At 48.6% G+C, this 72,089-nt stretch overlaps 1 protein-coding gene across 1 annotated transcript; it reads left to right on the top strand.

Moving 5' to 3' along the window:
* Nucleotides 1–35,819: 35,819 nt before the first annotated feature.
* LOC119446277 (isocitrate dehydrogenase [NADP] cytoplasmic) lies at nucleotides 35,820–66,477 on the top strand. The gene is made up of 3 exons (XM_037710667.1): nucleotides 35,820–35,954; nucleotides 36,008–36,268; nucleotides 66,391–66,477. The coding sequence occupies exons 1-3, from the start codon at nucleotides 35,820–35,822 to the stop codon at nucleotides 66,475–66,477; spliced, it is 483 nt and encodes a 160-aa protein (XP_037566595.1).
* Nucleotides 66,478–72,089: the final 5,612 nt, after the last annotated feature.

Below are 72,089 nucleotides of genomic sequence, written 5' to 3'. Positions count from 1 at the left end.
TAGTGTTCTTTCAAAACCATATTCTCGGTAGCTTTGTGCTAAGAGACTTGTGACTTGAAGAAACCTAACGTCAAACTTCAATTTTTGGAACCCCAATGCTGGATCGCCAGTGTGATGTCGCGTATTTGAGTGTAGGTATGTCCCATATGTGGCCCATTTTGAAGCTGCGAACGTTCAAAAAAAATTCTAAATTCTCGTATTGGTTCTTATAAAGTGCAGTGTAGGCCATCTTTACCGATAGAACTAGGCCCCAGAATACACCAATAAAATTCATGTCATGGCGAACTGGTGCGTGAACATCAAGGTGGCATCACCACCCGTCTTTCGATCTCGCATGTTTTCCGACTTATGAAGTCTCCTTTCATGGTATGAGTGGCTTTCTCGGTATTGTAGAAGGGTGATTTAGTAACACAGCTGAACTTATTTTATTTTAGTGTGCCTTTAAAGACAATTGTTCCGCAAAGCCTTTGAAGCAAAACGTTTGTTTTCAAACAAAAATTGGCAACCAAAAGGGATAGCCAAATGCCAGTGGCACCCACTGACACTGTTATCACCTTTCTGTCCTTGTTACCACGGAGCTTACAGCTGTGCCACTGCAGAGCAATATCCCCAACCCACTTTCCATCTTGTTTGTCTGATGCCATTCTGAATAAAGCACACAATTAATGCTAAAGGCTGTGGTCAACACACTACACTGCCATTGTTTGCGTGCACGTCGCAGGCAAAAAGGAACACAAGGGACGCAGGCCAGTGAAGTACGTGTAAACATCATTACGATAACGAGGAACACCCCGCATTGTGAACGACGACACTTTGGGCTGTACAAAGGCGATATCATAATGCTTGCATAAAATTCAGATGACAAAGGCACTGGAATATGCACAGATACAAGATGTAGAAAAAGGACACATTTTAAAGATATACAGTGTTCTCTACTCTGGAGGAGGCAACAAAATACGATCACCCAAGACCAGCAATCCTAAACTAAAATCTTTGATTGAAGAAAATTCGTTTGTATAGTAGGATTTAGTGAGAACACTGCTGTAAAATTTTTCTCTTGGTCACATGCACTGGTCAGTTGCAAACGGTCCATAGTTAGTGCTCATAGGGGCATAATAATAAATCTTAAGTCTTCTGAGCAAATTCATATGACTCCCTGTGATATGCAGAATATTGGTTTAGGTGAGACATTGTCTACCGACAAAGCAAGTTGATTTACCATGTGTAAAAAGTGGCGACGTCTGTTTTGTTGCCCAGGAACATGAATTCATACTTGTGAAACCTATCGGTTCTTATTTAGATGACCGTTCACACAAGATTACATTTTATTTTGTATTTATCTTGGTACATCTGGCATGCTTGTTGTGATCCTCGTTAACCCCTGTGGTGGCGTAGTGGCGTTCCTCTACTAAGCCAGAGGCCGCGGAATCAAATCCCGGCAGCAGGATGGCCACATTTCGAAGGGGACGAAATTAAAAAATGACCATGTACCATGCGTGTGGTGCATATTAAAGGACCCCAGATGATCAAAACAATCTTAGGTCCCCCACTGTGGCGTGTATCATACCATGGCTATGGCATGTTAAACCCCAGAATTTGTCTGGCCCTGATTGATGTGTGGCAGTATTGTGTAGAAACAGTGTCAGAACAGTAGCGTTGATACAATGGCTTATAGCTGCGCACACACAGGCATCGCGTTGCACTGATCATGCAAGTCAACATATTAGAGAGTCTGGTGTTAACTCTGCATAGACCGCAAAGGCTTTACTAGAGGAAAAGGCTGTTTTTATTCTGATTAAGATCATTTTGTAGGGAACATCAGCATATGTATTTGCACTTTATCCAATAATGCAGATTCACACATAAAATTACACTGCTTTGCTTCCCTTCGGTGAATTTCATAACTGTGCAAAGTCCTGAGCACAATGTCCTGCACGTCCTTCCGTGCCACCTTGTCTTTTTAACTTTAGTAAATTGGGTGTCTGTTCTAGAGAACTGCAGGGGCCGATTTTATCAGCCCGGACCGGGCCCGATTTTACATCGGGCTGCCCGCCCGAGCCCGACCAAAAGATTTATGGCGAGACCCGGGCCCGGCCCGGGCCCGGAAATAATCTACGTTACACGGCCGGCCCGGCCCGCGACCCCTTTACCTTAGGCCCGAGCCCGACTACAAACCGACCCGAACCCGGCCCGAGACCGAAAAAGACCACCGAATTGCATTCAAAAAATCAAGAAGTGAGTGAAAGAAATTTATTCTTAAGGCATAAATACATGTCATATGCAATCACGAACACCACTTTAGCGGCCTGAACGCAAATACCAGCGCGCAAAGTAGTACGAATGACCCTGCCGAGTGGTATCGCCAGCAGTTTCCAACGGCTCGACTTTGATGCGGCCCAATCGACTTCTATCGCCCCCCGCCGCCGTGGTTCAGTCAGCTAAGGCCTTGCGCTGCTGAGCACGAGATCGCGGGATCGTATCCCGGCCACGCCGGCCGCATTTTGATGGAAGCGAAATGCAAAAACGCCCGTGTGCTTGCGTTGTAGTGCACGTTAAAGAGCACCGGATGGTCAAAATTATTCCGGAGCCCTCCACTACGGTGTGCCTCATAATCAGAACTGGTTTTGGCATGTAAAACCCCAGAAAGATGAACATCACTCTTATCGTCACGCCGCCACAGTATTTTTCCACGTCGGACGCCTCACTGCAAAGCATGCGACGCCCCAGCCGCTTGCCCCACTAAACCTTATTCTAGTACACTATAGCCGAAGCGGCGCCACGACCGGTCGTGAGCGCAGTGCATGGATAGAGTAAATGGTGGTGCAGAGTAATGCGCCGCTGCTAGGCGGCCAGTTGGGAACATGCGTGCAATAATGGATGGAAGCTGTGCCATTATTCAGCCGCATGAAGAATTATCTTATCTTACCAGTCATCGTTTTACCAATTCGCCTTTGACGAATGAGCAAGTCGCGAACGCGTTTACACCGCGCTGAAAGCATTAATTACATGCTCAACCTAACCTATTCTTTCATTTCCAGTTCTTCCCTACATCTCCCCTACCACTCAATTTATTATCCTCCTCCATGCTTTTACTCATTGATAAACCATACGAACGCTTTTCCAGGTACACCTGTCCCCTCCGTGTTTATGTTTCAAATTATATTTCTTCCGCTGTCACTCTTCTGTGCCGTTTTTTCCCCCTCAACCTCACCTATTCTTCCATTTCCAGTTCTTCCCTGCATCTCCCCTACCACTCATTTTATTATCGTCCTCCATGCTTTTACGCATTGATCAACCATATGAACGCTTTTCCAGGTACACCTGTCTCCCCCCCCCCATGTTTAAATTTGTAATTATATTTTTTCTACACTGTCACCCTCCTGTGCCTTTTTTTTTCCTCCACACAAGATCCACACCGAGGCAGGCCAAAATCCCAGACGCCAGGATACCTTTTCGGCGCCTTGACCACACAGGGTCTCGCCAATTCTGCATACCACCGCGACGACGCCTACGGCGAACTAGTGAGGCTAACGTCCCTTGACGGACCAAGCTGCTCCCTGTCAACCACAAAATTACCCGATGCGTTGATGCTACGCTACTCAAGTCATGCTTTCAACTCGTATTGTCACTTGCACACTGACCGGCTCTTCAGGGACCCCAAACGCACGCCGACCACGACACCTCCGAACACTCACTGGCCTCTCGCTCCCCCAACCCCCTCTGACGTCTTTTCTTTTTCTTTTTTTTTCTTTTTTTGCCGCTTTCTCGCTCCCCCGCTCTTGTCCCCTCATCTTAGAAACCGCGCCTAGCCAGTCAAGCGCCAGCGCTCATTTTCTTTTCAGTCTCTCCCTTTACAGCCAGCCACAGCCGACATCGACGTGACGTCACTCCACTAACCCTTTAAAACTAACCCGCCGAGGATGACGAGGCCGCCTTTGACGAAGATAGGTCCTCCTATCGAAACGTTGGCCAGCCTTTCTGAGGCACCTTATCCCTGTTTATAATGCTTATTCCTCGTGTGCTACTCCATTAGTCAGCCATCTTTTTTGATTATTGATTTAGGTAAGGAATACAATGGAATCCTTTGGTTTGAGGTGACTTCGGTCTTTCTGGACTTTTACATTCTCTTGAAACAGCACAAAATACGAAGGAAGAAGAAAAGGGAAGTACAAAGGAGCAGCACTGCTACCTTCCAGCTGCGCCGGGGCAAGAGGTATTTCAGAGTCGAGACGTGTGAGGATAACTCGCGGCACGTTACATGCACACCGCCAGAAAGTCTGAACCAAACCCGGGCCCACGTCGAAATACCCGAGCCCGGCCTGGGCCCGGCTCAAAAATCCCATACCGTGCCCGAGCCCTGCCCGAGCCCGTGAAAAAATTGCCCTAACCGGCCCGACCCGGCCCACGCGCCGGGCCAGGCCCAGGATTTCGGGTAAGCCTGAGCCCGTGCAGTGCTCTACGCGGAAGTGCCGGTCAGTTTTTCGCGAACCGTAGCGCGAAGATTTCGCTCTGCACCAGACACTTAAGTATGAACCGCATGCACACGATCTTACGCGCAACAGCGACAAGCGACGCGACCGATATGGCTGTCGCGTTCGCTCGTCGCCTGCAAGTCGTACCGCACGCGAGCGACGACTTAGAGCGACGTCACTCCGGTGTTGCCGGTATGAGGGCAGCAAATACGTGCCGAAACTGGCGTGACGCGTGCTTTATTAATTTAAGTAGATGCGTTTTACTGTAAAGAGCAGCATAAATACTTCTCAAAGTCTTCCACTAGGTTCTTATCCTTGCACGTATTAAAATTTAGTTCTTTGCTCGTTCCGTGCGACAATCGGTAGTACATGACTGACGGTAAACATCCTGTACCGGCTTCGCGCTATTAGCTGATAGGATTTCCGGGCGACGAACGACGAATTCTAGATTTCCAGAACCGAGCGATGGAGCGACAAGAACCAGCGATCTCTTCGTGCGACGGCCCGTTTCGTCGCTCGAAGCTGTCGCTCGTTGCCGTGGTGCACAAAATCGCTCTCATGCGGTTTGGGCATTATGCAAGAATTATCATTTGCTGGTGTAAATTTTCAGCAGTGGCGTAATCGTGTTGCTGCCAAATATTTACACCAGCAGCGAAGTAGAATACACTTGGTTACTGCAATATTGGCTGTTTTTGTCTCTTTGAGCTCTGCGCCACCAGGTGGTAGCAACATACAGGTCGCTCACGTTTACGGTTCCGCCCGAACGCCCCAACGCCCGCGTTTACCCGATTACCGAACAAGCTAAAGCTCTCTAATAGGCAGGTATCCAAAATTTACACACCTCCTCGTCTCTGGGAAACGTGTGCGACGGCGTGTCACGACCGACGATGCTGTTATAACAGCAATGTGCATTTCCTTCCGCCGCGACGATCGCGTCAATACCGAGCCACGACCGCGGGAAGCCTCATGTAAGACGCACCACCTGCGTGGAGCGCCGAAAGGGATAGTGTTTCGATGGAACACGTGGGAAGATCGCCGAAAAGGGTTAAACAAACGCTGCAAGGGACCGACACCCCTGGAAACACTGCGACAGCTGTGGCCGACCTTGGCCGCGGTTGGGTGCTATGATGTCAAATTTCAGCTTCTGCCGGCGGCCGCATGGAGGCAAGGTGCCACAGAAAATCACAGAAAGGTGGTTCTCGTTCTTCTTTTTTTCAAAGCAGCTTGTTGTATTTGTCATTTTCAACCGTGCAACTTTTGTTCCGACGCAAAAAACCGCCCGCCAACTTTTTTGTGTCCGTATCCCTTTAATCTTTTTTCGCTGAGTGATTTTATTTTTGCTCAGTCACCTCCATGACTATGACTTCCACCATCATCCTTTAGTGTTTCCTTCACTTAGTGCCCACGTCCGAACCCATTCCTGCGGTTTTCGAGTGTTAATATTGCTACACGCGTGTGGTATTTGATTGTTTGACCGAGGCGCGCGGGCGCCATCACTCGAGAAAAGAAGAGGAAGAACGAGCTGGGCTCGCGCTGTGAACCTAACCGGTCAGCGCTGCAACCGCTGTTGTAAATACATCCTGTAAATAGCTGCCCGTCTTACTGACTCGTTCTTCGCGTAACATCGTGGTGGAGGTGGAACGTTCCCCGTCCTCGCCACGGAGCTCCGAAGCGGCCGCACCGTCGTCTTCTCAGCCATGGCTTCCGATGGAAACACCCCGTCGCCACCTACACCTGCGGCGCCTACCACAACGTACGTTACGGTTCCTAGTCTCCGTGATCCTGGGACATTCTCCGCCCAAAATGGCGTTGACGTCGACGACTGGCTCAGCATTTATGAGCGTGTTAGCCGAAGCCACCACTGGGACCCTACCATCATGCTTGCCAATGTGATATATTATCTGGACGGCACACCGCTTGTCTGGTTTCGCACCAATGAGGTTGAGATATCCAGCTGGGACACTTTCAAAGAGAGGCTTCGCGACCTCTTTGGCAACCCGTCTGGTCGCCAACAGGCTGCGCGAAAGAAGCTTGCTACCCGTGTCCAGTCGTCGACAGAATCGTATGTCGCCTATATACAGGAAGTGCTCGCGCTTTGCCGGAAAGCCGATGAGCACATGACTGAGGTTGACAAGGTGGGCCATATCCTAAAGGGCATCGCGGACGACGCCTTCAACTTGCTCGTCTATAACGACGTCTCTACTGTCGACGCCATCGTCAAAGAATGCCGCCGCTTCGAGGTAGCCAAAAGCCGCCGCGTCGTCCCACAGTTTTCCCGGCTCCCAAACACCCCTGCCACGTCCTCTTGCTCCGCTCTTCCTGCCACACGACCTTTTCAAGAGAACGTCACTCGTATCGTTCGCCGTGAGATTGAAGCGGCGAGTCCGGCCCCCCTTCATCCACGACCCCTCGAAGGTACCTTTGACCCAGCGGCCCCTACTATTTCCGTCATACAAGCAGTTGTGCGGCAAGAAATTGCCAACCTTGGCATCCCTACCGCCTGCTCTGTCTCCCGACCTGATTCGGCATCCATTCCCATGGCCCCATCCTTCCACGACCAGTATTTCGCTCCCCGACCACGCAATCCTGCTGAATGGCGTACCCCCGACGACAAACCGATCTGCTTCCGCTGCCACCGAGTTGGTCACGTATCCCGCCACTGCCGCAGCACCTGGATGCCGCCGTACTGGAGCTCATTCCCTGCTCCTCGCCCATACGCCGACGCTCGCCGTTACTCACCTCGCCGTCCGTACTCTACTTCTGATGCCCCTGACAGCCGCCCCTCCGGGCGATCGCCGTCGCCTCAACGCCGTCGCTCCCCGTCACCCCAACCTCGCCGCTTTTCCTCGCCAAACCGCCGGACGGAAAACTAGGCCATGCAGCTCTTGGAGGTAGTGCTGCATCCCGTCCGCCCTGTACAAATCCTCCGCTGACGCTCCTCACGGACGCGAACCTAATTGACCTAGACGTGGATGGTGTTCCATTCAAGGCATTGGTTGATACTGGAGCCCAAGTGTCCATAATGAGCGCTAATCTTTGTCGTCGCCTCAAAAAAGTTCTTACGCCTGCCATCACTCGGGCCGTACGCGTCGCCAATGGCGCCACTGTTGCCGTCAGTGGTATGTGCACTGCGCGCGTAGGAATTGCTGGCCGCCACGTTCCAGTCCTGTTCACCGTGCTGACCAGTTGCCCTCACGACCTCATCTTCGGGCTCGACTTTCTGACGACGCATTCTGCCCTCATCGACTGTTCCACCGGTACGCTGTGCCTCGAGCTTCCTCTTGTTTCCGACGTTCGCCCCGAACCACCGAACACCCTCTGCACTACAGCGTTTGTTCGGTTACCTCCAAAAGCCCTAACCTTCGTCGAATTGGCCTCAACGGCACCCGTGCCTGATGGCGACTATGTCGTTGCACCTATTCGTGACGTGCTCCTGGCGCGCGACGTCTCTGTGCCACACTCCGTCGTTACCCTTGCCACTAATCGGATGTGTCTCCCCGTCATCAATTTTGGCTTGACGAAGCAAGTGTTACCTGAAGGCATAGTGGTGGCCACGCTCCGGTCTGTGACAGACGACCACGTCACTGCTTTTGCAGCCGACGCGTCTCCCGATCCCCCTGATTACCCACAGGATGCCTTGAACCTCGACGGCCCATTACGTCCCATGGTCGCTCCGGACCTCGCCCCTGACCAAGCAGCCGCCCTATATCGCCTTTTGTTGTCCTACCGCGACATATTTGACACTGAAAATCGCCCACTTGGTCAGACATCCCTTGTTCAGCATCTGATAAACACTGGTGATGCTGTTCCCATTCACCGCCGACCGTATCGTGTGTCCACGGCAGAGCGGCAAGTTATTCAGCAGGAAGTAAACAAGATGCTCGCCAAAGGAATTGTTGAGCCATCGTCGAGTCCTTGGGCGTCGCCGGTCGTGCTCGTCAAAAAGAAAGATGGCACGTGTCGTTTCTGCGCTGATTACCGCCACCTAAACCGAATCACTAAGAAGGACGTTTACCCTTTACCACGAATTGACGACGCTCTTGATTGTCTTCACGGTGCCAAATACTTTTCGTCCATTGACCTTCGATCTGGTTATTGGCAGATTTCCGTCGATGAGCAAGATCAAGAAAAGACCGCTTTCATCACTCCAGATGGCCTCTACCAATTTAAGGTTATGCCGTTCGGTTTATGCAATGCCCCCGCCACGTTTGAACGGATGATGGACTCTCTGCTTCAAGGTTTCAAATGGTCAACTTGCCTTTGTTACCTCGACGACGTCCTTGTGTTTTCTCCTACATTTGAGACGCACCTTGAGCGCGTTGCAGCCATCCTTGACGTCTTCCGCAAGGCTGGGCTGCAATTAAACTCATCGAAGTGCCACTTCGGGCGCCGACAGATTACAGTGCTCGGCCATCTCGTCGATGCTTCCGGAGTACAACCCGACCCGGAGAAGGTTCGAGCAGTAACGGCTTTCCCTGTACCTCAGTCTGTCAAAGACGTCCGGAGTTTTGTGGGGCTCTGCTCTTATTTCAGACGGTTTGTGAAAGATTTCGCAGCAATCGCTAGACCACTCACAGAACTTATGAAGAAAGACGTGCCTTTTACGTGGGGTTCCGCTCAGGCTGCCGCATTTTCACGCCTTATCAAGATTCTGACTAATCCACCGATCTTGGCCCACTTTGACCCGTCCGCACCAACAGAGGTCCGAACCAATGCCAGTGGTTATGGGATCGGCGCCGTCTTAGCGCAACGCCAACACGGACACGACCGCGTTATAGCCTACGCTAGCCGACTCCTGACAACTGCAGAGCGCAACTATTCGATTACCGAACGCGAATGTCTTGCTCTCGTCTGGGCTGTTTCAAAGTTCCGCCCATATTTATATGGAAAGCCCTTCTCAGTAATCACAGACCACCATGCGCTGTGTTGGCTTTCGTCGCTCAAGGATCCTACTGGCCGGCTCGGTCGTTGGGCTCTCCGACTACAAGAATATCCCTACACAGTGACGTACAAGTCGGGACGCCAACACCAGGACGCAGATTGCCTCTCTCGCTACCCAGTCGAAGACCCGACCTCTACGTCTGAGCCTGACACCGACGCCTGCGTTCTCTCTGTTTTTCCTCTGGTCCATGTCGCCGACGAGCAGCGCCGTGACCCGTCCTTGCGTGTCATCATTGATTGCCTGGAATCTCCACTTGCCGACAGTTCCCTTCGCTTATTCACACTTCAAGATGGCGTACTCTACCGCCACAACGTTCACCCCGACGGCCCAGCATTACTCCTTGTGATCCCTAAACACCTTCGCTCGGCTGTTCTCCACGAACTTCACGACCTCCCCACTGCCGGTCACCTCGGTGTGTCACGTACCTACGACCGGATCCGCCGACGCTTCTTTTGGCCTGGGCTTGCTCGCTCCGTTCGAAGATACGTAGCTGCGTGTGATAAATGCCAGCGACGCAAGACACCATCGACGCTACCTGCTGGGTACCTACAACCAATCGACATTCCCGCGGAGCCATTCTTTCGGGTTGGTTTAGATTTACTTGGTCCCTTTCCTCTTTCTACCTCTGGGAATAGGTGGATCGCTGTGGCCACAGATTACGCCACGCGCTACGCCATCACCCGAGCGCTCCCTACAAGCTGCGCCACAGATGTTGCCGATTTTCTTTTACACGACGTGATTTTATTACATGGAGCTCCGCGACAACTTCTCACAGACCGTGGCCGGACATTCCTGTCAAAAGTTATCGCGGACATCCTGCAGTCCTATGCCACGAGGCACAAGCTATCCACGTCACACCATCCGCAAACTAATGGCCTCACGGAGCGTCTTAATCGCACTCTCACAGACATGCTCGCGAAGTATGTCTCTTCAGACCACACAGACTGGGACCTCACTCTGCCGTTTGTCACCTTTGCGTATAATTCCTCGCGCCACGACACAGCCGGCTATTCCCCATTTTTCCTCCTGTTCGGCCGAGAACCAGCACTGCCCCTCGACACAACTCTCCCTGTTCACGCGGCACCCACCAGTGAATATGCACTTGATGCCGTCGCCCGCGCTGCTCACGCAAGGGAAATTGCCCGTGACCGCCTTTTGAACTCCCAAGAGAGTAAAAGGCGTTTGTACGACCAGCGACACCGAGACGTGCACTTCCCGCCTGGTTCTTTGGTGCTTCTATGGTCTCCGTCGCGTCAGGTCGGCCTGTCAGAAAAACTGCTGTCGCGTTACACAGGCCTCTACCGAGTGCTTCGTGCCGTGACTCCCGTCACATACGAGATCGCCCCTGACGCCCCATCTGCTTCCCAGTTCAGCGATATCGTGCACGTTACACGACTGAAGCAGTATGACCCTCCCAGTGATGACATTTAGACGCTCCGGGACGTCGCTTCTGCCGCCGGGGAATTATGCTACACGCGTGTGGTATTTGATTGTTTGACCGGGCGCCATCACTTTTTGGGCGCCATCACTGATTGTTTGACCGGGCGCCACCGGGCACCATCACTCGAGAAAAGAAGAGGAAGAACGAGCTGGGCTCGCGCTGTGAACCTAACCGGTCAGCGCTGCAACCGCTGTTGTAAATACATCCTGTAAATAGTTGCCCGTCTTACTGACTCGTTCTTCGCGTAACAATATTTTTTCGCGGACTCATTTTCACTTTTGCTGGGTCACGATCATGGCTATGACTTCTACCATCATTCTTTAGTGTTTCCTTCACTTGGTAACCACGTTCTAACCCATTTGAGTGGTTCTTGAGTATTAATATTTTTCCACTGAGTCGTCATTTTTGCTGAGTCATGCTCATGAATATGACTAATACAAGTATCCCTAGTGTTTCCATCACTTAGTACACACGTCCGAACCAATTTCAGTGGTTTTTTCGTGTTAAACTTCCGCTCGATCATTGTCATGGCCTACATAACAGGCATGTGATGACATTTTTGTCATGACCTGTCACTTATGTTCATCGTACACTCCTGTCATACTATGCCAATTTTGGTACTTACCAAGTTAACGAAATGACCATGAGAACACGAAGACGTAGGCGGCTGTTTCATGACCTACATGACACGCATGTCATGACATATCATTTATGTTCGTCATATACTCTTGCCATAGTATGCCAATTTTGGTACATACAAATTTAACGAAACGACCATGAGAGCACAAAGACGTAGACGGCAAGATAGATAGATAGATGGATACATAGATACTGTCCAAGTAGCGAATGTTCGCCAAGAAATGCTTCGTATTTAATAGCTAAACTTAGAGCTTAACGTCTGTCCGCGCCGCTTGTCGGCGACCGCTTCCAAGGATCGATAAAGTCCGTATATAAGAAAAGTACCGCAATCAACTCTTTCCTCCGCCGCCTCCTCTCCTAAAGCGCTTGCTTTCTTCTTTACTTTTTGCTTGCGAAAGCCAAGTCGACGGTGGCGCACCTAGAAAGTCCACGTTGAAGCTTTCAGGCCGGGCGCGCGCCGCCGCCGCCGCCGGCGACTGCGGCTGCGCAGAGGAATTTCAACATGGCTCTGAGGCTGAAAAAACGAAAATATAAAGAAGTGAAAAGCGCGCGCTATCATCGTCCAATCGGAGATACAGGAGAAAGAGAAGCGGCGTTTATCAAAGGATGGCGGTACTTTTCTGATATAGGGACTTTAAGGATCGAAACACGCCGTCTGCTAGAGCACGCGGCGCGCCCGCACCGTAGCAGCCATTATCATCTATATCGGCGCCTGAGGGATTTGAATGATTATAGTGGAAGACAGAAACAGCAAAAAAATACTTATTTTTTTTTCAATGCGCTTTACGTACAGTTACAATTACACGTTCGCATTTCCCGCTTTTTAAGCATCCTACCGTGTGCTGCCGGGCAGCTGTGCAGACGTTAAACAACACCATTGGTGAGGCGCGTTTCACACCAGTGGCCGCCGGGTCGTCGGAGCACCTGTTCTTACACCGTGGGTAGAGCCATTCGTGTCAGTGTGCAGGCAAGAAAGCTCGTGCGTTTTGTAGTTTGTAAATCAAGTTAGTTGAGGTGCGAAGGCCGCAGAGGATGGCCCTTGGTCGGAAAGATGGGCTTGTTCAATTATCCCTCTAGGGCACACCAGGGCGGTGCGGTTCGCAGCGATGCAGCGGGAGAGGTTCGAGAGAAGGTAAAAGGCGAATAGGTAAATGTTCAGTACGAGAGTGCAATGCATGTAGAAGAAAAGGGCGTGGTTTGTGTCGTGCCTCAAAGTGTAAAAATATACCGCTATATTCCCGTGGCTATATCCTAACACCGTGGATCCTAACACCGTGGCTTCAAGTGAGAGCCACGGTGTTAGGATATAGCCACGGGAATGTTTGCCGAGCCATTTATAATTTTCTATGTGACACCAAAAGATTGCCTTAATAATATTTTCTAATTTTTCTATGATTAATTTATCCTTCAATAAAGTATAGATTTAGAAAATTCAAAAAGTAAAGTCACAGAATCACAATTATTATTATTATTATTATTATTATTATTATTATTATTATTATTATTATTATTATTATTATTATTATATCAAAATTTACGTCTATCCTTTACTGTATTTAATTAATTTTAAAAATCGTATTACTTTTCCTGTTCAGGCAAGGCTGACTACCATAGTATAGACTACTTGATTCTTTTATCATCGCTTTCTTTCTAATCTTTAATTATTCATTTATTTTCATTTTTATTACTTATATCTTTATAAATCAATTTATTTTGAATTTCGATCATAATACCACCCAGTTCGTGGCCTAGCTCCCACAGTGGGTTGTGCCTTTGATTGAGGAATCATCATCATCATCAATATGAGGCATTCAATCAGTCAAAAAACAGAAGTGCTCGCAGTGTGTTTAGATGCATAACATAGACAAAGAACTCCATTCACAAGGCCCTGAGAATCCCTGCCCTAGGGCAGAGCTGTGGCCCTTTCCCACGTGGTGACGCGTAGACCGAGCCAAACCGCCGCAAGATGCATGACGTAACGTCCCTGAAAAAGAAAGCTATATTTTTTAGGGTCTTCAAACTGATAAGTTTATGTCGATGGTGCGGTTTCGACGTGTTCAGTATTTTAGGGGTACACCGTGTCATGGAAGTGCTTTATAAAATATTGAAGTCAGCAAAGCTCTTTTAATATCGTTGTTTTTTCAGGGGCTTTGGGCATCCCGCGTGGCAGAAACCAGTCCCTCATGGTGGGTTTGTCCATGAAGTATAGTGGAATGTCATGGAAGATGGAGGAATCCCAGACGACCAAGCTTTCCAGCCAGCTCAAGATCGGGAGCCGAAACGAATACCCCGCCAAAACAGTCCTGTCTTGCGTGAGGCGAAAGGCAGGACTCTCGCGTACGTCGCCTTGCTACGCAATCAGCAGCAAGGCGACGTACGCGAGATGACTCATCTGGTTACGCCACACAAGCTGAACCAAAGTGAGGTAAACCTTGTCACACAAAAGCATGAATTCACCGTCTTTGACGCCAGCAACCCCTGGTTCAAGCCGCTGAGCAATAAGAGGTGCCGGAGTCCGCAACCAAATGCACCAGTCCTGACATAGGCAGCAATCAGGACATTCATTAAGCAGTTTCTGGACAACCCCTGTGGATACAACTGCTCGGTGTGCAGTCCGCTGTTCTTCAAGAACGACGTCTCGGCCGTGCCTCTGCCTCTGCCTGAGTGATGAAATATTGTACAGTACGTCGTACAGCTTCTTGCATATTGACTACGTACCTCTATAGTTTATTATAAAGAAGAAAAAATGTCTCATGTGCCTCCTGATTTTCTTAGCATTCTACGAGTGGGCTTGTTAGCAGCACTTTTGTTAAGAAGCACATTCAAGCACGTGACAGCGATGCTCGGTGTTGTAGATTATTTCGAAATTGCGACGAACCCGTGTGAGTTCAAAAACTTCCGCGTAGGAATAAAAACCGCTATTTGGGGCCGTTTCCGGCAAGTATTTATTTTTAAAGAGAGACATTTCGCAATTTCTTATGCTGGTGAATGAATTCACAAAGAATACACAACGGAACAGATATAGAAAGAGAGCAAAAAGCGGTAAGGTTAATTACATGAGGGTTTCCAGTTTGCTACCCTGCACTAGCTTAACAGCATAGCAACAAAGCTGTCGCACAGTTGCAACTTATTAAATGTCGCGATATGATAGAGCATTGATGCTAGCTTGTATCTGTATTATATGGACGAGATTTCTAGAAGTCCTGGGAAAGGGTTTAAAACTTATGTAGACTTCGTTCTCTCTGTCAAAGCGAAGACGATGCACCGGTTTTCTACTCAGGTTCGCAAACTTATGTTCCGAAGTGACAGTGCTCCAGGTTTTGACATCCAGAGAAGGGCGAACGCTAACAGATTTTATGCGTAAAAATACGAGAATAATTAGAAAAGCGCTGTCAATGTGAGCATCAGCGTAGCCCTATCAAAGCTATCATAAGCTACATATCTAGTGATGAAGTACACTTTATTTACTATGTCTTACGCAATACCAAGCTTTGCCGCCTTTGGCAAGAACGCCCCCCACCCACGGCTTCGGTGGCGTTCATTTCCGCGCTAACCGCTAGTGCCTTGCAATGCCGTGATGAGCAGACGCCGTGCATCATTTTACGAACCTGACCATGTCGCAGCAAACAGTGATTTTTTCCATACCTCTCACAATGCGGTTATTGCATCAATATCTCACCATTCGTGACTTGGCACTGGTGCCAAGACCAAGTGATGGGAAAGGGTGTTCGACATGTCTATTGCGGAGAGACCACAAAAAAAGGCACTGCCATGGGCATTTTACCATGCTTTACAGACATCAATTGCACACTCACTGCTATTTGAGCCGAAATTGTTGCCATTTGGCAAGCCTTTTGCAATTTGTAATTGATGTGCGCTCGATGTGGCACGTGGCTGTACACTCACTGGTTCTTTGCTCGGAGCCCGAGCCGTACAAACTGTGGTGCTTACCGCAGTGCAATTATGACACGCCATAGAGAGTTTTCCTGAGCACGAGCATGTACTGTCGAATGGTCCTAGCTTTGAAATCTCGTTGCACGCCTGGGCACTGAATATGAATCTCCTGCCTCCCATCTTCCGTACTGAAACCTCGTAATTAGCGGGATTTTTAGCGTTTGTTGCCGAAACCGCGCACCATACTGATGTGCCACTCACACGAGCAGTCGCTTCCTCTGATTTTTTAAGGCAGCACCTGAAATAACGGCTCCCAACCGTCCACCCGGATGCCAGAGTGGCAAACGGCGACGGCCCCAGGCCACTTCCAGAGTGTGGTCTTACCAGGACGGAACGCGCAACGTTGCTTCGACTGCGGACGGGCTGTGTCTGGACGGCGGCGCGGCTGCACGCCAAGGAACGCTCCAACTCACCGGCTTCCGAATCTTGCGGCGATCCCGAGACCCTCGAGCACGATCTCTGTACTTGCCCAGCGCTGGCACAGGAAAGCTCAAGGGTCATCACTGCCTACAGGCAACAGGGTATTCCTGCTGTGACAACCAGCTGCCCTCCTGTTCCTGTCGCTTCCCCATCTCGAGCTCTCCATAGCCTTTCGGAGTTTGTGGAATTGAACGGGATCACCGCCCTCCGCTAAGCGCTCGCCCCCGGCAGGACAGCGCCTTCATCACCAACCTCCTCCATGTTTGCATATGAGACTCTTGCTGCATCTCCTTCTCTTCCCTTCCTTTGAACATCTTTATCTCCTGGTTCCCCTTCCCCTGACGCTGCGCCATGCTCCCTATTGGGCAGCAGAAATAAGCGTCATTTTTCTGCCATAAAATCACTACTACTCATTGCCAAACAAACACTGTTCAGTTTATTTTTTCGCCTTCCCACATTCTCATTCAGCGCTAGTCTTTGAAACTGATTGTTCTGCCATCGATTTCCATATCTTTATTTCCCTCGGTGCGTCTCTTCTTTCTCCACTGAGACAGCTGTCACTGACAGCTACCACCGTTAAACACGTACTCCGCTCGCAGACTTGCATCCCTTCTTCCGGTGACCTCAGTACAATATGCTGTTTTTGTTTCTTCAAGCATAAGCACATTATGTACTGTTCTGAAATTACCGCGTGAGTTTACTTTTCTGCGCATAGATAGGCAATACAACGTGTATCCAGCGGAAACATTTCTATCAAGACGACACACGCGAACACGTTGTTTAATTCGAAGGAAGTTTGCTTGTTTGGTTTGCGTGCATGTTTTGTTAGCACTGCTTGAGAACTGAGCCAGCGAGCCTTTGAGATAAACTTTGTTAAGTACATGTTTCGTGGCCACAAAAGATCTTAGGAGCACTGCAGTATACTACTGAGTATTCTCCTGTCTGCATACTCCAATTCAGCCCGCCGCGGTTGCTCAGTGGCTGTGGTGTTGGGGTGCTGAGCACGAGGTCGCGGGATCGAATCCCGGCCACGGCGGCCGCATTTCGATGGGGGCGAAATGCGAAAACACCCGTGTACTTAGATTTAGGTGCACGTAAAGAACCCCAGGTGGTCCAAATTTCCGGAGTCCCCCACTACGGCGTGCCTCATAATCAGAACTGGTTTTGGCACGTAAAACCCCACAATTTAATTAATTTAATTTCATACTCCAATTCACTGCTTTGAGATATTGGGGCCGAATTCACGAAGCTTCTCGGCCAGAATTCACAAAGCCTTCTTACGCTAGAATTTTTTGTAAGACAGAATTTTAGTTAATCCCGATGCCAGACATATCATTAGCGAAGGCGACCAGCGAATGGCAAAGCGAACTTAAGAAACAAAAGCTCTGTGAATCTGGGCCGATATCTTGTACGCGTTAGAAAAGCCGACGTTCGGTTTCGTCTAGCGCGGTTTTCCAGGCCGCGTCGATATCGAGGCCTAGGCTAATCTATAGCCAATCGCGTGAGGCCAAATCAACCTGATGAGTTCTAAAGGCCCATCAGGTCGAATGGCAGGCCTTCGAAAACAAATTTCTTGCCTTTGAAAACAAAATGACGTCACTTCTGTTTTTAACGTATATGACGTCAAATAATTTTTTTATCCGCCGGAAGTGTTCCCTCCTGACACAGATGGCGCTAAGCCCCATGAACCGCAGATGAACCACCATGTTTTGAACGTGTGGGCTTCTATGGAAGCTTCGCTTCCAGGTATATTTACCTTGGAGGCCACGTTCAAGTCGACGTGGACAGATGACCCACCACGGCTTGAGACAGACAACATCCTCCTATACACCTGGTCAGGCCAGGCCCTTCGTGTTCTCGGATGTGAAACGGTGGATGTAACGCACAGGAACAAGACCCTGACATTACCGCTTGTTGTCATCAAGGGAGCAGGGTGTAACCTCCTTGGACGCAACTGGTTTCCTCATCCGGGTATACAGATCACGGGCATCACTGGCGTATCAGACGACGAACATGTTTCCAAGCTTCTGGACAATTACCAGTCTGTGTTCGACGAGAACCTCTCAGGACACGTTGGTCCTGAGGTACAGCTTGAACTCGTGGAAGGAGCGAAACTGAAGTTTCTAAGAGCCCGGCCGGTTCCTTTTGCGCTGCGGTCAGCTGTAGAAGCTGAATTGGATCGACTGTAATGTCAAGGCATAATCGAGCCTGCGCAGCATTCGGATTGGGTAACGCCTCTCGTACTTGTTTGAAAGAAAAACAGCTTGTTGAGAATATCCGGTGACTACCATTGCACAGTAAATCAAGTATCGAAGAAGGCAGATTACCCACTACCACTACAGATGAAGTCCTGAGCCACTTGAGGGGAGGCAAGGTCTTCAGCACTCTGGATTTGGCACAGGCTTACCAGCAACATCACATAACGCCAGAGACAGCCGAGATATTCACCCTGAACACGTTCAAAGGGCTTTACAAGGTCAAACGGTTGTATTTCAGAATCTCTGCAGCTCCAGCCATTTTTCAACGCTTCATGGAGACTATGCTATCTGGTATCACAGGCGTTTGCGCATACTTAGATGACCTGATCATCAGTGGGAAAGACGTCATTGAAAAAGCCGAGAGACTGGAACAAGTTCAGAAGAGGCTGCGCAAGAACAGCCTTCAGCTCGGCAAAAACAAGTGCTGTTTTGCAGTGCGACAAATTTCTTTTCTGGGACACCTAATCGACGAGACAGGCTTTCACACCAACGAAGAGAAACTCCGAGTTAAAACGAGAGCTCCAGCACCAAAGTGCAAGCAAGAACTTCAATCATTTCTCGAAATGCTGGCTATCTATGACAGATTCTTGAAGAACAGGGCCACAATTGCCAGGTGTCTCGACCAGCTCCTGCAGAAGGACGCCACGTGGAGATGGGAGACCAACCATCAAGAAGCATTCGATAAGCTTAAGAGATTGCTTCTCAGTCAGACCGTACTGGCACACTGCGACCAACAGAAGGAGCTTCTCGTCTCATGTGACGCTTCACCGTACGTCATAGGAGCTGTTCTGTCTCAACGTGATGACCAGAATAGAGAGGTGCCAATCGCTTTCGCATCTCGGACGCTAGGGTCGGCGGAACGCAATTATGCTCAGCTGGGCAGAGAAGGCGTCGCTGTAGTGTTTACAGCGCACAAGTTCCACAAGTATATTGCGGGAAGAAAGGTGACTTTCGTCACGGAGCATCAATCGCTGTTCGGCATACTAGGTCCAGGAAAGCCAACGGCTCAAGTCCTCTCACCAAGGATGACCAGATGGTGCATCAAGTTATCGGCGTATGACTACAACAACTTCTACCAGCATGGCAAGAACCATCATAATGCATATGCGTTGAGCCGATTACCATTACCAGAACATCTTGATGAACCCTGGCCACCAGGTGACGTTCTGTTGTTTGAAGCTCTGTCGTGACCTTCGTTTACTGCTACAGAGATAGCACGTCTGACAAAACAAGACAGCATCCTGCAGAGGTTGTACAGGGCAGTGCAGGATGGCACAGCGGAAAAACTCAATGGAGAGGGGTTCGCTCCTTACCGGCGAAGAGCGACCGCACTAGCATTTCATCGTGAGTGCATCACACTTGGATCACGGGTGATCATACCAAGCTCAGCACGATGTCACGTCCTGGCACTTCTACATGCTGGTCACCGAGGCATCGTAGCTATGAAAAAGGGCGCAAGGAGCTACGTATGGTGGCCCGGAATCGACAATATGATCGAAGAAACGGTGCGACAGTGCCGTGAATGCTGTTCAACGCAGAAGAGCCCACCCAAAGCTCGTATTCCCACCTGGGACCGTCCCCAGACACCATGGCACACGGTGCACGTTGACTTTGCGGGGCCACTACTCGGGCGCCCCTACTTGGTTTTTGTGGACGCACACACAAAGCGGGTGGAAGTTCGGCATGTGACTCAAGCAGCATCCGCGGTTGTCCTCGATGTGCTCCGAAGCCTCTTTGCTATGTTTGGCATTCCCCGAAAGGTCATCTCCGACAACGGAAAAGCCTTTATTTCCACCGATATAAAGCAGTTCTGCACGGAAAATGGCATTCAGGCTATACCATCACTAGCGAACCAACCACCCTGCAACAAACGGCCAGGCAGAGCGCTATGTGCCAGAGCAGAAGAGAGCACTCCTGAGGGATACAGACAAGTCCATACAGTGCTTACTTGCAAGATTCCTGTATCGACAACACACAACTATACACACTGCCACATGAATGACACCTGCGAAAGCCATGTTCGGGCGAGAACTTCTATGTCCTCTTGATCTGCTCGAGCGGGAGACGGAGATACAAATCCCTGAAAGCCAGGAGACATTACCGAAATCACGTCGCTTTTCTGTAAGGGAGAGAGTACTCATCCGTCAATTTTTGAAAAAGCCGGATTGGGTTGAAGGCGAAATACTGTGCCGCGTCGGACCCCGATTCTGGCTGGTAAAAAGCGACCAAGGAAAGGTTCGGCGTCACCTCAACCACTTGAAGAAGACGAGCCAGACCGGACAAGCAACCCAATCACCGATAGATTGGAGCATTGCAGACGATCACCCAGGCACCACGTCAGAAGAGACACCGTCGAGTTCGGCGGTTCAAAGCCCTGGCTCGCTGGACAGGCAACACAATACTTCCTTGCAACCTTCGACCTCGACGTCACAAGCAGGAACCCCCTGGAAACTGCGACCATCTGAACTTAGGCGTCCTCCAGACCACCAGGGAGACCTCGTCTAAGGGAGGAAGGACTGACATGTCGCGCTATAAGAAGACGACAACAAAGTGCGTGCGCGAATGCACGGGACGTGATGGCACGAGCGCGAGCTTGTCATCGAACGATGGCTAGTTGTTTACTACAAAGCCTAAGCTATGCCGCTTATCATGTTCATGTTTCCTTGTTTGCAATAAATCGTCGGCAGCCACAACCTGCTGCACAGACGTGACACCAAACACACACCTCTCCCCAATTAGGAAGAGCACACCACATGAATTCCACACTGCATGCCGGCGCTTGTCCATGATGTGGTGCATGGCCGTCACTACCACATGCGACCTGGGGATGCACGAATAGACTACAGAAAGCAAACTCGCGTCACATCGCGCCTACTCGCGCCTACAGTACGGAGCCGTGGGAGATCCTCCTCGCCCGGCCGGAGCTGGAGGCCCAAAGTGGTCTCTTGGACCAGCCACAGAAGAAAGCCAGGATCACTGGTGTCCTGGAATAAGGACCCACCCACCCGCTCCCTTTCACCCAAGTCCTTCCCTTATTCCCCTCCCTCGATCAATAATACAATGTTTCCATCCATCCGGCAGAACTTCATTTGCGTCGTTATCACGGCGAAAGAGTTATATGCCGCATTACGCGAAAATTCGGCCTCGTCGGAGTTGCCCCCGAGTGATGGTAAAAAAAAATGGCCAACGGCGCAAACAGTAAATATACGTCAAAAATGCCCGGATTGATGTGAAATGTCTGAGGGAAGTTGCTGTAAACACAGTAAATGAATGGTTTTGCAAGGAAAACTTGGTAAATTTCGGTCTTGGTGGGAAATGACCCCTAGCCTCCGGGGTGCGAGACGCGCGCGATTCTCCGACGCCACGACGGCTCCACACTTTCTATTTGTGCTCAAATCAAGCTGCGATTTTTTGAATATTGTGAACAAAGTGATGTGGCATCTCCAGCTACAAACGTGGAGGAAGTTTAGCAGCATACCAGCCTGCGACGGCTCTAGGAGGTCGGATGTATTTCTTCATTCAGCGGCGGACAGCTTTTGTTCACCAGAAATGTTTGGTGGGACGCTACGTAGTGTCGTCTGGCACATAAACACTAATGCATGTTACGCACCATATATCTTCTGAAAATCTATTCACGTGCGTTTTATTTACTGTAAACATGGATGTTATTATAATAAAGCTGTTTATTTGCAGCAGGTTGGTGTGATTGGCGTTGTGATTTCATTCGGCCTATATATGCAGCAGTGCCCAAATTCAAAGGTTTGCGCTGCTACATTTGAGCTCATTCTGAGTGACAAATAAGTAGAAAAATGTATATTATGTGAGGGAGATAAACTAGGATTTACCTGGCCAATGCAAGCAGGAAGCAGGAGGAATAAACTTCATTTGAAATGAAAATTAGGCGAGCGTGGTTGGGCCCTTAGTCCAGGGCTCCGCTGCCGCGAGCGGCGCTCTGGGCTTGATCCAGGAGACCCACTTGGCTCGCCTTTCCCTCGTCCGCAAGCCATGCCTCCCACTGCCTATTTAACATGAGTGGTTGTGATGTTATGTATGGGCTAGTAATATGTGAAGGCGTTTCCAGGCACTCCCATGTGATATGTTGTAGTGTGGGTTTGTTGGAACACCATGGACAGACGTCCAGAAACCTTGTTGGGCTTATTTTACTGAGTTGATGCAGGTTGGGGAAGCTGTTTGTTTGAATGCGCCGCCAGTCCCTACTCTGCTGTCTGTTAAGGGCCTTGTGTGGATGACCATAGACTCTGCGTTCCTCCCGTTGTTGTAGTAGAATATCACGAGTGCTTGGAAGAAGTTCCGCGCAAGGCCCGGCCTCAGCTCGGTTGTTGAATCCTCGAGCTATACGGTCTGCCGCCACGTTACCTTCCGAGCCCTCGTGAGCCGCACACCAGATAATGTCGTGGTGTTCTTTCAAGGTTTGTCCCAGAATTCTGCGTACCATTTTGGGTTCCGTCCTATTGAGAAACAGCCGACATGCCGTCTGCGAGTCAGACAGTATGACTGCCAACTCGTTTCTGTGTTCCGCGTCTGCAATGGCCATGGCTATTGCAGCTGCTTCGGCCGCGCACGTGGATCGAGTTACGACTGTGGCCGTTATGATGCGTTGTTGTTGGGTAACCGCTAGCGTGTGAGTCTCTCTACTGGCTCTGCTAGCGTCTGTGTAGTACGCGGCTGAACCTTTCCCAAAACGATTCCGCAGGGTTACAGCTCGTGCTCGTCTTCTACCGGCATGGTATGTTGGGTGCATATTCTTCGGTATTGGTGCCACCGTGATATGAAATCTCCTTTCCCTGTCCAGTACCACTGTATCCTCGTCGCAGTACAGTGGTCGCGGTGTGAAACCCAGCTTTTCGAGAACTGCACGTCCCTGGTTCGGTGAGCTGAGCCACTCTCTTTGAGCTATGAGGACCGCGCTCGCGTATTCCTCAAAGGTGTTGTAGAGGCCTAGTCTCTCGACTTTCTCGTTATTAGCACTTTCGGGGATGCCAAGCGCTGCCTTGAAGGCTTTCCTTATGATTGTATTAACTTGTTTCATCTCCTGGTTTGTTAGTGCTTGGTATGGGAGTGCGTACGTCACTCTGCTAATTACAAAGGCGTGGACCAGTCTGATCGTTTCTACTTCAGTTAGCCCATCTTTACTGTTAGCTATCCTTCTTATCATACGGGCTACGTTCCCTGTTGTTCCTCTCAATTTTTGGATGGTGTGTGTTGTGCCTGCGTTCTGTTGTACCCACATTCCCAGAATGCGCAGTGTTTTCACCTCCCTAACGGGACGTCCATGAAGGTGGATGGTTATTGGTACAATATCGTTCTTTCTCGCGTATTTAGCCCTGACTCTGATGAGCTCGGTCTTCTCAGGCGAACATTTCATCCCTGCTCCGTCGGTGAAAGCCAGTATCTTGTCTACTGCTCTTTGTAGTGTGTCTTGTTTCTCCGCATACGACCCTCTTCGCGTCCAAAGGGTAATGTCGTCCCCCTAAATAGCGATGCCTAAATGTGGGTCCTCCTGTAGTTCAATGGCGACCTTACACATGGCCACATTGAAGAGGATACGAGAAACGATAGCTCCTTGCGGGGTGCCTCTGTTTGGGAGGTCAAAAGTGTCTGACCTAGTCGACCCCAAACCTATTGTCGCCGTTCGGTGCGTCAGGAATGATCTAACGTACGCGTATATGCGGCGGCCACAGTTTATGGAGTCCAGGCCCTCTATGATCGAGTCTTGTGAAATTGTGTCAAAAGCTTTCTTGATATCGAGCGCCAGTATAAAATGGTCACTCGAGCCTCTGATTTGGTGCAGGACTTCGTACTTCAGGAGGAGGAACCCGTCCTGAGGTGATACGTGTGGCCTGAAGCCGAACATGTTGCTGGGTAGAAGGTTCTTTGTCTCTATTTAGTTGGATAGTGTGGTCAAGATCACTTTTTCAAACAACTTGCCCACACTTGACGTCAGCGAAATTGGTCTTAGGTTATGGATACTCCTGGGTTTACCCGGCTTGGGTATTAGGGTGATATTAGACTCTTTCCATTCTGTTGGGAGTGCTCCGGCCTCACTCCAGACTTTCTCGTTAAAGAAGTCCACGATTTGTGTTAGGGCTGCGTCACTCAGGTTTCTGATCATGGCATTGCTCACCTGATCTTTTCCTGGAGCGGTGTTTTTCCGAAATGATTGGGCCGCCGCGTATACGTCTTCCAGGGTTATAGGTGCGTCTAAGTCGGGTTGCTGTATTCCTTTGTATTTTGTGTGTAGCAGCTGTGTGGTAAGGTTGTGCCCGGCATAAATCTCCTTGATCATGTTTGTTAGCGTGATATCGTCACCTTTAAGCTCGCTCTCAAGGGTCTTGAGTGTCCTGTTCGTCACTGTTTTTGTGCCTCCGGGGTCAATCATGCTTCGCAAAATGTGCCATGTCCTCTTAGTGCTTAGTGTTCCTCTGAGTGAGTCAGTAAACTGTCTCCAGTTGGCGTCACACAAGCGTTGCGCATACTCATTAGCTTGTTGTGCTAGCTGGGCTATACGTATTTTCAGTTTTCGGTTGAGTTTTTGTCTCTTCCAACGTTTGTTAGGCTCCTTCTGGCATCCCACAAATGAAGTAAGTGTCTATCGACCGCCGGAGTGTCAGCGTTTGTTTTAATTTCCTTAGTTATCCTAGCGTGTGCCCTTTGATTTGTGCTTTCCATGTGCTGACGTCGCTCAGTTCTCCGTGAATGTCTAGCTTTTCGCGGAATTTCACCCAGTCTGAGATTTTAGCTTTCCCGATCACCCTCCTTAACCTGGCTGCACTGAGCGATATACTCAAAACATAATGGTCGCTGCCAAGATTCTCTCCTAGATTCGTCCATGTCATGTTCCTTGCGATGTTTGTGAATGTCAGATCTGGCGACGTGTCTTTTGATACACAATTACCGATGCGTGTGGGGAGATCTGGCTGTGTAAGCTGGTATAGACCGTATCTTTATACTAGGTCCACTAGCATTATGCCTTTGGGGTTCTCTTTGCTGTAGCCCCAATTAGCGTGCTGTGCGTTAAAGTCTCCCAGAAATATAAGTTGGTCCTTTCCTTTTAGAAGGCCCAAGGCGTGCACTAGTATATTCTCGAAGTCGTCGTGTTTCTCTCTGGGAGGGCTATATACATTGACTATCACCGTTTTCGGTCGGCCGCGTTTTCGAGGCCAGACCGTGATTACGTGATGCTGAATGGGTTCGTTCCCTGCATAGATAATGCTCAGCGCCACATCCTTCTTTGCGAAGGTCGCTATTTGTGGGTACTCCGGGTTCTTATAACACACATAGCCCTTCAGATTTGCCTGGTGTTTGCCTACCTGCTGTATGAACATAATATCGGGAGAGACTGGAGACGGTTCACTGAATTGTGTGAAATTCGCGAGTTTTTTCCGCAGTGAGCAGCAATTCCACTGCCAAATTTCTACTTGTTCGGTCTGTTTACTATTGCTGTGTCTAGCCATGACTGGTGTTCTCGGAATCTGTTCCGACTTCTTTGGGTTGTCTGGTGGGAGCACGTGGACTTTGACTAGGTCTCTTGAGAGGGTTCTGCGTCTGACTTATGTCACTGATGGTGCGTTCCATCTGCCCCAGTTTGGTAAATACAAGCTGCATCTGCTGTAATAGGTACGCTATCGACTCTGTTTGTGGTTGCTGCGTTGTCGTGGGTTGCACAACGGGCGCGTTCGCCGGGCCTGGAGTGTTATTCGATTGATTTAAAAGTAGTGCCTCGAGGCATGCCATTCTAGACTTAACCTCCTGTAATTCCGTTTTGAGTTGTCTGTTCTCACTTACTACCCTTTTGTACTCGGGGTGTTCCGTGATTGGTGGTGTAACCGGTGTATGTTTGGCAGTGGGAGATACGACTTGCGCCCAGCTTACCTGATTCGCTTGTGGCTTGCTCTGTGCCATGGATGCCCTGGGTGACTTGTTTCTTGGATGGGCTTTCGCCTTCGTGTTCTCCTGTGTGGTTGGTCTCGGCCTCGACTTGGACCTTCGACGCTGCTGCTCCGGTTGTCCGGGATCCGTGCGGTTGTTCGATGGCGAGCGGGTTCTTGAGCGGCTACTGCGGGTCACACCTCGTCCGTACTTCCATTCCAATTGTTCGTCCTCCGAGGAGAACCAGCGATGGGCTGGTTTGTGTGGTTTCTTGGGTGGTTTCGCTGCCTGGTATCGTACAGGCTTGAGGCGTTTTGGGCAGCTGCGGTCTCCAGTTACGTGGTCCCCAGGCCAAATTGCGCATGTCGGGGTACAGTTGTGGGTTACTTCTGGGTTGCGCACTCCGCAGGTACGGCACGTGGACAAATCTGGCTGCGGGCACACGTAGGTGCGGTGGCCAACTTTCCCACATGCTCGGCAGAATTGGACCGTGTTACGAAAAGGAATACACTCCTTCTCACCTCCTCTGTAGTAAATATATCTCGGTAGCACGTCCCCGAAGAAAGTAAGGACAGCACTCGCAGAGTCTCATGACATCCGGGCCATTACCAGCTCCACGCCCTGGGTGCGAAAACGGATGCTTTCTTTGATAGTCTCAGACGAAGTGTGTGGCTCTATACCATGGATGACACCTTTCCTGGTTCCTTCGCCTGGTGTGACATAGGCATTGACCGGGTGCAGTCTTCCGTTGATCTTCAAAGACGTGACGCCACTCATCACCATTGCGACGGTCGTATCCGGGGTGGACGCTAGTGCTATGTTGGAACCCGGCCGGATGCGGAGAATGAACTGGTCCCATCTGATTTTTCCTCGGCAGGCCTCCACTATTGCGTCGGAAACCGCTTGGCTGGTCATATTCCTCAGTGGCAGTCCCTGGTGAGGTCGGAAGACCACTTTCAGATTGTCCTTGGGTAGGGGTGGTGGCCTGCGTCTCGCGGGTCGACCCCGGCGTTCTGGCTGGTTGCCTGCTGTAAGCTTGCTGTCCGCGGAGAAGTCCCCTCCTTGCCGTACGTTCCGCTCTTTTGCCTGTTTCTTATTTGCTCTGAGCGATTGGAATATCTGCCAACCCTCCTCTGCGTGGTGAGTCTCCTTTTTGGCGGGAAAATGAGCGTTGGCGTGCGTGGACGCCATGGTGCCATTCCCGGGTGGTTGTTCATCGTCTCGGTTTTGGGTGGCAAAGTCCATAACCTCATCGCTCAAAACCAATGTGGTGTGTTGAATCACTGGCTGCGATTCTTCAGTCGAGGTCATAGTCGTCGTGGTAACTACGGCGACTGTTGTCGTTGTCGTCTTCGGGCGCGCGTCTCCCGGCGTCGCCGCCGCTCCCATACTCGAGCTAGCGGAGGCTTCACATGGGCGAAATCACAAAAGGCCGTGAAATGGTGAAAAATGGTTCAAATTCGGTGAAACTGGTAAAACAATTTGCGGGCGGTTTCAGGGGATGAACCACACGAAAAAGGAGATCATGCGGAGCTCGATGTGCACGCGTCTGCACTGGTCGGCATCCAAGCAAGCAGGCAGCGCAGCAAAAATAGCTGAAGCAGACGACGTCGGCGAAAGTCGTCTGCTGTGCGGCAGCTCCCCACAAGCGTCATTGCCCTCTCGATACACGTTTAACTTTCTAAGCAACTACAAATTATTGAAATGTCGCCTGTGGTTTTAAATTTAGATTACACGTGAATAATTTTCAAAACATCACCTAGTATTAGTAAGTAAACATTTTCTTGCTATCATTACAACTATCGTTATAATCCAGGCGGCGCTAGCGGCGCCTGCGAAAACCGGCCCCATTGGCTCTATGGGAGTATCACGGACATGGTAGCACAAAGGTGTAAGAAGAACAGGTGCTCCGACGGCAAAACGCGGCGCGTCTCACTCATGTTAGGCCACAGCTAGGGGGCGCATGCAACACGGGTGCTGAAGCACCGGGGGGCCAGACATTCCCTGGCCACAGTGCTGGGAGCGCGCTCTGCAGCCTGTGCTTAATTTTAGAGTGCCTGCTACTGTATACAGCATGAAGGAATCAAAAAGGAGGATTGAGCCTACCGAAACGCGATTGACGCCGACTGTGGTGGCCCAACATGTGGCGAAAACGTCAGAGCATGGGGAATACGTCGGCGCGCGTGGTAGTTTATAGTACTCCCGCTTGATTTTCTTTTTACACCGTAAGGTGTTATGTGCTCATTCTAATAGCCGTTTCCGTTCGAGTTGTTGTCCGCCGTTGCCGCCGTGTAACCGCTGTCGCCGGAAATGCGAAAAAAATACAACCGCTCTCCGCCGCGATCGAACCCAGGCCCGGTGCGTGGTAGTCGAATACTTTACCACTGAGCCACGCCAGCGCTTGCTATCACGCCCCAGAAAAATTCCCTTTTACGCGCTCTATAGGCAGGCGCTCAGGCACAGACGCGTCTGCTATCTGGTTAGACGGGTCTGCTATCTCAGGTCTGCACAAGTCTGCTATCTAGATAGACGGGTCTGCTATCTATCTGCAGCTATCTGCAGCTATCTGTCTGCAACCGCCGCGCGCGCAGGCGCAGACGACAAGATGCGATTCAGATGAGGCGCGCAGTCAACGCTATCGCGATGTTAGATGTGCGCCACATATTCTGAGTAACTCTTCGGTACACGTTATGGCGTCTCCTCGCAAGGTACGAACCGCTGCTGAAGAAGCGAATTGTAGAGCTACGTGCGCGGCTACAACCACGCATCATCGGGCTCAGCAGACTGCTGTACCGAGAGCATCACAAGCCGCAGCTCGTCGTCGGTGTCGGGCAGACGGTTCGGATCGTTCTCGTCAAAATCGAGGCGAAGATCCTGTTGTGCGTAGTGCCGAAATTGGAGCTACTCTTGCGCCGCTCAACCGGCTTACGCTGTGACTGTGCTGCGTGTGCCACGCAGGCCTGTCACTTTTTTTCCATACCCATTCAAAACTATTTCAAACTTTTGAATTTAAGAAAAACAAAAACAAGGAAAAAACAAAGCACGGAAAAATGTATTTCCTTCCTACATGTGAGCCGCTGCCAGCCGAGCTCACAAGGATTAAAAACTATAGGTTACCAAACGTCTCGGCAAATCCAGATTCTCCATGATCTCGACGCAAGAGGTCACGTATTGACCCACCACTGCTGGCTAGAGGAAGCGTTCGCTTGCCAAGGCTGGCTGCGTGACATGATGTTCCCTCCTATATTTTTCCTACCTCCATGGTTTTTAGCGACAAAGCTTAAGTGACTGACTTTATGTTACAAAATTTTTAAATGGCATTTGTAATTGCGGAGGTGCATTGCTGCATTTTCGTAACAAAAGCACCTAGCATTTGTCTCAGTGCCGCACTCACAGTTATTAAACATTCATGATGGAAAATGGACTAGAGATAAATACACCTTGTAAACAAAAAAATGTGTCAATTGATGTGCAGAAGACACGTACACCCGTCAGCAAAAGTACACGAACCACAGGGTCGCCGAAAAAACTGAATTTCTTCGTAGTTCACATGCATAAACTGAAACTGGCGAGTTCGCTGGAAAGTTCGCAATGCCAAGCTTGGACTGCAGTACTCAATTTCAAATTTCATTCGCAGGTAGTTGAGAAAATCGGCTTTTTGACCCAATCTATGGTCCCTATACTTTTACTCACGGGTGTACGTACCCATGTTACCTATATCATAGCCTAGTTTTACATGAGTGCAGCCATATTTCTGAGTGCAGCCACGTGCTCTCGACAACACATTTATTGTGCACTGCTATTTATGAACTTGTGATGTACGCCAGGTCAAAGTGCTTGTCGCACCTGTACTCGCAAGGAATTCGTCTCCACGTACGAAAGCATCTTACGAATGATGCAGTCGGCTCTTTTCACTGAGCATGTAAACTATTTCCACATGCAACACCCGCTGTTGCACTTTAGAGCTAATCACGTCTTGCCTATAATCCGTCTCCGCCAGGTAACATCTAAGCTCGAGGTGCAGACCTCCCTTCTCACTCTTGAAATTCAGACGGTTTGTATGAATTTTTAAGCGTTTATCAAGAGCGACGATCATAGATTGCTCAATATTGAAGTGAAAAAAAAAAACCAGCAGATCCTACGCCGTGTGGAAATCCATGTTATGCGCAGCGGTGTGCCTACCAAGTTAACGAAACGACCATGAGTGCATCATGACGTGGGCTCCTCTTTCATGACCTACATGACACGCTTGTCATGACATTCATGGCACGAGTCCTCAGGATTCCCTTTAGCTACACCTCAAAGACCTTACGAGGAAAGCCTTAGTCATGCTCATGAGTATGACTTCGACCATCAACCTTTCACTTTGTACCATATCTGAACCTATTGCATTGGTTTTTAAGTCTTGCTGATTTCTGCTGAGTCATGGTCTTGACTATGACTTCTACACAATCCTTTAATGTTTCCTTCACTTAGTACACGTTAGAACCCATTTCAGTGGTTTTTCATTGTTAAAGGGATACGGACACGAAATCTGAAAATATTACGGAAATGCTGAAAATGAATCCTTAGTCTGTGATGACACCGAAACGAAATAGTCACTTTGCTCATTTTTGAGCCGATGGCTTTATTTTTGGTGTTTTTGTGAGCGCGCGCATCACCGCCCGACCCGCAGGAGTTGGAAGTCGTGACGTCACGACACCCTCGTAGGATAGCCAGCTGGCCGTCTGCGGTCATTCGAAGCGCGCCGACGCCGCCATCGCAAGCATGGATTCGAGTTCAGGTGCGTCTACCAGCGATGAGTACACGTCTGAAGACGAGGACAATTCCAACTTGGCAAAAAATATTACCGCTTAAAGTTACGAGCCTATCCTCCACCTCATAAAAAACTGGCTTAGACCTCTGTCATCCACTTTACGAATTGCTTCAGACTAAGTCCTATCCCAACCTGGCCCTTTTTCATTCGATCACTTCAGAGGCTTTTAGCTCTACTTGCCCCGACTTTCCGGCTAATAGCAATCTAGAACACATGCTCTGGCGATGCCCCTTGTTAGAGGGGCCCAATCGCATCACGGAAGAAGAATGGAGCTCCGCCATCCAGAGCTCGAAACTGTCACAACAAGCTTGGGCTGTCCAGAGAGCCCACGATGCGGCGGTTTGGCTCGGCTTACCCGTCCCCACGTGGGAGCGGCCCGCAGCTCTGCCCTAGGGAAGGGCTTTCCAGGACCTATTCATTAAAATTCTTAGTCTGTCTGTCGGTTCCGCGTGAAGCGACGAAGAAGAGCAGGCGGCCGGGGAAGTAGAGCATTGCACGGGCCGTTTTTTTCAGCCTCGGCGCGGCCCGGGCCTGATTTTACATCGGGCTGCCCGCTCGAGCAAGACCAGAAGTTTTATGGCGAGACCCGGGCCCGGCCCAGACCCGCAAATAATCTACGTTACCCACCCGGCCCGGCCCGCCACCCCTTTACCTCAGGCCCGAGCCCGGCCCGAGCCCGACTCGAAACCGGCCCGAACCCAGCCCGAGACCAATTTCCACCGAGTGGCATTAAAAAATAAAATAACGAAGAGAATGAAAGGAATTAAGGTCTTAATTCCTTAATTCTTAAGGCATAAATACATGTCATATGCAATTATGAACACCACTTTAGCGGTCTGAACGCAAAAACCAGCGCGCAAAGTGGTACGAATGATGCTGCAGAGCAGTATCGCCAGCAGTTTCCAACGGCGCGACTTTGATGGGGTTCAATCGACTTCTATCGCCACCCGCCGTGGTGGCTCAGTCAGCTACGGCGTTGCGCTGCTGTGCACGAGATCGTAGGATCGTATCCCGGCCGCGGCGGCCACATTTCGATGGAGGCGACATGCAAAAACACCAGTGTGCTTGCGTTGTAATGCACGTTAAAGAACACCAGGTGGTCAAAATTAATCCGGAGCCCTCCACTACGGCGTGCCTCATAATCAGAACTGGTTTTGGCATATAAAACGCCAGAAAGATGAAGATGACTTCTATCGCCACGCCACCACAGTATTTTCCACATCGGATGCCTCACTGCAAAGTATGCGCCGCCCAGACGCTTGCCCCACTAAACCGTATTCTTGTACAGTATAGCCGAAGCACCGCCACGGCCGGTCGTGAGCGCAGCGCATGGATGGAGTAAATGGAGAAAGAAAGCTTCTCGTTCCTCCGTGGTGCAGAGTAATGCGCTGCTGCGAGGCGGCCATTTGAGAACATGCATGCAATAATGGATGGACGCAGTGCCATATTTCAGCCGCTTGACGAATTATCTTATCAGTCATCGTTTTACCAATTCGCCTTTGACGAATCAGGAAGTGGCGAACGCGCTTACACCGCGCTGAAAGCATTAATTACATTGATTTAGGTAAGTAATACAATGACATCCTTCGGTTTGAGGCGACTTCGGTCTTTCTGGACTTTTACATTCTGTTGACACAGCACAAAATACGACGGAAGAAGAAAAGGGAAGTACACAGGCGTAGCACTGCTATATAGCTTCCAGCTGCGCCAGGGCAAGAGGTTTTTCAGAGTCGAAACGTGTGAGGATAACTCGCCGCACGTTACATGGACACCACTAGAAAGTCCGTGCCCGGCCAGGGCCCGCGTCGAAATACCCGAGCCCGGCCCGGGCCCGGGTCAACAAGCTGATGCTGTGCCCGAGCCCGGCCCAAGCACGTGAAGGCCTACCCGGCCCGACCCGGCCCACGGGCTGGGCCGGGCCCGGGATTTCGAGTAAGCCTGAGCCCGTGTAGTGCTCTTGTCGGTTCTCCTTGGCTTGAGGTGCTAATTATAAACGCAAAGCGATAGTAGCAGTGTGTGCTACTCTCCCAGAACCACAAAAAGAGACTTTAGATTGGAGGATCCAAAAAACGCCTGTGTCCCGTGCATTGGGGGCACGTAAAATATCAAAATTTGGTGGTCAAAATTAATCCGGAGTCCCCCACTACGGCGCGCCTCGTAATGAAATTGTGGTTCTGGCACGTAAAACCCCAGAATTTCATTAATAAAAGACCGGTACCTGCTTGAAGCGAGCTTGAGACAAGTTTCTGAAACAGGCGAAACCTGGAACAGCCAAGTCCCTGGAAAGGCGGTCTCAAAGACATGTGTTGCTTGTCAGTCTCGGCAGTTCCAAGTTTGCGGCCGCTTTTGCTTATGAATAGAAAACGTATGCATCCTTAGAAAAAAGTGTGATCGAAGCAAGCTTTAAACAATTTGTGTTATCTCCGTGCTTTCTTTTATAGCTTCAAAAGAAACTGTGCTAGCCTCGTCCTGTCTGCCGGATTTGACGCATTTTAAATGCTCACAGGCCGACAGGTGCAGGTGGTGCGATAACGTGCATTTCAGAGTACAGTGATTTAGGCGCTATCACACCGCTGGTATTGTGTAGTAGTTACGCACAATATCAATGGATCGGGAACACTACAATCCAATCTTTTCTCACAAAGTTCCAAAGAATGGAGTGGCGGTCTATAATAATTTTTTAGTTGCCATAAAATGTTTCGAAATATGTGTTTCTTTTAAACATGTATTTGAAGCATTTCTGATCATGAAAAAATATAATCATTTTTCTAAAAAAATGGTAAACATGACTTGAGGAGCTTAAGGGCCCCAGGAGGCCAAAATTTATCCGCGGCCCATTACTATACCATTTCTGATTGCCCATGCGTTACTCTGCGGCAATAAACTCAATCAGTCAATCAAGCTTCAAGTGAGAAAGCTCGAACACAATTAATGCACAGGTGACCTGGAGGTGAAGCTGAACAACCAGCTGGAGCGTGGCGCCGTCATTTCGCTGTCGTCGCTATTTCGCGTATCGCGACGACCTGCTTCCCCTACGCAATTACACCTCTGCCGGCCGCCAGTGGTTATTAGTAGTACCTCGAAGCCTGCGTTCTGAAGTCTGCGCATCGTTCCACTCTGATTCACGGTGTGCACACTTGGTACTTTTCAAAACCTTCCAGTGCCTCCGACAACGCTACTACTGGCGAGGAATGTGCAACTACGTTCAAAAGTTCGTTCGCTCATGCCCTGGCGGCCAGCTGCTGAAACTCTCCACCCCAGCTCTCGCCAGGTGGTCTGCAGCCTCTACCCTGCCCTAACCGGCCGTTCGGCCGCGTTAGAATTGATCTGTATGGACCACTTCCTTAGACATCAGCTCGTAACCGCTGGGCCATTGTTGCAGTCGATCATCTCACACGATACGCCGAAACGGTCGCCCTACCGGCAGCTACAGTGTGCGACGTTGCAATATTCCTGCTTCGCTGATTCATTCTGTGGCATGGTCCGCCTCAAGAACTGCTCAGCGATCGCGGACGCGCCTTCCTGTCGGAAGTAGTTGAAACCATTCTCAAAGTGTGCCTCCTTATTCATCGCACAACTACGGCACTGCACCCTCAAATGAATGGCCTCACAGAACGCTTCATCCGTATGCTCAGCGACGTGCTTTCAATGTACGTCGCCTCTTACCACACTAACAGGGACGTCATCATACCCGTCAGTACCTACGCGTATAACACCACTACGCATACCACCACCATATTTTCAACCTAATTTTACTGTATGGGTGGCACCCTTTTCACACCATCGATACAATTCTGCCGTACCGGCCGGATGCATCCAAGTGCGTGCCTCTTTTCTGCCACGGTCACACATGCAGAAGAGTGCCGCGACGTCGCTCGGGCCTTTACTTCCGATGACCAAGAGTGCCAGAGGAGCACTCGCGGTGACGCCACTTTCACGGTCACCTTCGATCCGGGAGCGCCCGTGTGGTTCTCAGTCCCTTTCACTGCCCCTGGCCTCTCATCAAAACTGTTTCTGAAGATGATGGCCCTTGTCGTGTCCTCGAACGCGCATCTACTGGAACTATGTAATAGAACCAGTTGAGCCATCTTCAGACATGCGCCGCCGTGGACGAGTCATTGTCCATGTCCGAACGTTTAAATTCTTACTAGGACCCGCACATCGTGACGAGCTGTTAGGTCTCCGGACGGCTCCCTTATCGCTACTGGGGGTGATTGTAGCGAAGTAGAGAGACGCTAGTGGGTTCAGCTCTACTGGATCAAAACGCTAGTGGATCGAGCACTCTTGCTTGGCAATGGCTCTCGCTCTTTGAAGCCGTCACTGCCCTGACCTTTGACGTTGCGCTGCTCCGAGCTCTGCCAAATAAACACCTTTAGAATATTATCGTCCATCTCATTTCTTGCATATTTCTCATGCAAACTTTAATTTTATTTCAACACCCTGATTCAATCCTGCACGATTACACTAATATTTCTATTTTGAACTCTTATATTGCCTTTTATTTCTTCATATGATATTGCATTACTTTAATTGTACCGCCCGCTTCTTGGCCCACCAAGAGGATGGTATTCTCCAGTATGGGTATGTGCCATATTGAGGAAATCATCATCACCATCCTTCTGGGAGCATGCAATCTGCGGGCATTCCAAGCTGCCCGCGTGCCCACAGTGCCACGAATTTTAGAAGGTGTTAATGAATCATTTTCTTTAATCTTCAGTGATTCAGGCAACAAACTTGCAATGGACTGATGTATATTTGAAGTGCTTAACCTGAATGCATGCTGCCATGCTAAATGTAATCTTAAACGTAAAAACTTCTTTTTTTGTTGGCCGCGTGAGGCACGATCAGCTCGCGGTCACGAGCACGACTACCGCGAGACGAACGCGCTCGTTTTTCGAGGCCTCTAGCCCGCAGTTCTTACCTGCTGTCTCTAGCACCCTTGGAGAAACTCATGCACGGGCCCGTGGTCCAGGTGTGAGGCGACGACATGGCGGGCGTCGCCGGGGACCTGCTACACGAGAGTCTCATCGAGCTGTGCGTGGACACCGACCTGAGAGCGTTCCATCTGTCAATCGAACATCGCAACCAGACCAACGACTCTGTTACCCTGGAGGCCGCCCAGGCGCCCAAGTTACATAACGTGGGCGTCAAGTGCGCCCAGTCACGGCTGAGAAGGACGTTGTCGAGAAGTACCACTTGAAGCACACGTGGATGTCGCCCAACGCCGCCATTCGCAACACCCTTGGCGGTGACGTGTTCCGGAAGCCCAACGCCAGCCGCAACATCCCTCCGCTCATGAATCAGTGGCGCAGGTCCATCATCACCGCGCGCCACGCGTTCGGCGACCAGTACAACAGCCAGGACTTCGTGGTCCCCGGATCCGGCACGCTCCAGATCAAGTACTCGCCCTCCATCGGAGCTCCCTACAACCATGACGTAAGTGCCGGCAAATTTAATACGTAGCAGATGTACGGGCACTTAAAGGGCAGCTCACCGGGTTTAGGCATTGCAAACAAACAAGCGCGGCCAGGGCGTAAATCACGCACCGGCTGTTGTCTGAAAAGTATCAACCGCTGCACTGCGCCACAACTGTGCAAAAACAGCTGAAATTTCAAAGGAAAGCCCGTGCGCGAGCACTTTCACTTGAAGGAGCTCCCCCTTCCTGTTGGAGAATCCAGTTACCATGCATATTCATCTGAGCTTTCAATCTGAATGCGTGAAATGCGACCGATTATGGCACGTGACTTCGGTAAATCATCCAATGCAGAGCGGTAAAAACCACCCCCGTAGGAATGCAGCGGAGCAAACAGACAAAAAAAAAAACATTCACCGACCATTACGATACTCCCTCAGGCGAATTTTGAGCGCAGCTCCTAAGGTGTTTTGAATTGGCGATATATTGTGGGAACGAATTTCATACTAACCGACATGGTCCTCTTGGCGGCGGCGCTAAGCCTCTGCTGGGGCAGCTCGTTTAGCAGCTGTGGTAAATGCGCTTCTACCGCCTCCGTCGCTCATTATTGAGAATAACCTGGCTGATACTATTTAGTATTGTGATTATATTGTAACGTGGCAGTAACAGTTCAGCACGACAGTGTCGAAACTGTGAGTTACAAATGTAACTCTTTGATAAGTTAGCTTGTCCCCAGCAAAATATGTAACACTCAAGCACAACGATAGCGGCAAGTAGAGTCGGCGATCGTCGGAAATTTGCGGTTCATGCGCGTCGGCATTTATGCATGACTCGTCGAATTTGTCAGTGTAATCGCTGGTGCCCGCGTGGCTTCCAGAAAGTATTACACAATTCGGGTCGCGCATACAGTCAGATTACGAAAAGCGTTGATGACAACAGCGAACGGCTAAAACCATCAATAACATTCGAGAAATTTCTGATAAATGCAGGCACGTCGTGCATCGAGGGATGATGTTTATTATTTGTTAGCCGTTAAAAGCAGTGGCCGAAGCAAGACAAAGTGAACAGAAGACGCGTGGTACTCTGGCGCCATCTCATAGCCATCGTCGCAGAACAAGTCCTGCGCAGCGCTACGCTTTTCTTCTCACGCTTTCGCCATACCCTCCTCCTCGCGCTCTCTTGCTATCGCCGCCTTTCGATCGTTCCCCGCTGCACTCCACGTTGCTCTTTCGTCATTCGCTGTTGTGCTCGTTCGCTCGGTTACGTCGACGCTCGCTGAGGGAACGGTCGCCTGGGAGCTGCGCTCTGAAGGTAAAAAAAGCTGAGCAACCCTGAATTAGGGGTGCGCACTGTTTCCTACAAAAATCATTTGCGACTATGGGCATTGCACGGGTAACAAATGCTGTCTTTCCTGCCTTAACCTAGAGTTAGTCAGTCAAAGACAAAACCAGAATGCTACTATATATATATATATATATATATATATATATATATATATATATATATATATACTTTCATATAAATATTGAAGCATTTGCCGCATTATAGCGAGTTTCCAGTGCCTACAGAAGGTGGTACAGAAGGCCCTTGCACCGTTCGTAACGTAATGCGTACTATGTGTGCGTGTTCACTGTATACGCTCATATAATAGCATACCGCTTTAGTCGCTCGTACGCAGAAGCTTTGCGCACGCAAACATGTAGAGTTGGAATTCTACGTGTTTGGGTGCGCAAAGCTTCTGCGTACGTCAAACTAAAACTGGCAGTGTCTAATATAAACCATGTACCGTACTTCTCGAGTAAGGACGTACATTGTTACTACGCAGCTGAAATACGTCAGCAGGCAGCACCCGTCTCTTTAATATCACCCTAATACGCTTTAATCCATCTGTGCTCGCACAACTTTAAACATACAATCAAGGTTAAAGTGAGATGGACTCGAAACCATTTTGTTGTACAAATTGGAGCAACAGACGGTGTAGCAATGCAAGTGTGCATCCTAATGTTTATGGGACGCACAATGCATCCCGTCCTTGTTAAGATGTTAATTACTACTCAACATGGTTACGTTAACGTGTGTTAATGGAGCTGGCGCCGTTCTGTTCCGCATTCCTCCTTTATTGCGTGTCAGCTACTGCCTGCAGTGATAGTCTCGGGTATACAACAAACGAATGTGTAGGCCTCTCCTGAGCAAAGATTTGAGGCTGCGCTCTTTTAAGTCTCATTAGCCCTATATTTCGCATTTTGTCCCGATGTCTACCAAGTTTACCTGTATATGACTGCTGGATCAACAATGTGCGAAAATATCCTATGTGTAATATACGGGGTGATCATTTTTCAGTTTCACTGAATTTTGAAAAATCATATGTTGCAGAACGCATAATTGCAGTCTTTGAGCTCGATTATTCAGACAAGCCGGCATTACTTGCACGGGAAATGTAAACACATATTTACCTAATTTACAAAAACTCTTTAAATAACTTCTCAATTAGTTACTTTACGGCACATACTACCATGTAAGCAATGTAGCTGGTGAATTTGCTAGGCGTATCCACTTGGAATGAATTTGCAGAATCACTCCGCTTTGAGGATATGCGCCATCAAACTCGCCGTAAAAAGGCGATGTAGTTCCCCTTACTTTTTAACAAAAAGCTATTTTATTCTTTGCAGCACAGAAACAACTGGAACGCCCAGGTCGTAAATAATTAAATAAGAATTATTTAGTCAACTTCCGTTATTGAGTTGAATGTGTGTTTCAATTTCTCTTGCTAGTATGGCCGCCTACGTCATATAATCCAGCTCAATGACAAGGATTATGCTATCTGCCATAGCCGACGTTTAAAAATACCGTAAAACCTAATAATGGTCCCCCCGTAGTTGTAACTGACGACACAACCTATTGTGCAACCACCCCGCACTGTGAGATACATTATAACAAACGATTCTAGCGGAGAATATCCATTCGACGTAAAATTGAACGCTGTGACATTCGGTAGTCTAGTCCCGCTCTGTGAAAAATGCCGCCGACAAACTGAATTTGGAGCGGGCTTTAAATTTTGAACTTTTCGATGAACTTTTCAAGCGATGGACTTTTCTGTCGGCAAGTTTGATGCCGCCGCAATGTACGTTCGTACTTCTGGCGCGTTGATGCACAACCATGCATGGAAATTCATAATTATTCTCTACTCTAATTTGTATGTTAGCTCAGCATCAAGACTGAACATGTTTTTTGAGAAAAGAAAAACACAGGTAATAAGGCTATGGCAAATCTCTACTTCCTGACCCATCCCAAACTGTTGATAAAGAAAGCGAGTCGTAAGCATCTGGATATCACCGAGCAGGCTGCATGCGGCTGAAAGTTGAAGCACGGCGTCAACACTCCCGCTTCATGCAATTATTCAGTAATAACCATGCATTGAGAAATAGGCACATCTTTTATAACGCAGCCGCGGTAATTGTTTCAATAACACGTGCAAGAATTTACTAAAAAAAGAGCGTTCGTCGTTAAGCGCGCCCGCTGCTCTCGCTTGTGTGTGCCTGCTCCAGTTAGAACACGAGACAGCTCCACTGTTGCCCGCAATACTGCCTGTACATATAGTACAGAGACCAAGCACGCTTGTCTGCAGTGGTCGAGTTGCCGGCTGCTTAACTGCGCCAGCATCGTCTACACGTAGCTCCTGTGTTCGAGATCTGTTCGTTACGAACGCGTTGGTCACGCGTGGCGGCGTGGTCATGCGTCGTCCTGTCCTTTACTGTGGTAAACGTTTATAAGTTACCTACAGGAATAGCACTGTCTTTGACCAGCCCTATCTTTGAAGCACAGTGGCTATTTGTATAGCCCCGCTCGAATCGCCTGAAACCAAAACAAAATAACAAAAACCTTATCAGTTAACGCTGGTTCAAACGAAGGACCCCATCGGCTCTTAATAGGATGCTTTAAAACAGTTGGAGAAGTGCAGAAAATCGGCTTCGTTTGTGCTACATATGGTAAGTCCGTCGCGAAAAACACGCATATCGTCTGCTGCTAACTTGTGTTGTACGCTCGGTCTGGCCCTGTTTTTCGCGCTTCAATTGCAGTATCTCTAACATGCACAATACTCCACGACGGAGATTCTATGGGCACGTAAAAAAAGCTGCTTTAACGGCTTATTTTCTGTACTCACAAAGCGGTTTCAACCAGGCTCAATAAAAGCAGCGTCTGATAATTGTAAGACCTCTTCTGTTGTGGTTGCAGTTGGGGCTTAAAAGCGCACAAGGGCCACCGGCGCAAGCAACACTGCTGTTGGTCGTATTCTCCAATCTTGCGGAGAAAACGAACTGCCTGAAATCTTAGAGTACCTAAAAAATCTTCCCGCGGCACAATATAACTGGCATAAAGTACAATATTCGTTCTTCATTTATTTACCTTATGCTTCGAAAGTGCAAAATGCTTCATTATGTACTGAACCGTGGATATTATCCCCTTTCGCCATTCAGAAATCCCTGGTCCAAGATCGCGTCTGTGCGAAGTCAAAGCGCCAGATTAAGGATCTCCACACATGAACTTGAATATTATTCGAAGTTCCTTATGATCAAATGTACTGCACTATAATGTGGAGAGTCCTGAAGACTAATAAACAACTCTGCGGCTTCCATGTTTGACAACACGTTGTAAGTTGCCTCGATACTGTCCACTTAGTGGAAGCGACCGTGAACAGTCTTTCCTCTCTTCAAACACCAGAGTCGTGATAAAAAATTAGCGGCCGTCAAATATACTGCGCGGCCTGATATCGGGGTGCAGTACATCTTTGTAGGAGTGTGTCCAAAGTCATACAAGATATGTCGGATAACTATCATGTCACCGATAATCCCAGCTGCAACTTAGCATAAATTCGCGCGCTTGCAGGTGCACAAAGTATAACAGCTGTTAATGATCAATGTTCAGTGGCGTTCAAGTGCACTGCACTACAAGTGCACTGCACACTGCACACTGCACTGCACACTGCACTAATGCAAACATTGTTTTCGTGACTATTTTTAGATGCTCCGTGCATGTGTAGACAATTTGACAGCTTTATAAAGCTATGTGCCACTGTTATAAGTTAACACAGAACTTATTTTATAGTGGCGAGTCTGTGACCCACAACAGTGCCCACATAACGGAGGAGGCACCAGACCCCTTTGCTATGCCTGCCGTAGCGCAACGTGTAATCTGGATGGTCGGGTCAGGTATGTATGTGGTGTACTATCGGCCAGGAAAGTAAACGGACCACGGCTCCGGCGGCCATAGTGGCGGCCTGGCCACAACGGGGCGCTGCTGTCTTGCTCCGCGCGTTTGGGTCGAGAGTGCCGTGGGTGACATTAAGCTTCTCCCTCACTCTCGCGCTGCCTTGTCACGCTTGATAAAATGCCTAGTGCATCGTGCGGTTGCTCTGCTGCTGGCGGTCGCGATGAAAGGGACCATGCATAGCCGGTATTAACACATTGCGCTGTCGCGCTGCAGCCGACGGCCGATGGGAATGAAACCCTGGCACTGTGAGAGAACGAAGGTATTCTACCTCTGCTCCACGCCACCACGCCACGTCACGTGCTGGCGTGGAGCAGAGGTAGAATACCCGAGTCCACCACATTTTCAGGCATGGAGTGGTGCCTGAAACCGCAAGAAAAAAATATATATCGCCGAGAGCTAGTGGGGCTATACTAGTTCAGGTGCAACCAAAACTAGAAAGGCCCACTAAGCTTTATCAAAGTCACTCCCTCACAAAAACAGGAATTGGCCTCCCTGGTGCAGTTTTCGGCCACTACCAATTAACCCATTGCCCTCAGTTCCCAGTGGTTGCGGAGCACCTGACCAAGGCGGCGATCAGACCTGCTACACGGCAGAGGGTGCTAAGAATCACTAGGTCAAGACAGGCCGCCAATGGAAACTGAACCTGGCAACGTTCAACACGCGCACCCTCTCGAGTGAGGCTAGCTTAGCAGGACTATTTGAAGAATTATCAGGCATTTCCTGGGATATTATTGGCCTTACTGAGGCATGAAGAACTGGTGAGGCTTACACAGTGCTGACTAACGGCCACGTCCTCTGCTACAGAGGTATTGCAGATAAGAAAGAATCCGGGGTAGGATTTCTAGTGCATAGCGGGCAACATTGATGAATTCTACAGCATTAATGAGAGGGTAGCAGTCGTCGTAATAAAGCTGAATAGGAGGTACAAACTAAAGGTAGTACAAGCCTACACCCCAACTTCCAGTCACGATGATGAAGAAATAGGACAGTTTTATGAAGATGTCGAATTAGCAATGAGAAAGGCGCAAACTCAGTATACTTTAGTCATGGGCGACTTCAATGCAAAAGTGGGGAAAAAGCAGGTTCGTGAGCAAGCAATTCGCAACTACGGCATCGATTCTAGGAATGCAAGAGGAGAGATGTTAGTAGAATTCGCGGAAAGGAATAGGCTCCGAATAATGAATACCTTCTTCAGGAAGCGCAGCAACAGGAAGTGGACCTGGAAAAGCTCTAATGGAGAAACACGGAATGAAATAGATTTCATACTCTCTGCTGATCCAAGCATAGTGCAGGATGTAGAAGTGTTAAGTAAGGCTAAGTGCAATGACCATAGTTTGGTGAGGTCTAGGATTTCTCTCAATTTGAAGAGAGAGTGAGTGAAATTAGTCAAGAGGAAACAGGCCAACCTAGAGGCAGTAAGGGTAAAAGCAGACCAATTCAGGCTGGTGCTTGCAAACAAATATGCAGCTTTAGAAAAGGAAGATAAAGGCAACATAGAGGTAATGAATGAAACCGTAACTAGGTTGATCTCAGAGGCAGCAATTGAAGTGGGAGGTAGGGCACCAAGGCAACCAGTAGGTAAGCTCTCCCAAGAAACGTAGCACCTAATAAAGAAACGACAGAAGATGAAACTGTCCAACTCAAGAGATCAGATAGAATTCGCTGAACTGTCAAAATTAATCAACAAGAAAAAGGTAAGGTATATTCGAAATTATAACGTGGGAAAGATTGAGGAAGCCGTAAAATATGGACGCAGCATTAAATCAGTAAGAAGAAAGCTTGGAATAGGACAAGGCAAGATGTATGCACTGAAAGATGAGCATGGTAATATCATCAGCAATTTCGACGACATAGTAAAAGCAGCGGAAGAATTCTATACTGACCTGTACAGTGCCCAAAACAGCCAAGCTACTTTCATTCAAAATAGTGATGAACCGGATACAGAGGCTCCTTCTATTACTAGCGCTGAAGTTAGAACGGCCTTGAAAGACATGACCAGGGGAAAAGCTGCTGGAGAAGATGGAATAACAGTAGATTTATTCAAAGATGGAGGAGATATCATGCTTGAAAAGCTTGCGGCCATTTATACGCAATGCCTCACAACTTCATGTGTACCAGAGAGCTGGAAGAACGCCAACATTATACTTATCCATAAGAAGGGAGACGTTGAAGAACTGAAGAATTATAGACCCATTAGCTTGCTATCAGTATTCTATAAAATATTCACCAAGATAATTTCCAATATAATCAGGGCAACACTTGACTTCAGCCAACCAAGAGAACAGGCTGGCTTCAGGAAGGGATATTCTACGATGGATCATATCCATGTCATAAATCAGGTAATCGAGAAATCTGCGGAGTACAATCAACCTTTCTGCATGGCTTTCATAGATTATGAAAAGGCATTTGACTAAGTAGAGATACCATTATTCATAGAGGCATTGCGTAATCAAGGAGTACAGGAGGCATACGTGAATATCTTAGCAAACATCTACAAGGATTCCACAGCTACCTTGGTTCTCCACAAGAAAAGTAGGAAGATACCTATCAAGAAAGGGGTCAGGCAAGGAGACACAATCTCTCCAATGTTATTCACTGCATGCTTAGAAGAAGTATTCAAGCTCTTAGACTGGGAATGCTTTAGAGTGAGGATCAACGGCGAACATCTCAGCAACCTTCGGTTTGCAGATGACATGCTCTTCATGCTCGTGGACCCTGTGTCCAATCTGCGACTCCTAAACAGGCAAGTCCTTTCTGCGTTTCTTGAGGGAATCGCACCAAATGAGATCAAAGACCTGAGAATAAACGCACGGAAGAATGTACTCGCAGTAGACGTTCTACACCGTAGTGCGCTGCAAAGCCTGCGGCACGTAACGTAGATCGACAAAGTGAAAGTGCGATCCTTGATTCCTACAGGCTGCAATAGCACTAGTCGGCGTCATTTATGATGTCGTTATTTCTATACCAACGGACGACTTGCCTATATTAATAAAGCCAACTACAGAAGGCACTCTTATCACGCACGTGGCAAGACTTGGCAACACACGTTGCCTGAAGCTTGAGTTTGAGGGAGACAGCCTTCACTCACACGTCAAAGTTGGCCACGTCCGCCATCTAGTCCGGCCCTACGTACCGAAGCCCCTGCAATGCTACAAATGCTGCAAGATGGGACACCTAAAAGGTGTCTGTAGGAACAATCTCGCGTGCCCACGGTGCGCTGAATCTCATTCGGAAGAAGCCTGCCGCGCAACTGTGGTAAAGTGCCCTAACTGTCATGGTAGCCATGAGGCCTCATCCAAGGATTGCCCGCGGGTGAGGAACGAGCGAGCGGTACTCAAACGTATGGTACGGGACCATTCTACACACAGAGAGGCTGCCGCTACTCTCAGGCGGCGACGACGACATCGTCACCGAAGAGCATCACGAAGAGTTGCATCTACCGATAGAGATACACCATCTTCCGGCAAAGCGGCTACCATACCAATGCCTACTTCCACAAAGACGGACACTGCGACACCGAAGAAAGGGGCAACACTCGCTCCTCCTGAAGAGTGGCCTAAACTTCGACGAGCACAACCTGCCTCGAAGTCACATCAAATCGCGCCGCCCTCGATGACCTCACAAACCGCTGATGTGACGAGAACTGAGGATCGCCAAGTCATAGCGATGTTGAAGTCACTTATGGACGCCATGCGCATTCTACTGAGCAGCATGAAAATGCCATCGGCGCAGAGCGCACTGCAGGTGCCGGACACCTTGAGTCCGGTACTTGCGGCTCTAGGGTAAAACCACAGCCCGAGAGATGGCGTTGTTTCAAGAGGAGGTCAAGAATGCATCTGTCTTTCAGTCGAGGAATAAGGATTATAAACAGGGATAAGGTGCCTCAGAAAGGCTGGCCAACGTTTCGATAGGAGGACCTATCTTCGTCAAAGGCGGCCTCGTCATCCTCGGCGGGTTAGTTTGAAAGGGTTAGTGGAGTGACGTCACGTCGATGTCCGCTGTGGCTGGCTGTAAAGGGAGAGACTGAAAAGAAAATGAGCGCCGGCGCTTGACTGGCTAGGCGCGGTTTCTAAGACGAGGGGACAAGAGCGGGAGAGCGAGAAAGTGGCAAAAAAATTATAAAAAAGAAAAAAAAACCGTCAGAGGAGGTTGGGGGAGCGAGAGGCGAGTGAGCGTTCGGAGGAGTCGTGGTCGGCGTGCGTTTGGGGTCCCTGAAGAGCCGGTCAGTGTGCAGGTCACAATACGAGTTGAAAGGATGACTTGAGTAGCGTAGCATCAAGGCATCGGGTAATTTTGTGGTTGACAGGGAGCAGCTTGGTCCGTCAAGGGACGTTAGCCTCACTAGTTCGCCCTAGGCGTCGTCGCGGCGGTATACAGAATTGGCGAGACCTTGTGTAGTCAAGGCGCCGAAAAAGGTATCCTGGCGTCTGGGAATTTGGACTGTCTCGGTGTGGATCTCGTGTGGAGAAAAAACAACAACAAAAAACAACAAAAAAACGTGTGTTTGAGAAAAAAAAACCGGCGCAGGAGGGTGACAGTGTAGAAAAAATATAATTAGAAATTTAAACATGGGGGGGTGGGGGTGGAGGGGGAGACAGGTGTACCTGGAAAAGCGCTCGTATGGTTGATCAGTGCGTAATAGCATGGAGGATGATAATAAATTGAGTGGTAGGGGAGATACAGGGAAGAACTGGAAATGGAAGAATAGGTGAGGTTGAGGGGAAAAGGAAAAAAAAAGACAAGAAGAGAAAAAAAAAACCGGCACAGGAGAGTGACAGTGGAAGAAATATAATTTGAAACATGAACACTGAGGGGACAGGTGTACCTGGAAAAGCGTTCGTAGTGGTTTATCAATGAGTAAAAGCATGGAGGAGGATAATAAATTGAGTGGTAGGGGAGATGCAGTGAAGAACTGGAAATGGAAGAATAGGTGAGGATGAGCATCGAGATTAGCTGGAGGTTTAACTTGTTTTGCGCCTTTGTTAATGGTATAACAATTTAAGGTTTATGTTACTGCTTTTAGCGATTCTAAGTTGCCACGCGATAAATTCATCCCCGTGGGGTGCAGGCATTTAAACTTGTGTATGAGGTATGATTCTGTTATTCTGCACATGTTATTCCAAAGACGAAATCAACGGCAGTGCAAACAGACACAACTGTTACAGGCAACACGAAATTCATAACCGACGCATTCACACAGACACACACACGCTCGCCTGCACACGCAACGGCAGTACAAACAGACACAACTGTTACAGACAACACAAAATCCATAACCGAAACATTCACACAGACACCCACACGCTCGCCTGCGCACGCAAAGACTCAAACAGAAACAGAGGTGGAACTAAGTGAGGCATGCGGAAACAAACCTGCCAAACAGAAGCAAACAACACGCAAATCTACCCGCCAAAAGGCAAATAAATGACAGTCATTGAAAGTTAATAACCACTCTCAGCCACGCAGTACAGAATTTCTGCAGGCCAGAAAACTTACCAAGAAACGTGTGAGTTACACTTTTCATCTGAAAACGTACACAGATTGCACACAGAACAATATAATCCCCAAGGGACTAACCCTGAAGGCTATACCAGCTCTAGGAACACTCCCACCCCGTCATCGTGCAAACTGGCAGACAACATTAAACAATGCCTGCTTCTCACTTTTGAATATACTCACGGAACACTGCGAAGAACAACTGGAAAGTTTTAGCCATAGACTTCAGAACATAGCTCTGACACCGGATGATACGAAAGATTTAGAACAGTACCACGAAGCACAGTCTCGAAAACTGGTTCAAAAACAGAGGACGAAAGCGAGCTTCAATCAGAAAACAACCTTCCAGGCAAACGGCTACCTCACGCCAACAAAAGGGAGCTCGAATCTACAAATAGCAGACGTGGCTGAAGGCTCCCCCAAATTAAATCAGTCTAATGTTGTAGATATTTCAAAAACATTAAGTAGAGAAGAAAAAGACGTACTTAGCAAGGGCCTAAACTTTTGTCCCACGAACAACACAATAAATGAATTTGAGCTTCACAACGATCTTTCGGAATTTTCCCGACGAATGCGGATAAGACATTTTTTCGCCGACAACAACGCACCAGACAAAGGGACGACCCCACTTAGAGCCCAATCTACTTGGACTCCTGAACCAGAACAAGCCATAGAACTCGACCTATACCTCAAAACTGTTACTAAAGAAATTATAAGCCAATCCAAGACAGTTAAGCGACCTGAAAACATAACTTCATCAGAGAATCGTATCATTTCAAATCTTAGTTGCCGGAACGACATTGTCATTAAGGAAGCAGATAAAGGTAGAAGTATAGTTTTTTGGCCGATAGATAAGCACAAGCACGAGGCTTACAGACAGCTAAACAACCCTGAACATTACCGTAAGCTAGACAATGATCCGACCTTACCATACACACTGAAAATTACCAACAGGCTGAAATCACTTTTGGATGATGAATTGATAACACCGTCAGAATTCAAATTTCTTAAACCAAGCAACAAAGCTGCAGGACGCTTCTACCTCCTTCCGAAAATTCATAAAATTCCACCCACTGAACTTCACACCGCTAATATCCCAGAGCGTCCTATAGTATCGAACAACAACACCCCGACAGAAAGCCTCTCCACATTTCTTAACCACTTCCTTGGTGACTTTCCGAAAACACTTGCGTCATTTGTACAAGATACCCCCCATCTACACAGAATTATAGAGGACATTAATACAAAAGGCACACTACCGCAAAACAATTCTCGCAACACTAGACGTCACGGCCCTGTACACCAACATTCCAATCCCTGATGGATTAAACTCGATAAAAGAAACGCTGTCCAAACACAATGCACAACACTCTACTGAAGTATACTTGTCTCTTCTTGAACTAGTTCTGACATATAATTACTTCTAGTTTGAGGAAAATTACTATCTACAAATACATGGGACAAGTATGGGCACACCTTTTGCACCAACCTACGCCAACATATTTATGGGTACTCTAGAAACGGATTTCCTATCTCGTTGCACCCACAAGCCCCACACATACCTACGATACATAGACGATATATTCATAATATGGGAACATGGTCAGGAAAGTTTAGATAAATTTGTAACTTTCCTAAATTCTTTTCACACAACAATAAAATTCATATCGGAATCTTCAAATGAGCGCATAAACTTTCTGGACACAACAATATATATTGATAATGGGACACTAAAGACAACGCTGTATAGAAAACCTTTTCATAAACAACAGTACCTAGATTGCACAAGCCACCATCCCAGACATTGCAAACAAGGTATCTTTAAAGGCCAAGCCACACGACTTCGTCGCATTTGCGTTGAAAACCATGACTACATAGACAGACTCGATCACCTTAAGGAAACCCTATCAAGCAGGAACTACCCGAACACAGCCCTTCAGAAAGCCTACACCGCTGCAACTAAGCTTGATCGAGCCAAGGTCCTCAAACCCCGCCCTAAGATCACAAGGACAACAACGCCTCTTCTTACTACTAAATTCTCAAACGCACTCCCCAACGTGAACAATATCCTCAGGAAATACCACCCAATTCTCACCAGCAACTAGAAACTTAATAAGATCTTAATAAGACGGAACAGTAATTTCAAGGACATTCTTGTACACGCCAAACTAAGGACAAAGACGAAGCCAACATCCGGTCCCTGTGGCCGCTCCAGGTGTTCCACATGCAAACATATTCAATCTACTACTACAGTAAAAAGTACAGCGTCAGATTACATTCACAAGGTAAGTTCGAATTTCACCTGCACGTCAAGCAACGTAGTCTACTGTCTAGAATGTGCCGCTTGTAACAAGCAATACATAGGTGAGACTGGACAAGAAATGCACACGAGTCTCAACGGCCATCGCGCAGATACAAAACACAATTTACCTAAAGCAGTAGCCAGCCACTTCAATGAGCACGGCCATATATTTGATGAAGCAAAACTCTATATACTACAAACAAATTTTCGTTCACCTCGCGAGAGAAAATATACAGAATCATACCTCAGACACAAGTTTAAATGCCTGCACCCCAGGGGGATGAATTTATCGCGTGGAAACTTAGAATCGCTAAAAGCAGTAACATAAACCTTAAATTGTTATACCATTAACAAAGGCGCAAAACAAGTTAAACCTCCAGCTAATCTCGATGCTCAACCTCACCTATTCTTCCATTTCCAGTTCTTCCCTGCATCTCCCCTACCACTCAATTTATTATCGTCCTCCATGCTTTTGCGCATTGATCAACCATACGAGCGCTTTTCCAGGTACACCTGTTCCCCCCCCCCATCTTTGAATTTCTAATTACATTTTTTCTACACTGTCACCCTCCTGCGCCGGTTTTTTTTCTCAAACGCACGTTTTTTATGTTTTTTTTTGTTGTTTTTCTCCACACGAGATCCACACCGAGACAGTCCAAATTCCCAGACGCCAGGATACCTTTTTCGGCGCCTTGACCACACAAGGTCTCGCCAATTCTGTATACCGCCGCGACGAGGCCTAGGGCGAACTAGTGAGGCCAACGTCCCTTGACGGACCAAGCTGCTCCCTGTCAACCACAAAATTACCCGATGCCTTGATGCTACGCTACTCAAGTCATGCTTTCAACTCGTATTGTGACCTGCACACTGACCGGCTCTTCAGGGACCCCAAACGCACGCCGACCACGACTCCTCCGAACGCTCACTCGCCTCTCGCTCCCCCAACCCCCTCTGACGGTTTTTTTTTTCTTTTTTGTAATTTTTTTTGCCACTTTCTCGCTGTCCCGCTCTTGTCCCCTCGTCTTAGAAACCGCGCCTAGCCAGTCGAGCGCCGGCGCTCATTTTCTTTTGAGTCTCTCCCTTTCAAAGCCAGCCACAGCGGACATCGACGTGACGTCACTCCACTAACCCTTTAAAACTAACCCGCCGAGGATGACGAGGCCGCCTTTGACGAAGATAGGTCGTTCTATCGAAACGTTGGCCAGCCTTTCTGAGGCACCTTATCCCTGTTTATAATCCTTATTGCCTCGTGTGCTACTCCATTAGTCAGCCATCTTTTTTGAATCTGTCTTTCAGTGGAACGCAAGAGGAATTAAGTCACGCATGGCCGACTTTAGACAGTTTGTCTTTACGCACCAATTCCCCATTATCGTGATATGCGAGCCAAACTTGTCAGCTCCCATCAGACTGTCCGGGTATGAATGCTTTATGTCCTCTACCCACGGTGAGTGCAGCGAGATTGTTGTGTTTATACGCCGTGACTTGACTTATATGTATAACCCAGTGCCTCCTGACGAAGTGAATCAATATGTTTGCATGACAGTGAAGAAGAAAAAGCTAACGTTTACTATTCTTGGTGCCTACTTATCTCCAACAAGTCGCCTGGATTGTGAGCGCGTACAGGGAATTTTGACATCGACTCCACAGCCGTGGGTGATCACTGGCGACTTTAATGCCCACCATTACCTATGGGGAAGCTCGAAAGTGAACTCTAGAGGCAGAACATTGGTGTCCTTTGCCTGTGAACGCGAACTTTGCCTGTCAAATGATGGAAGCCCCACTTATCTGCGTGGATCAGCTGCTTGGACCTTACTTTCGTTTCACGTTCGTTTTCGAGAAGGGTGCACTGGTTTTCGGATTTAGAAACGTGAGGTAGCGACCACATCCCAACTTATTTGAAGATTGAAGGTCTGACTAGCTCCAGGTCCCCCAGAGCCGTCCAGTGCACCGATTGGCCTAAATACAAAATAATCATGGAAGACTGCTGTCGTGACGGTACCTCCTGCAACCTAGAGGACGCGATAAAGGATGCCATACAAACAACCACGCATTCTCCTTTGAAGAGTTCTGCCCGCACCAATTTCGACATCGAACTCGAGAAACTTCGAGCAATTCGCCGTCGTGCGGAACGAAGATATAGACGCACGAAGTCCATTCATGACTTGAGATTGGCTAGACGAACACAAAAGAAAATACAGCGTCACATGAACAAGCTAGCTTCCCGACAATGGGTATCCTTTTGCGAGTCCCTGGATCCGCGAGAACCTTTATCGCTTATATGGAGGACTGTTCGTGGCCTTCGCACAACCTTTGGTCAGCGCCACGCGTTTAAATCTCTGGCACTACATCTACACTGTAGGGAGATTTACGTCGCTGAATCTTTCTGCAGAAAGATTGCTGGCGAGGCAAATTCCGATGGAACGGGAACGGGGACGCTTGACCACCCACTGTTCTCACGCAATCCCCGCATGGAGTGCCCGTTTTCTCTGGAAGAACTAGAAGCTTCGCTGGCTTTGTGCAGGCGTTCTTCAGCATCAGGACCTGACGGCATTACGTACCGTGCCCTGTGTAACCTAGGAGACCAAGCTCGGAAGGCACTCTTGCTCCTATACAACGACTCCTGGCAGACGGGTACGGTTCCGCAGGAATGGAAGTCAAGTCGCCTTCGGACATTTCCTCATACCGTCCTATCGCACTTGCAAGTTGCGTTGTAAAAACAATGGAAAGAATGATTTTAACACGTCTGGAATGGTACTTAGAGTACTATGAAATCTACCCAGACGCTATGACCGGATTCAGGCGTGGCCGTTCGTCAACAGACAACGTTGTTGACTTGGTAACATTTCCGCAACACCAGAAGGCCTGTAAACGACTATCTGCTGCTCTGTTTCTAGATGTTAAAGGGGCTTACGATAATGTCACCCATGAAGCCATCCTCGGCGCGTTAGAAACAGTAGGACTTAGTGGTAAGATATATATGTGGGTCTGCAGGTACTTACAGAAAAGATCATTCTACCTGCACACTGAAAATGGCCCGACATCCGAGCATTACGGTAGCCGAGGAGTGCCTCAAGGCGGATTGCTTAGCCCGACGCTTTTCAATCTAACCCTCATTGGATTAGTTGACAACCTGCCAAGCACCGTACGACTGTCCATCTATGCGGACGACATCTGCATTTGGGCATCAGGTGTAACACGACTTCAGCTTCGCGCTCGGCTTCAGAAGGCAGCCACAATGACATCTTGCTACCTTCGTCAACAAGGACTTGAAATTTCATGTGAAAAGTGCGCAATGGTGGCATTCACCAGGAAGCCAATGTCTGCTTGCGGAATATCAATTAACAGACAACTTATACCATACAGCAGAAGTCACAGGTTCCTGGGAGTCGTAATTGACAGAGACCTGTCTTGGACTCCACACGTGAATTACGTGAAAAAGCGGCTGTCTGCTATCTGCCACCTGTTCAGGTTCCTTGCAAGAAAAAGTTGGGGAGTATCCATACACGGTATGTTACAGCTGTACATGGTGTTGTTCGTTGGATTGCTGCGGTACAGCCTGCCTGCAATATCCAACACCTGCAAGACTAACATCTGTACGATTCAAAGAATTCAAGCCCAAGCCCTTAAGATATGTGTTGGCCTACCACGCAGTGCATCAACGGCTGAAACCATTGCCATTGCCCAGGATTACCCAATCACGACACACATTACCGTTGAGACAATGCGTACGCATCTGAGACACTAAGCTAGGACCCCTTCCCACCCCCTGGCGAGCCTCACTGCTGAAAGGACCGGCTCGACATTTAGCGCTACTGTCAGTGCACATCGTGCATCGTTTACTTCAGGGTACGCACCTGCGGCGAAGCCAGTGCTTCCTCCGTGGTGTTTGAGCCGTCCACAAGTACATATAACGATTCCAGGACTACAGAAGAAGTCAGATGTACCGGCCCCTGCTCCAAAACAACTGAGCTTACTCCTCTTGCATGAAAAGTACAGCAACCGCGTGCACATCTATACCGATGGATCGACTACATCGTCCAGTTCTGGTGGTGCGGTGGTTATACCAACGCGAGGAATAAGACTGCGGTTCAAGAGTTCGCATGTCACGACCTCAACGGCGGCAGAACTAACGGCTCGGCGTCGTGCACTAGAATTCATTGATTCTGAAAGACCTACAAAATAGTCTGTGTTTTCAGACTCAAAACCGGCATTACAGTGCATGCAGTCAGTTCTCCGACGCGGCTGTCATGAACAGTTGACATACGAAACCGTGAAACTTCACCATCACGTCAAACAAAAAGGCCACGAGGTTGTATTTCAATCGGTACCTGGTCATTGTGGAATCAGTGGCAATGATTCCGCAGACAACGCTGCTCGCACATCATACCAAGAAGAGCTCAGCGTTCCAATTCCACTTTGGAGGACAGACGCCGCAAGGCAGCTTCGACACCTGGCACGCAGTCTCTCACTGACCGAGTGGAACTCGCCAAACTTACGACTTACACGACTGCATCAATTAAACCCCTCACTGCAACTCCGACCTCCATTCGGACTTCCTCGACGTGAAGCTTCGCTTCTCTGTCGCCTTTGGTTAGGAGTTGCCTTCACAACGGCATACTCTACATTAATTGGAGTGACCGACAGTGCAGCATGCGAGGTCTGCGGCACCGACGAAACTATTGACCACCTGCTGTGCCACTGTCCACGATATGCCCAAGAAAGACAAGAACTTGCTAACGCGCTAAAAAAAACTGGACAATCGGACGCTTTCCGTGCAGGTGCTGCTGCAACACCGCCCCCATCGCTCGCCGGCCCATAAAGCGATGAAGGCACTTCTGTGCTTCTTGAGGACGACGGGCTTGTGTCAACGTCTGTGACTATTAGTGCACTAAAACACGCGTCAGCGAACTAACCACTCATTTCCCTTCTTTCCTTCCCTCCTCTCTCTCCCTGTCATCTTTGTGTTCCCTCTTCCCATTCCCCCGGTGTAGGGTAGCCAACCGGACGTTATTCTAGTTAACCTCCCTGCCTTCTGCCTTTCTCTTGCTTCCTCCCCACCTTAATCCACCTTCGTCAGGTCTAATGCACCCTATCCACTTTCGTACACCTTGATCTAATTTGTACAACCCTTAATCCCCCATAATCCACTTTAATCCATCATAACCAACACCAGCTAGAAGACTGCGGGTACCACCTAGATAAATAAGGCCACACGTCACAAGCGGTTGGTTGGCTCACTCAATGTCGCACGCAGTTGTGTTTATCAGTAACCGGGTAGGCTTGCTTGGCGATGTAGGGAAAGCGCACACAATCACGTACTAAAAAAAGTATGGGTGCGTGGCAACCCAAAGCAACTCAAATCGCAGGCTAGGAAGGGCGCCCTAATGGTGGACAGTTGGTTAATTTCGACAACATGAAGTTACTTAGCCTATACCTAAAGCATGGTACACGAGCGCTTTTGCGTTCCGTCCGCATTGAAATGCGGTCGCCGCGGCGGGGTATCGAACATGTCACCTCGTACTCCAGAGTATAACGACCTAGACATGACGGGGCAAGTGTACTGCACAAACTTGTAAATTGTGTTTTATAATGTGCCGTTACTGAAGCGGCGAATTGCCATTATTTTGCATAAAGGGCAACCATGCGTACAAGAAGCGCCATTCAAGAGCTCACTGAGCCCCTTTGATTGTTTCAGAGATCGGTCCCAATAGAGAGTTCGTGCTTAGTTTCCCAATAGCATGTATACAACTGTCCTATATAATAATTACCTCACAAGCGCGTCAGCCAGCACGTAGGTTAGTTCCGTGTCATGGGGCTCACCTTAAAATGACGCGCTATTAGGCGCGAGCGCGCAGGGTGTCCTAGTGTCCAAGCATCGTCGTCTAGGCTGTTTCAGTGAACCCTACATCTAACGCCTGTTGTTCATCAGCACATTTATCCTTAGCAATCGATTTTGTCAAACCTGTGCTTATTTTAGTTTGCGTTAGAAGCGAATAAGCAGCAGGGGCCTGTGTTGAGCCAAGCGAAATAGCCTAGCACACGATGCTCGAACAAGAGCATGCTGTGTGCGCATGCGCCCGCCGACACTAATTTCGCAGCTGCTCTACGCGACACGGCACTGACCATCATGTCGGCCGACGCGTCCGTGAGAGGATTACCCTATTGGTAAACTGCAGAACCATCAGGCAGTCTTGCGGTGTGGGCGTGTTCTTTGAGAACTCTGAAGCACTTTGTGGTAGGCCTTTATTTCTCAGTGTTCAAAAACTCGGTGCATAAAAAATATTTGTTTTATTTAGTTCTGTCTAAATTGCTTATAGTGCAACAAGGCAAGCTACTTTCCCCAGACTAGACCCGCTCTAATGTTGCTTCGACCAGAGCCCGCAAGTGAAAGTCATCTACTGCCTTCTCGCATATCGATGCCCGGGTACCAGCTTCTTTTGTTTTCTGATAACCTAACCACAGTGACTGCCGTCCTCTCTTGCTGCAATCTGAGAAAAACTTACTTCAAACGTTTCCACGCTTCAATCAGTCCTTAAAACCCATGATAGACGATGACAAGTGACATCTCCAGCAAATAAAATATTGAACTCGGATATTCAACTCACTTCGACATACTACGACTCATGTTGACGCGGACTAGCGTCGACTCTCTCAGACTTGTAGTGTTATCGGTTCACCAGGGACAGTACCCAAGCCATAGCCTGAGCGCTTGAGTAGCCCGTAATGAGACAGCTGGTCGACACATCCCGCCTCGGTAAGAAACTTTATTTTATTTTATTTCTTGGTAGTTTCTTGATAAGCACCACGGACCACAAATTGCGGCTGGCTTAAACAGCTTCGCTGGTAAAATCACTGCCCAAGCACTCCATACAGACGGTTAACCAACCAATGATGCTGGTTAACCAGTGAACCAGCGAACCAGCCAATGACGGCACTCTAATGGCAAAGCAGGCCCGGGATAGCCAGGCGCGTCTCCCGGCCTTGCCATTAACGGGCATTCACCGGAAAGGCAGGGCCAGCGCTGGATGTCTGTTATGGCACGCACACATTAGCTGCAAAACTAAAACCCCTCAATAAAAAAAAGTAGCGACATCTATTGAAGATTGCCGCTTTCCTCCTCTCCTGCCCGTTCTCTCGGACGCTCGGCCCTCCGATTGGCCGAATGCTGTCACGTGCTCTCGCGCGCTATTTTTCTTGCTTGTTTTTTGCTCCCGCCTGCCATCGCGGTGCCAGACAATTGCGAGCCGTGTATGGAGGCACCACGCATCGCGTCTCCTTTGCGCTTTTAAGGCGTAGTGTTCGCGCGGAAGAGACGGCAAGCGAGTCTTCCGGATTCCATCAGCGAAGCGAGACGCGGCGCAGAGGAAGGTCTGGCTTCAAAGAATCAGCCGCGCTGATTTCAACCCAACACAATGGTCCCGGCTGTGTGAGGTAAGCGAGCGATTCTTCAATGATCCCTAATCTCACATGCTGCCACTTGCTGTGTGAGGCTTCGTTAGTTTTTCTCCCTCCTAAGTGCCGCACTGTTCGCGCTGCATGTTCGCGCTGCATTTGCAACTTTCGTGGCCGGATTTCATCTTGTCCTCAAATGCACGTGGTTTTTGTTTACTCGGTTATGCAATGCATGGCCTTGTGTTTGTGTGGCCTGAATGCACGCGAACGGCACGTTTTGAGTGTATCGCAGTATGTTACGAAGCGGTGACGGTACGTAGGGAAAAATGGGCGCTTACCTGCGGAAAGACGATTAGGGCTATTTAGTTAGGGCGACTTTGCGCCTTCAGCAAAAACTCAACTCGGTGGTCGGCGAAGATCAATGTTCTTGTCGCTAAAGCTTGTCGCTATCGTCCTAGATCCTCGAGGACCGATAACTATCTCGAAAATGGTAGAAAGTGCTGCGCGTGAAAAGTGTGCTCAGTATTCTAGTCGTGTATCGCGTAGCAGAACAAGAGATAAGGACCTGTGCTGGCGGCGAGCTTAAAAAGGAAAACGGTACACAAGACTTCCCGGCGATATGTAGCAGAACAAGAGATAAGTACCTGTGCTGGCGGCGAGCTAAAAAAGGAACACCGTATACAAGACTTCCCGGCGATAATAACTTGTGCCGGGAATGTTGTGTTACGCCTTATACTTGAAGGAGCGAGGTTTTACGGTGACCTTGTTTTCTGATTTCACGTTTGCGCCGGATCACTTCACGGATGATCAATTTGAGCCGGTGATTCTGCAGAGCTGTGGCACAAAAAAATTGAAGCGTCCAGCCATTCCATCGTTCTTCGTTCACCGGAAGCAGCTGAAGCCGAGGAAGCCGCCTGCCAAACGGAAGAATACACCGTGCACTTCAAAGACATTACCGTCTGCTGGCAGCTATGCTATCCACATTGCAACGCCCTTGATTATAGAGTTAACTCATTCCTGCGTGGCTTTGTCAGTGGCCAGGACAAACCTGGATGTTAACTCATCGTTTCTGCTCTGCATTTGGTAAGATAGTAGATACAATACGCACGGTAGACTTTCTCGGACCCGCGCGCAGCACATGCAAGCGGCAATATGATCCGCAAAAGCAGCCTCGCATACACCTGTAAGATGACCGCTGCCGCGGTACTCAAGTCCGCAAAAAAAAGAAGAAAAAATGTGTGAGTAGTGTAAGGCTTCCTGCAAGCAAGCGAAGCCACTAGCCTCATTATCGACGGACCGCTTCCGCCGAATGATCGGTAGCTCACTAGTCAGTGAAACCTGTAAGACAACAGCATATATACAGCTGGTGGATCATTCACTCCCGAAGCGTAGTCATTGTTAGAGGCCCCCTGTGCACGTTAGCCGCTGGCCAACGAGGGACTGGAGCTACTGAAACGCGGCGATGAACCAACGCCGAGGTCGCGCGTGCTCATGGCTCAGTTAAAGCCCGACTTAGAGGCTTTAGGCTCACTGTATCACCGCTAATAGTACATCCATCTAAGCGCAAAGGCATTTATGCGTCCTCTCGTTGTTTCGGCAGCCAGTCATCACATAACGCGAAAAATTCCGATCAAAATACGAGTTCAAGAGCGCGAGCGACACGTAGCCACAGCGTTTCATACGGAGAGCGTCTGCCAGTTCGGCACCGTGTAGGGGGAGCCACGGTCGACAGAAGAGAGAGTGAACGCCGGCGCAGGAGGAGGAGAGAGGAGATGGCGCTACTTTTCTTCATTGAGGGATTTTAGGCAAAACGCAGCAGCGGCAGGGCGGCCACACCAACCGGCGGTGCGCCGCTGCGGCAATCACGTGACAAACTAGACTCCTCTCCCCTTCTCGAACTATCCGGGAGCTCACGCGTGCAGATGATAGTGCGAACCGAGAAACAAGCGGTCGGGCGGGTCCGCATGGCACCAGTTTCCCGCGCGCACGTCACGGAAGCGGGCCGCTCTCATTGGTCTCCTTCATCCGCGGCACGCGGCAAAGCGCAAAAAATCGGTCCAAGAGCGATCCCTGCCGCGGCAATTAAAACCCGTATCGCGGCTGCTTTCGCGGCGCGCGTCTTGCCGCCGGCGGCGCGCCGCGCGCGTTTTTCCGCTAGTGTGCACGTGGCATTACAGTGGCTTTGCCAGCACTGGCATTACGGAGGCAACGGCAGGCCCTCGCGGCCCAGCCAGTGCCGGCTGAAAACCATCATCGGCCCTAGTTGGCCCCATGTAATGTGCTGCCTGAGCTGTTGCTAAATACCTACTACATAAATGTGTTTTTTCCGAAGGTGAAAGAAGCTCGCGATACACGCAGAATTGCCGCGCGACGGCCGCTCGAGGCATTTCGCATGTATTCGTGGGCTTCTTTCACGCTCGCAAAAACACATTTATGTAGCAGCAACAGAAAGCTGTATCGGGAGTTTTTCATGTTGCTTTACAATCTTCTCATTGACACTTTGATAATTAGGACAGTGCTTCTCGAGTTAAATAATTAATTACAATTACCTAATTAAATCCCAGTAACAAAAAATTACTGCCGGCTACTCAACTGTACTGGAACCAATACGCACTAGGTTTTCTTCGCGTAACGCCTTTCCTTTTTTTAAAATCGTGCTGCGTGATAGCTGGGACACCCTGTATATGCTTGTTCCATTGCGGAGGTTCTGGTAAAATATCTGCAGATGTATTTAAACGTTTATATAGCGAATTAATCATATAGAGAAATAATCATTGTTGCCATTGAAATGACCATATAAACATGCATTGAAAATCTTGTTTTTTAGAACGATAATTTCATATATGCAAATAACAGGCCATCCTTAGTTTAGAATGAAATTGCTGTTATATCGAGCGGAGAAGGCCAAATTCTGGTGGCGGGTGATGTTTGTAGCAAATCGCAATGCGTCAGTTTATATGACACCCGCGAGCTTGCGGCCACTGCAGACAACGTGCCAAAGAGGACGCTGCCGTGTCAGCGGTATGGGGCCCCGAGATTGGCAAGCCTAACCGTGGCCAATTCAACGAACTTCATCAGATGAATACGGATACAGATACCCTTGTATACATGTATGTGTATACCTACAACGAGTTCAATGTGCACAACACGCTGCTCGTTGGTGAGTGCTCTGTACTACTGGGGGACAAAAGTGTCCAGGACGCGCGAGCGGCGCTAACTGCCGAGCTAAGCCACGTTGTGGACTGGTTGTGAGACCGTTGAATACGGCACGCACGTCCCGCTCCGTTCGCAGGCATGTTGTTTTTTCTAGCTTATCTGCCACATCATGTTTGCCACGGAGTTTGTCGCGAGGTTTATCAATCTTCGATTAAGCCAAATGTAATAGGCTGGCTTTAGAAAGGGATATTCTATAATGACATACTTGGCATTGAGGAATTATTGAGCACTTTGCAGCAGGATATACACCTTAAAATTTAAAATTAAATTATGGAGTTTGTCGTACCAAACCCACCATATGATTATGACGCACGGCGTAGTGGGGGACTCCGGAAAACAACGTCGCAGTTTCGCACGAAAGGCGAAGCATTGATTGCGATAGCAAATTAGTAGATGGCTATACGAAGCAAGCATAGTAGTTTATTGGGCCTTATAATGTTGTAGGCATTCGCTTACAAGCACGGTGTCACGCGCGCACAGGTAAACATGAGCACATCTCGCTCTATTACCGCGGAAATTAGCTGTGAAAATGCCGGAGTGAGAAAGCGCGCCAGCAGCAGCGGGAAAATTGAAATTCACGATCTCTTCTCGTTTCAACGCGAACTAAACATCGAAAGCAGAGCGCATACGAAGCTACCGGCCCTCGGCGCATGCACTTTGTCCCCATCGCAGATCGCTTTGAAGATGACGGCCGTGCGGGCGCGCGCTTCACCCACATCGCCGATTGCTTTCAAGATATGCCGCCTGCGCGGCCGCGCTGTGAGCTGAAACCGTTGGAGCAGATAGCATCCCCCCTCCCTCTCTCCATGGCATCGCCCTCGTGCCTCGCGCATGAAGGAAAACCGCGCGCTTCCTGCCGGCCTTCCTCCCTCGCAAGCTCTACATTGAGCCGCGACTGCCGGCTCACCCGCGTACGCGTAGGCTTTCACTCGCACTCACGCCATACGGCTCACGGCGACAATTTTATCGGCGTATGACTTCACATGGAACCTCACAGCGACGGCGACGACGACGGTGACGCCGATGGCAGAAATGCGCTTGGAGTGTCCATATAATTGCTATCGCAGTAATATGGACCACCTGAGGTTCTTTATTACCACGCACCTAAATATAAGTAAACGGGTGTTTTCTGCATTTCGCCCCCTTCGATACGCGGCTCCGTGGCCGGGACTTGATCCCGTGGCCTCGTCCTTAGCAGCCTAACACCATAACCACGAAACAACCACGGCGGGTCTTCTGCAGAGTCTTTTATCAACGAAGGGTGATAATGCACGTGAATGGCATTGCTTCTCAATATTGCTGTTCTTTCCAATAGGCAATGCTAAGGGCTTATGAAAGAAAAGAACTCTTCTTCTAATTAACAGCATTTATTTAGGATGGCAACATCTCCGCTTGCATACAGAGGTCTTATATATAATTCACTCAGAAACCGAGATAAGGCCAAACCCGATTTACTCGAAATGAAAATCAATAGCAATTATGCGCAGGGGCGCCTATACTCGGACTCAGAGTAAAAAAGCAAAAGCAAAATAGAGGCTGCGTATAGAACAGTTCTTCTCGAGTTAGAGAATTAATTGCAGTTACCTAATGAAATCTCAGTAACGAAAAATTACGAGTGGCTACTCGACTTTACTGGAAACAATACGTACTAGGGTTTCTTCGAGTAACGCATTTCTCTTCCTTTAAATCTTGGTGCATGATAGTTGGGACACCCTCTATATAACTTGGCGCAGTCGTTTCCTCTTTCCCGCTGTATCTTGCTCTGTGACGCCCAAAACATTTTCTATGCTGATGTTTTGATTGGATGGATGCTTGTTTGGCTGACGTGTAAAGGCGAAAGCCTTAAACGCCTCATCTGACGGTGGCGCTGAAAACATGGCGTGTGGTACAGAAAGTCACTTGTACTCGCCGCGCGTAGAGACGCGCTCGTGCCACCGCCCGCACGTTCGTCGTCATCTTCAACAGCTGGCTCCGACGCCACTCATCGTGCAAAAAAAGGCAAAGGAAATGAAGACGAAAGTTAATTCAGGCACTCGAATCCGCGATCTTTGGTGGGAGAAAACAAATAATAAGAAGTAACAACGCATTCGAATGAGAATGTCAAGTAATTAATCAAGTAATTTCGCGTATGCTAACTAGTGACTGAGTTTTTTTAGTCTACTGCTTATACTTAACACCCGAAAGCCGTAGCGTTAATAATGAGCAACGCCGGAATGGAGAGTTCAACAGCATTTTCGATCTTAATGTTACCTGACCTCACATTTTACCTCCAAGAAAACGTATAATCGTCAATGCAAGTTGTTGAATACGCGGTTTTGGTCTCTAGCTCATATTGTCTTATTCTCTGGCAATGGATAGTTATCCTTGGTGGCAGACGCTATGATGTCAGCGTGCAGATAAAAGCTTGCGTACTCCAAGGAACACCCTTTTTTGACGGGGGAAGGCTGCATGTTCCAGCCTTTACGCTGGTCAACGCCATGGCAGTCTTTATCCCCGCCTTTGGCCGTAGGCTGCTTCATGAACTGTCTTCGGAACGCATCCCAAATAGAAGTTCTCCATAACGCAAATAGTCTGGCCTGATAAAGAAAGCCAGAAAGCGTTTAATCCTTGCGACACTTGGTTCGCCTAACAGTTATAGCTACGCAGCCGATGATAATGAAGATCCCTGCGAGTGCAGTGACCGAGTGGTGTCTAATAAGCTCGTTAAACTCGGTGACACAAAAGCCAGCATCGGTCGTCAGGGGCGGGAGCGAGGAGCAAACTTCATGGTAACGTTGTTGAAGAAAAAGTTTGGACATGGAAATGGACTTACAAGTCCTTTTTGTGCAAGTACGATTAAGAACATTACACATATATACGTAGCATCGTCCCACAAGATATTTCTGCGCCAAATCTCCCCATTCAATTCCACAATATTTATCATAAAAATTCGAAGCTCTGCCCAAGGATCTATTTTTATGGTCTTTTAGAGAAACACACAAAACATCTCCAGGCGAAATATATGTTTGCAACTGATGCGTCCATGTGTGACGAGAGATGAAGAGTCGTCTTATTTTTTCCGCACCTGTGTTGACATTTCTGTATTCGTCTTCCTGATTTTACATCTATTTTTGAGACCAAAATAATGGCCATCACTGTAGCCCTGCGCAAGTTGCCATCAATTGTGTCAACATTCGTTAATTTAAGAGATTCGATATATGTGTGCTGAATGCTTACTTGAAGAACAGGCGCGAAAATACTGGCAACATTTCATAGTTTAGTACCTCCAGATATACAGAATGTTAACGTAATTTGGCTACAGGGTCACTGTGAAAGAAACTAAAATGAAACATCAGATTCTCTTGGCAAAGCTTCCCTGGATGGCCCGGACGTTGTTTCCGTTGAGCCGGTGAAGGCGTAATTCACTTCAGCAAGATACAGAAAATTCTGTCTTAGTCAAACAGGTACAAAACAAAACATACTATCGAATTCGGACTTCCAGCGTCTGTAGTTCATCTGGAATATCCAGTGGTGTCCATAGCGTCAATATAAGGTTACATTTACGAGATTGCGATGCCACATTCCACAGTTACATTTTATTGCGATAGCAATTATATGGACACTTCAACCGGATTTCTGCCGTGGCCGTCATCGTCGCCGTCATCGTCGCCGTCGCCGTGAGGTTCCCTATAGATAAAATCTTCGCCGCGCGCCGTATGCCCGAGCGGAAGCGTGTGGGGACGCGCGCTATCACGGAGAGCGAACGCACTCAATCACCCACGCGCAAGCAAGGAAGCGGGAAGCCAGCGCCGGAGGGAGCGTTGGGGGGGGGGGGGGGGGCGCACTTCTACGCTGCCAACAACCGCGCTCGTCGCTCGCCTCTTATCTCCGCACGGCTCTGACCTTTATGCGCCGTGCATTCGCCGCTCCGTTTCCGTTGAAGCGATAGACCGCACGTACCTTCGCCCGCTGCGGCGTATGGGCTCGCTGCCAGCGTTTTGACAGCCGTTGTCTGCAGTCATTCAGTGTGATCTATTCATGTTTGTTTGTGCGCGCTCACACCGCGCTTGTTCATTCAGTTAGTAATAGTCGGGCCACATTTTCCAACGCACGCTACACATGCAATGCTGCCCGGATCGGCAGTGCAGCACTACAGGTGTGTCCCTTCGCACGCGCTGCCCACGGGAAGCGCTTCTCATCAACACCACCGTTTCACACGCGCCTTCGCGTGGTCATCGAGTCTCTTCATGTCGGTCTACTTACGCCGCAGCACACCTGTTTACTTAATCAGCTCGTGTTTGCTACAATTCATATTGCTACCAAAGCCGCTTACCTTACTTCGTATGACATTGCTTTGTTGCTATCGCATTCATTGCTTCGCCCTTAGGGCGAAACTGTGACATTTTTTATTTGCACAGGGCTGGTTTGACGCAGTCCCCTCTCTGTCACGTCTGCAATGAACCGGAGACCAATTGATCAATTCATAATTGTTGTGGTGTCGTTGATTTTCACTACAGCGAAAAAGACTTCTCGAGGCTCCGTTTCACAAACTATGACTCTCATTGACTTCCCAAATTATCCTTTCCATTGGGGCCTGGGCCCTGGGCTGCAGCTATAGGGATGTTTGAATTGCCATATACAATTTCATTCTCAACACAAAGAGAGAGAGAGACCAGTTATTTGGATCTACTAGGTCCTTGATCTTGAGGACGAGTGGGTGATGTCCTCATTCCAGGACTCCACTGGCCATGGCTGCTCGACGTACTTGCGGGACGAGAGCTTCTTGTCCCACCAGGGTATTGCTGGTCAGCTGTGCCTCCCACCGCTCAAATGACGTGCTAAGCGTCTTTAAGTGTTGAGGTTTGCCCCCGCACCCACGCGAGATGTGAAAGAGTGTAGGGCGTGCGTCGCCGCACCAGGGGCAAATGCAGCGATAAGTTTGTGGGTATATTTTGCTGTGTTTGTGTAGGTTTGGGAATGTGGTTGTTTGGATAAGCCTGAGAGGTCTGCCTCTTCAGTTCTGAGCTTATGTGAGAGGGAGGATAAATCTTGCGGTTGAGTCCCTGGATGTCGAGTCGGTCGCAGTAATAGGATGGCAGGCGCACGAAGAGGATTGATGAGACGATTGGTTTTGCCCCGCTCGGTTGATTAGCACTGGAGCTAAGGCGTTCGCCCTTTTGTTCCCCTTCAGTCCCGCGTGAGCCGGCGCCCACGTGATTTGATGGGATTCTTGCAGCCTCGGACCTAGAATATGAGCCGCCAGCAGCGGTGTTCGTCCGTTCGTAAAGTTACGGCAGGCTTGTTGCCAGTCCGTAACGACATGAACTTCCCTGCCCACCCTGTCATGTTGTTTTATTACTAGCGCCACTGCTATGGTATGAGCCGCAGCTGGGGTCGCTGCCCTGACGGAGGCCGCAAGGGTCAAGGAGTTGTCTCTCCCGTTCACGGCGGCTACTGCGAAGTAGGTGGTTTCGGGACCCTGCAGAGGCGGCGTACCCTCTGCAGGGTACGCCGCCACGTCCACGTAGTTTACGTACGGGTCATCCTTGAATTGTCGGCACTGTCTGCCGACGCGAGCCTTGCGTCGTCCTTCGTGGAGTTCATGACTCATGTTGTTGTTGTTGTTGCCTCAAAACATGCTCAACACAAAAAGATTGGCGCGATAATTTAATATTATCATCCTTCTCATTTCTTGCAGATTTCACATGCGCAAGTCGGAATTTTATTTCAATCACCTTTAATAAATCCTGCGTGATTACAATTTGAATTCTATTTATAACACTTATATTGCCATTTATTTCTTCATATAATATTGATGTGGGAGCCGGAGCCTTGACAAGCTGCAGTTTGCGGCTTTCTATCCGTTACCCCCATATTTCTTGCAGAGAAATAAAAGTTCCTTTGATTTGTTTATTTATTTGATTGATTGCTTGATTACTTTAATTGCGCCACCGCTTTTTCTGTCCGGCGTCAGTGATGGGTATGTGCCATATTGAGGAAATCATCATCACCATCCTCCGGGGCTATGCTACCTGCGGGTATCGCTCCACCACAAATTTTTGGAGGTAGTAATGAATAATTTTCTATGATTTTCAGTGATTCAGGCAACATTCTTGCAATGGACCGATGTATATATCAAGTAGTTAACCTGAATGCATGCTGCCATGTTAAATATAATCTTAAACGTAAAAACTTCGCTCTTTTCTTGCCGCGTGAGGCACGATCAGCTCGTGGTCGCGAGCACGACTACCGCGAGACGAACGCGCTCGTATTTCCAGGTGGCCGCTCTCTTGTCCAGAAGCATCGACTAGCCCCGCTGTTCCCACCGGCTGGCGCCCTGTACCCATGGAGAAACACATATGCGGGCCCGTGATCGAGATGTGGGGCGACGACATGGCACGCGTCGTCTGGGACCTGGTCCGGTAGAGACTCATGGAGCTGTACTTGGACGCCAACCTGAGGGCGTTTGATCTGTGAATCGAACATCGCAAGGAGATCAACGACACGATCACCCTGCAGGCCACCCAGGCGCTCGAGGTGCACAACGTGGGCGGCGTCAAGTGCGCCATCACGTCCTAGGAGGTCGTTCTCGAGAAGTACCACTTGAAGCGCACGTGGATGTCGCCCAACGGCGCCATTCGCAGCGCCCTCGGCGGTGACGTCTCCCGGAAGCCGATGGTCTACCGCAACATCCCTCCGCTCGTGAAGCAGTGGCGCAGGCCCATCATCATCGCTGCGCCACGCGTTCAGCGACCAGTACAACAGCCAGGACTTCGTGGTCCCCGGACCAGGCACGCTCCAGATCAAATACTCGCCCACCATGGGAGCTTCCTATAACATTCACGTAAGCGCGGCAAATTTAATACACAGCAGATATACGGGCACTAAAAGGGAAGCTCACGGGGTTTTGGCATTGCAAACAGTTTCTCACTATAACACCTCGAGGGTAATCTGACGCCACCGTCTATGCCAATTTCTTAAATGGCGCTGTGCCATCATGGGAATGGCGGGGATATGTTTGCGAGGCTCGTGTTGGCTGGGGTTGAACGAGGCTTCGTCTAAAACGTGGATATGGCTACGCAAATGACACGTTATTAAAATAAAATCCGCATAAATGGCTTTCATTCACCCATATTACATCTCTGAATAAGTTTACTCACCTACAATGCAGGATCAAGCGAAGCAAATCAAGAACAGACAAGTTGTGCTTAAAGCGCGCGCGAATGTTGTCATCGGTCCTACAAATTTAGCGGCCCGCTGATGATTTTTACGTTTCATATAATTGTACATCTAATAACGAAACCTCAAAATTAAACAAAACATGTGTTTGTATAAGAATAAAGCGAGAACAGCTTTTTACGTGCTGTTTCGTCAGGGAAGGAATCATCGTTACAGAGGGAACGGTGCTAGACAGACGCGTATTCAAGGTGTCCTAGCTCTCCAAGAACGATGCCAATCCAAAGTCACAATATACCGGCATTCCCAAGCATACCAAAGCGCAGGAGCGCAGGATTTCCCTATAGGTAATATAGTCAGAAACTCTATGCAAATAAACAAGCGGGTCTAGTGTGGAGATCGCACACCGACTATTGTGTCTGAAAATTATCAACCGCAGTACTGCGTCACAACTGCGCAAAAACTGCTTAACTTTCAAAGGAAAGCCCGTGCGCGAGCTCTTTCACTCGAGGGACCTCGCCCTTCCTGTCGGAGAATCGAGCTTACACGCCTAATCACCTATGCTTCAATCTCAATGCCCTAAACGCGACCGATTACAGCACGTGACTTGGGTATCTCATCCAATGCAGAGCACTAAAAACTGCCCCTGGAGAAACTGCAGCGCAGTAAAAAGTAATGAAACACTAGAGTGGGATGACCCACCAGCAAGTAAAAAATGATCATTGAATTTATTGGTCAAGGAAGTTTCACTGTTCTCAGTATCATCGAACGTTAGAGTATTCGGGTTTGTGTTATACCGGGTTTCGTTTAACCTGCGAACTGCATTCCATACTTTCTTTTGATTGTTTGTTATCGTACAAAACATATGTTCATAATACGTGCTTATAGCTTTTTTGAGGTCTGAAGTCAAATTATTTCTACTTTTTGTTGTATTCACTTAGTATAGCAGGATCGCTGTCAAATTTGTCACGTTTCTGCATTCTTTTATACATCTCTTGAGATACCCATGGCTTCCTAGCTTTCTTGTAGGTCCTTATTTGTTTATTGGGAAAGCATCATCATAACACGACTTTATTATCTGAATAAATGTATCATACGAAATATTCGGATCATTTTCACTATAGCACTTTAGACCAGTCTGTGTTCTCTATAACTGAGTGAAAAGCACTCGTATTATCATTGTTAAAGGGGGCGACAGAAGGAAAGCTGACATTAAGAACGCCTTCATTTGTTTTCATGTCGTGATAAAAAACAAAATACGGGCAAATTATCGCTTAAATCGGAGGTGAGAATTCCCGAAAAAACATCATTTGGATCGTGGTTCGTTATGCATATATCAATGATTCAGAATTTGGCGTTATTCTGGTTGCGAAAAAATTGTGTACTGCAATTACAAGAATGCAGTACGTCAATAAATCGTTGAGCGTGAGCAGCAGGTGATAATAAGTTAATGTTCATATCGCCAATCAAGACAACTGGGAGGCTCAGATCACAACCATATTCCAATATTTTGATAATAAACTGAATGAATTCATCAAGATCATCTGAAGGGGCATGGTACACTGATGCAATTAGATATTTACAACATTTTACAGCAACACATTCATAGGAATGAGTAACGCACGAGAGTTCAGACAGCAGCTCGTAGGACAGATCGTTTTTCAAAGAAAATGAAGTACCTCCACTACGGCGGTGTTTACGATATACACCTTCACATTTATAACCATCAAAATGAATAATATCGTCTGCACTTGTGAGCCACGTCACAGTAAACGCAACAACTTAAAATTTCTGTTCTAAACATTCTAATTAAGTTTCAGTTTCGATATATTTATTTTTCAGGCTCCTTGCACAGAACTGAAAGATACATAGCTTGTTATCTTATTTACGGCAGAAGTAAATAAAGAACTGTTAAAGTAAGCTGATGCGCTCGTACCCGCCATGAGAAAAGAAAGTTATCTATAATGCCCAGAAGGAACGAGAAAGGCAGCGTATCTGACTTAAATCAGCTTCGCACGCAATACGGGTTGCACGCTTGGCCTGAGCCCTGTGCACGAATAATTTGCCATCCCTATGCCAAGCGAATTGGTAATGCTTTTCCTGACATCGTAGCTTCATTTCCCACAGAATATTCTTATTTTCTAGCGTCAGATTATCAAGGAAGTAAACATTTGATTTCCTAGCTTTCAAATCACTCTTTTTTGTCATCCATTCGTCCCGCGTGACACGGGATACAAAACGGACGAGCACTAAAGGTTCTTTGTCTGCTTTAGGTCGAAGCCTATGCATGCGTTCAACGTCTGCTCGAGACAGTTCAGCAAGTTGCAGTGTTTTCGCTAAGTTGTTTACTTTGTCAAACAGTACTTCGATGTCACTATGCGGAAGTCCATGAATTTCCTAATTTTGGTGACTGCTATACTGCTCAAGTTGGTTAATTTGCAGTCGCAGTTTTGGAATTTCTTCTTTGCCGTTGTTTGCCTCAGCTTCTTCGGCCTTTTTTTTCAAACAGCTATCTCTGAAGAATGTGTTTCCATTGTAGCCAGCACTTGATCATACACATCCGAGAAATGCCGCACAGTTTGCTCTAATTTGCTTACTGTGTGCTTCAGCAGTATGAGTTCTTCAACTTTATTCATAATGGCAGGTAGTTGTGTCAACTGCGTGTTATTTTCAGACAGCATCCGTTCATCTCCTGAAGCTTGTTCGTGTTTCTCTTTTCGCATGCCAGCGGCCATTTGGGCCGCTAATACAACACACGTCTGACATGTCCACTTATTCTTCATTGCGCGATCTTGTGCCTTAAACGCACTCTTAGTCACACCAGAGCATGCACTGAGGTGGTAACTAAAGCCGCAATTTGTGCACATAGGGTACGAGCCTGATTCTGGAAGCGTGTCATTGCAGACTAGACAAAGTACGGACAGAGGCATTTATAAGAAAAAAGTGCATCAAAGTAACATTAGAAGCAGCAGTGGTGGTGGCCGGGAGCAAGCAGGAATTCTAATAAAAGTTACATTTTGCATCAGCACCAACCTGCAAGTATCGAAGAACTTGGCTACACTTTCTGCGATGCCGCTCGCCACCACCGCCGCAGAGCAAATTCGCCGATGCCACGGGAGCCTTGTTCTTTTGGGTAGCTCGATGACGTCACTGCTGGATGTAATCGTGGAAGCATTCCTCTGTCAGCGCCGGTTCCACGTGGGCGATGTTTCCAGGAACGGATAGCCGCAACTTCAAGAATCGAAGAACTTGGTTACACTTTCTTGATGCCGCTCGCCACCACCACCGCAGAGCAAATGCACAGCTGCACATATGTACAGCTCTACACCTTTAATGGTGTGAGGTACGATGACATATGCTCCGCAGGTTTAGTTACACCATTTGCAACATATACAAGTAATCATGAAGCAGTGCGTCAGTTTGAAGACAAAACTTTGGGTTATCAGTCATCCTTGTCGTCACGCGAAGCTTAGTGAAACACTGCATCTTTTCTGCGTGAGAGTGCGCTTACAGCCCGTGTTCTGACCTGCTGTGTATGAAAAGAAACACCGCTCCAAGGGGGACGGGGAAGAGCTGTGCATGGAACACCGTGGTATGCACTGCTCATAGATGAATGAATTATTATACTCGCAAGCCTAATCAAGGCAGTGCCGCTTTATCATACAGCTCTAAACAGCCCGCCTATGGACTCACGTCTGATAAAATCAAGGCAGACGTAACGAGAGTGATCAATAGCTGCACATACTTAGCGTATGCTGTCTGATGCAGATTTCAAACGTATGATGACAGATGCACACCTTACTGATTGCCTCCACGACCAAAAGTGGCTGTTCGCTCAGCAGTCCTGGTGACAAATTCTTTGATCACGTCTTCTAAGTTAAGCAGGGCGGTCCTTTCCTTGTGAACATACAAAGTGAGTGGCAGTGTTAGCCTCCTCTGCATTGTGCAGTTCCACAAGTAAGTTTTAATGCGGCATAAGTGCTGTATGAGCATTCTCCCGAAGCTACAGCTGCAGGTAGAGAAAGAAGTTGCATGCATTTGAGTACTTGGTCTAACAGCTCACGGAATTATTCACATTTCGCCTGAAGAGTCTTTGAAATGCTTTCAGTTGATAGAGACTCGACATTGGAAGGAAAAAGTAAGAACTGCGCCGCGAGCTGGCTTAGATCAAAATTGGCAACGTGCACACCTTATGCCACGTTTAGGTCATCAGCCGAGAGTTGTGTTCCTATGGCGGCGTGAATCAATGCTCCTTCTAATTTCATTAGCTGCTCCATACGAGGCTGATCAAAGCACCGCCGCATTTCGCTCGTAATATGATCGATCGCCTCAATGTATTCTTTGCGCAATGCAGCTTTGGGGTCAAGTGCAACTGGCGGGAGAGATAAGGTGAACATCTGAAACCTCCTCGATGTCTTTGTAGGCCTTCTACTGCGACGCTTGTTTAGGCCTAGTTGAGTTGCAACAGCGGCCATGCAGTCCCACATCTCCTGAAACTCAATTTCAGACCGAAGGCAGGACATTGCCTTGCACAGTCTCTCTGCAGCTTCTTGCACACCTGCAGCGTGAATCGTTGAGCGTTGGAGGATCCCTTGCTAGTTCCTCGCACAGACCAAAGGGAGCTATAGAAATATTTATTCCCAACATTTCACACTTTCCCAGGAGTGTTTGGTATCCCTTCAAAACAGCTTTGCTGTTGCCTGCCATCAAGCGTGTTTCTTAAACGATCTCACTCAGTGTTTCTGGGTCCCTGGCGTGGTCCTCAGTGAGCCTTTTCATCGACTTTACCCTGAGTTCCTACCTCGTCGGGCACAGTGGTAGAATGCTGTCACTGGCATTCACTCTGGCTCATCCGATGGATCACATATTGAGCGAATGACAATAGACAAATTACCAATTTTCCACTTTTTTGATTGAAGAATGACATTGGAAGGATCTTTTACGGTTCTCAAAGCATCGTCAGTGATTTTACAGCTCTTACTAGTTTTCTGCAATACAGGATCATTATTAGAACT

The sequence above is a fragment of the Dermacentor silvarum genome, chromosome 1 (assembly GCF_013339745.2).
Source record: "Dermacentor silvarum isolate Dsil-2018 chromosome 1, BIME_Dsil_1.4, whole genome shotgun sequence".
Taxonomy (NCBI): Eukaryota; Metazoa; Arthropoda; class Arachnida; order Ixodida; family Ixodidae; genus Dermacentor; species Dermacentor silvarum.
This window is presented reverse-complemented; position numbering and strand designations above follow the sequence as displayed.

Coding starts and splice junctions, on each gene's coding strand:
- LOC119446277 (XM_037710667.1), top strand. CDS start 35,820: ATGGCGGGCGTCGCCGGGGACCTGCTACACGAGAGTCTCATCGAGCTG. Junction 35,955..36,007: donor TTACCCTGGAGGCCGCCCAG/GCGCCCAAGTTA, acceptor ACGGCTGAGAAG/GACGTTGTCGAGAAGTACCA. Junction 36,269..66,390: donor GAGCTCCCTACAACCATGAC/GTAAGTGCCGGC, acceptor GAACATCGCAAG/GAGATCAACGACACGATCAC.